This window comes from Nomascus leucogenys, chromosome 12 (genome assembly GCF_006542625.1).
Source record: "Nomascus leucogenys isolate Asia chromosome 12, Asia_NLE_v1, whole genome shotgun sequence".
NCBI lineage: Eukaryota > Metazoa > Chordata > Mammalia > Primates > Hylobatidae > Nomascus > Nomascus leucogenys.
The window spans coordinates 65,406,433-65,477,176 of record NC_044392.1 but is presented as its reverse complement, the minus strand read 5'-3'; the positions used below and the strand labels follow the sequence as shown (position 1 = coordinate 65,477,176).

The window sequence follows — 70,744 nt, the reverse complement described above, 5'->3', positions numbered from 1 at the left end:
TAACCCAGAGGCTGGGAGCCTCCTGTAAATGGAGCTTCCTGGTCTCACTGTCTCCTCTGCTCCTCAATTTTTAGTCCAGAAAAATGTAACATACAATAGGAAAGCACATCATGTTCCATTCTATTTCTTAGAAGCCTCCGGGAAGACTATGGTTTCTGAGGCTTGGAGGGCTGGCTCTGCATGTGTTCTCCATCCATCAACCCTCCCTGCTCAGGAGATGCCCAGGACAGTCTTTACTCCAGGACCCACTTAAGCCAGGCCAGGCCCTCACAGGGTCCTTTCTTTGTTTTTTTTTTTTTTTGTTGTTGTTGTTTTTGTCTCCTTTTATGGACATTGTCACCTGCTGTGGTGACTTGGGACCTTCTTGCAGCCCATGAATCGCTTTCTCCCTTGGTTTCAGGCTCAGGCCCTGGATATAAAGTTCCCTTCCACATCCAGGATTCCATTTTGACCATGGCTTGTCCTTTGACGTTCATAGCTTTTCTCGAGGTACCATTGATTGCTGCCTGGTGGACTTTTGTGGGGCCCTTTCTAAATTGCGACCCTCCCTGCAAGCAGAGCCATCCTGGATGAGGCAAGATCTTGTCTCAGAACAGCAGAGGGCAGGTGAAGGTGGCTGCAGGCACCAGGACACCCCATGGTGCTCACGAATATGCAAGTTGCTGCTGCGTAATCTATTAGGGTGGTGCGAAAGTAATTGCAGTTTTGCCACTAAAAGTAATGGAAAACTACAATTACTTTTTCACCAACCTACTAATTGGACCCATTTTCATATTTTCTTTTCTTTTTTTTAAGAGAGAGAGGGGGCTGGGCGCGGTGGCTCACGCCTGTAATCCCAGCACTTTGGGAGGCCGAGGCAGGTGGATCACGAGGTCAGGAGATCGAGACCATCCTGGCTAACACGGTGAAACCCTGTCTCTACTAAAAATACAAAAAATTAGCCAGGCATGGTGGCGGGCGCCTGTAGTCCCAGCTACTCAGGAGGCTGACGTAGGAGAATGGCGTGAACCTGGAAGGCAGAGCTTGCAGTGAGCCGAGATCGCGCCATTGCACTCCAGCCTGGGCTACAGAGTGAGACTCCATCTCAAAAAAAAAAAAAAAAAAGAGAGAGAGAGAGAGGGGGTCTCTTTCTGTCATTCAGGCTGGAGTACAGGAGCATGATCATAGATCACTGCAGCCTTGAACTCCTGGGCTCAAACGATCCTCCTACCTCAGCCTCCTAAGTGGCTGGGACTACAAGCATGTGCCACTATGCCTGGCTAATTTTTCTTTCTTTTTTTTTTTTTTTAGAGATGGGGTCTCACTATACTGCCCAGGCTGGTTTCAAACTCCTGGGCTCAAGCAATCCTTCTGCCTTGGCTTCCCAAGGGGATTACAGGCATGAGCCACTGCACCTGGTCCATTGTGCAAATCCTGATATGCAGTTTGGAATTGTATGTCATACCAACTGGAAAGGTTAAGAGTCAATGCATTTTCTTTTTTTTTTGAGACAGGGTCTTTCTCTGTCACTCAGGCTACACTGCAGTGGCATGGTTATAGCTCACTGCAGCCTTGAGTCCTGGGTTCAAGCGATCCTCTGGCCTCAGCCTTTTGAGTGGCTAGGATCATAGCTTTGTGCCAGCAAGCCTGGCTGATTTTTTTTTTTTTTCTTGAGAGAGAGTCTCACTCTTGCCCAGGCTGGAGTGCAGTGGCACGATCTCAGCTCATTGCAACCTCTGTCTCCTGAGCTCCAGTGATTCTCGTGCCTCAGCCTCCCAAGTAGCTGGGATTATAGGCACACACCACCATGCCTAGCTGATTTTTGTATTTTTAGTAGAGATGGGGTTTAGCCATGTTGTCCAGGCTGGTCTTGAACTCCTGGCCTCGAGTGATCTGCCTGCCTCAGACTCCCAAAGTGCTTGGATTATAGGCATGATCCACTGTACCTGGCCAAGCCTGCCTAATTTTTATTTTTATTTTTATTTTTTGTAGAGATGGGGTCTTGCTTTCTTGCCCAGGCTGGTTTTGAACTCATGGGATCAAGTGATCTGCCTGCCTTGGCCTTCCAAAGTGCTGGGATTACAGGAGTGAGGCATGACGCCTGTCCATCAATGCTAATTTATTGTTATTTTTGTTTTTGTCCCCTTTGCAATTTCTTAGATATATTTTTTATTGTATTTGTCTTCTGTGTCTTAGTTTCACATTCTTCTCTACTGGCTTAGGAGTTCTTGTCTTCTTTGATCAAATGTAGTATAATGCCTAAGACCATTCTCATTTCTTCTTATCTGAATTTTGAGGAATGTAGAATTGGTCCCCATTCCAATTACTGAAGACAAAAGGGCAGAGAAAGGAGAGGCTGGGGAGGTTAAGAAGAATACATTTGTGAGTATTCTTTATATTCAGGAATATGTTCTTCATAAATATAAAAATAATTTACTTATAAGAATATACCTATAAGAAAAATGAATTAGACTAAATTAAATTAAATTAGAAACAGGTGAAACTGACATAGCTTCAAGATAGGGAGGAGCCTTCAATTGCAGCCTTTACCTCCTATTTGGCACCAACACTTTCCTCACCAACTGGTGGTGTCTGCTACCATCTAGTGGTTAAAGTGGGGACAGCACAGGGGAGCTGAAGTGGAAAAGATGGGAGACTCAAGAGGCCACTCCTCAAAGCAGATAGGGATCATTCTGCAGCTATCCTCAAACGTTAGACTCAGTAACAGGTTTAGAGGGATGGCGCTTCCGTTTGTGGAAAGAAGTCTGCCACCCTATGGACCACACGAAAAATGCTTAATTGCTACTTGGGCCCTGTGCCATCCTGGACACTTCTTTTTTCAGAGCTACTGTCCTCTTCCTGCTGGGATTTTAGGAAAGGCTGAGGGCATCCCCTCTCACAGCCTCTCTAGGATCGAGAAAGTGGAGGTGGGCAGGGGTCAGAATAACACTATCGAGTGTCCCCTTCCTTCATTTGTGTATCCTTGGGACACAGCATGAACGGCAAGAGCTGCCTCTCTGAGGCTTTTTCATCATTCGATCCCCTCCCCGAATCTGCATTTCTGTCATTCACCTTGGTTAAGGCTTCCACCCTCTCCCTGGTATCCAGAGGGAGGCCGGGGTGGGCTAGAGCCTGGAGCCCTCCCCACCAAGGAGGAAGGGCTAGACACAGACTGAGAGGAAGTTAGCAGCCAGAGCAGTTATCCTGGGAGCTCTCCTGAAGGCCTGAAACACTCAAAGGAGATTAAGTGGAACTCTTCTGCTAAACCCAACTCCACCTGAATATTTAACGGTGAACATGGAATGCCATAGATTGCCAACTGGCTGATGACTGAGCAGACACAGGTAAGTGCATGCTGACTGCTGTTCCTCCTGTCCAGTGATCCCCTTCTGAGGCCCCAGGAGGCAGTGGCCAGAGGTGAGACCCAAGGAGGAGCAGGAAGCCTCCCAAAGCCAAAGGGAAAGCCAAAGGGAAAGGTCAGCTCAGCAGAGGCTGTGAGGTTGGGGACCTGCTTCCGAGTTGAATTTGCAGAACGAATGACAGCCGGATTTTACTTAGAGTGTGTGTTTGTCTAGGGTGGCTGTGCTTGGGCAGGGGCTGAGGTGGGGCCAAGACCCTCGAGCTATGGAGGGCAACGCTTGATGTTTGTCTTACTCCGTTTATGCTGCTATAACAAAATACCTGTGACTGAGTAATTTATGAAGAACAGAAATGTATTTCTCGTAATTCTGGAGGCTGAGACGTCCAAGATCAAGGCACCAGCAGATTCAGTGTCTGCTCAAGGCTTTCTTTTTATCCTCATATGGCAGAGGGTAGAAGGGCAAAAGGGGCTGGCTAGTTCCCTGGAGCCCTTTTATAAGGGCACTAATCCCATTCACAAGGGCAGATCCTAGTCTGACTTAATCACCCCCAAGGCTCCACCTCTTAATATTATTGCACGGGCGGTTAAATTTCAACACATAAATTCAGGGGGACATTCAGACCACAGCAGCATTCCTACTTCTTCATACCCTTGACAGTGACAAGCATGGAGTTCCAGAAATTGCTACTTGAAAATGTGACCCATATACTGCCCAGGCTGGTCTCAAACTCCAGGTCTCAAGCAATCCTCCTGCCTTGGCCTTCCAAAGCACTGGGATTACAGGTGTGAGCCACTGCGCCTGGCCCTTTAGTTGGCCTTGACCTGTGAGTCTAGCCCAAGAGTCAACCTTGAGGATTTGCCTGGGTTGTCAAAAAATCAGATTCTACCAGCGGAGGAAGGAAGCACAAGGTGGCCTGGGGGCACATTCTCTGTCTGGGTATCTTCAGGGACATCTGTTCTGATTGGGAGCTGGAAAGGAAAACAAAAAGAGCCATTGTTAAACAAACAGGTTTTCTCCATTGAATGACAAATGAATGAATAAAACACACTATATCCACACAATGGAGTATTATGCAGCCATGAAAAAGAATGAAGTGTTGCTATACACCATAACATGGAGGAACCTTGAAAACATCATGCTGGGTGAAAGAGCCAGTCACAGAAGGCCACATCTTGTATAATTCTATTTAAGGGAAATGTCCTGAATAGGTAACTCTGTAGAGACAGAAAGTAGATTAGTTGTTGCCCAGGGCTGGGGTGGGCTGCAGGTAGGAAAATGGGCAGTGACTGTTAATGTTCTTTTTGGAGCCACAAGAATGTTCCAAATTAGTAGGCATGGTGGCACAACTCTGGGAGTATCCTAAAAATTATTTGAAATGTATATTTTAAATGGGTGAACGGTCTGGTATGTTAATTATATCACCATAAAGCTGTTTTAAAAATACTAAAATCCAAAAAGTAAAAAAGAAAAAAAAATAGCTCTATGACTTCAGTTTGTAGAATCGAAAAGATGAGGTCAGGAAGGGGCCGGGGCTCACAGTTTCTGAGTTTTGGTGCTTCCAGGGACCCAGGAGATCCTCAAGCCCTGGGGCACATCAGGAGTGAGGAGGGTGGGCGTTCTGGGCTGGACTGTGACTTGATATTCCTTCAAATGGATATTTTAAAAAATGTTCATTTAATATTTGTTTTGTAGGCTGAAGAGAACGATTTGACGTTAACCCAAACCGTGTATTTCTTTGCTAATGTACCAAATAAGGCATTTGTTATATGTGGTTTTCTACCCCAAACATCTTCTACACCAATGGCATACTAAACTGTTTTCAATTTAGGTGATTAAAGAAACTGCCTATGAGCAGAACAAAAGCACTGTGCTGTGTACTCTGCAGTCTGGGGTTTCAGTTTCCTGGGACTGCACCTTAAGATGAGTGCAAGGAATTTTTGTTTTCCACCGGAGGGCACTGCCCACCCTGGTGGGAACACACAGATCCCTATGCAGTGGCTGAGTTGTCTGGCACAGGCCTTAACTGGCTCTGAGTCTTCTATTGACTGCAGGGATGTTTTGTGCCCCCTTTAGAACTACACCCTGGACAGCTGACCCTGACAAGGAATAAGGTTGAAAGATGGGATGCCACCTCTTGCTCCAACCCTGGTTGGGGCCATGGCTAGACTCAGAAGCCCAAAGCCACAGAATCACTGAGGCGAACAACTTTAGGTGAACGAAAGAGTCAGCTTCCCTGCTGAGGTTTTCCATCCCATATTTATGACAAAGGGCTCTGCCGGGGCCTGCACACAGCCACAGTCTGCAGCCACATCCTAGGTCCCTGCCACTCTGCTGTGTCCTGTCCCAGTTCTCTGCTCGCCTGAGGGGCAGTGCTTGGGTCTTGGGAAGACCACTTGGTCCAGGTCACAGGAAGGATATGATTTACGGTCCTTTTGTCCAAAAGATCCTTTCCTGTCTCAGCCCCCTGCCTACTTGATAGACTCTGCTGCCCACTGGTCACAGACATATTTGTTTCTGTGTACCTTAGAAGAAAAACACGAGTGTGGTTCTTAAAAGGATTCGGAGCTCCTGCGGGGGCTGGCCTGGCACGGCACAGGGCAGGAAAATATTCTGGGTCTAGTGAGGACAGAGGGGCCTTTATTTGGGAGCTGAAGATTAATGAGGAGGATTAACTGGATCTAAACAGAGAGAAACACTGGTGAGTAAGAAGACGTGGGCACATTTCTGATGGAGACGCATCATAGATGAGCCTGTGAAATTCTGTCTCAAAGCTAAACCCCAAAGATTAAGTAAACAAATATGTCACATGGCAGCTTGACATGTTCTTGTTATTTTACATTTTGCTCGATTGGCATTTCTCATCAAATTAGTGGCAAAGCTACCTTGTTTATGTTTCCTGACGGGGGGTTAGCACAGTGGTTCACTGCACAGACTGCCTGAGTTCGAACCCTAGTTTGGATGCTTACTAGGGACTTTGGACCCAAAGTTACTAAACCTCTCAGTACCTCAGTTTCCCCATCTGTACAATGGCAATAATAAAAATAGCACCTACATGTTGTAACCAGCACACTAAACTAGCATTACCTGGAGGGATCTCTTCAGTGAGGTAAACAAATAAAATGTCCAGGAAGGAACGAACAATCTTTCCTCGGATGTGCTTCAATTCCGCAGAAGCTGAACATGATAGGAAGAAATCAGTTTGTTCAGATCATGTTCTGTTATTGTCTTGAAGTTTAGAAGCACAGGTTTATGTAGGCAGAGCTCAATAACAGCTCCATTTGGGAACATAGATATGCAAATCTTATCTAAGTACTTCTTAATACCTTGCTTAAACATATGAGTCACTGTTTCACAGTAAAATGGAATGTTTGCTCAATATGGGCTATGATCTTAATACTGTGCTATTCATTTTTTTTTTTTTTTTTGTAGAAAAAGCATAAGGAGAGTGGGCTTTGAAGTCTGTCCTGGCTCCTCTCAGATTTTGTCCAAATCAAACCTCCCAAACCATGTGTGTTCCCTGAGACAGGCCTCACCGTTGCTATGATTCCCTTCTAGGAGGAGGCAGTGCTAGGGAATGTTGCTCACCCCCTTGACCACCAGTTCCCAAGCACCAAAGGAAGACATTACCGCCAGGTCTCTGCTTCTGTGGGGCCTTCAACAAGCCCCTGTACAGCCTGGACTCTGATGCAGGTGCTCCTTGTACCTCCCACTCCCAGAGAAGCACTACCCTAACCCATCACCCCAACCTTTGAAGGAAATCAATTAAACAAATAATGAAAATTCTACTTTTCTTTCCAAGTGGCAGAGAGGTTAGTTTCCATTAGGAGAAGTTCCAGCTAAGATAGAGGGTAGTCTTCATGCTAAAGCAAGGACTAGCAAGCCCGGGAGAGGGAGGAAGAAGGGTGTGTGTACGCACCTGGGTCTGTGCCCATCCGAATTAGGTTTCAAAGGGGGAACTATTGTGCCTGTGAAAACCTGAGTCATCAAAGTGCAAAGGGGGAAAAAGAATACAAAGAGAGGAGCAGTTGTGCAGGAGAGAGAGGAGGTCCCTCGAAAGGCAGTCATTTCCGCGCACTTGAAGGCGAACAGCTGGGCCCCCACCTGGACTCTGGAAAGCCTTGCAGGTGAGGAGGCTGAGCTGGCTGCTCTGAGGCCCAGACGAGGAGGCAACACGTGTTCTACATACACACTCCCTGGACCCATCTGGGGCTCAGCTGGGAAGGGATGAGACCAGGACCTGAGCTGCCAGACGCGATGCTTAGGGTCTCCAGGGGGTGTCAGAGAGTCAGGGCAACAGAAGGCGGGGCCCAGGACCCTCTCCTGGAGCTGCCCCACTCCAGGAGCTGATGGGGGTGGTATCTTAGTGGCAGTAGCCCCATGGGCAGAGGCAGCCTGCAGCTTACTGTCAGCGTGAGGGGAGGACAATGAGACATTTGAGAGCCTGCAGTGTCAGGCTGGCCATGCCTGGTCTCATTAGCCTTCAAGAAGGGGCCCGAGAAGAGGCTCTGGTGCAGGCCCAGGGAATTAGGGTCAGAGGAAGGAGCCTGTGAGGGGTCTCAGGGGAGCTAAGCACCTGGGGGAATTTGGCCCCAGCCAGGGAAAGATGAGAGAGAGGGTTCTTGCCTTAGCTCCCTGTTGCAGTCTTGGTTGGACAAGTTGGGGCCCCAGTGGCCCCTGGAGGTGGCCTGACTGCAAAGCATGTGGGCCACAAGGGGCTTTTCTGGGTTGCCCCAGAGGTCCCCTGAGCCCTGGAGGAGCTGGGTACAATCAGAAGTGGACCATATACTGCCCCCAATATCTCCCACCCTATTTCTCAGACTCTGTCCCCATTATTTCCCACTCTACAAGGTGCCCTGTCTTCCTGCTCTGTCCTCTCACTGACCTTCGGGCTGGTGGTCAGAGGTCCTTTTGTCGGTCCTGGGACCAAAAGTCTCATCTAGGCACCCTGAGGAGTCAGGGTCTGTTTCCACGTCTGGTAAACGGGAACAGTAACCCCTGGCTGCCCACAGGCTGTCATGAGGGAACCCTCGGCAGTGCTCCCCCAAACTCCCCTAGGGTTAAACTCACCTGGGGTGCTTGTCAAGTACCCAGAGTCCTGTGCCCCATCCCAGAGCCACTGGATTTGGATTTCTGGAGAGGAAGTCTGGCAAGCTAGAGTTTTAGTAGCTTGAGAAATTGTTGGAAAGGGGTGAAGCAAAAAGGCCCCATTCACTCACTCTTCTTGGTTTGAATCCTGCTCCACCCGCCACTGCCTAGCTACAGGACCTGGGGGAATTTGCTCCTCTGACTCAATTTCCTCATTGGTAAAATAGGTTCCCATTAGAGCTTATCTTGTGAGGTTGTTGTGAGGACTAAATACGAGGAGCAAGCCCCAGGCTGGCACAGAGAGGAGGCATAGTAACTGTGAATATCACTACTAGATAGGCTTATGGAGTGAACGTGCTTTGTAGGCTGACAGATGAATTTTTTCTTCTCTTTATATAAAGTGGGCTCTGCCCTGTCTTCAATAAAAGACAGTGTCTGCACCAACCAATCCTCAAAAGTCAAGTATAGAAACTGGAATGTGCACTTAATCAGGGTGGAATAGAACAGCCTGTGCCCACCCACTCCACTGATGGCTCATGAAATGGGCCAAGTGGGAGTGAGGCTGGCCTCCTGCAGCACCTGGGCACCCTGCCCCATGAGGAGGAAGTAGGGCAGGGCCCTCTGTGCTCATACCCCTCTCCCTGACCCTTCCCTGCTTCAGGATTGCTGCCTTAAAAAAATTCTTTGACTGTTACCCCAAGTAGACCCACCCAGGATTTTACTGCATGCTGCAGCCCTCTTCATTCGTAAACCACCCCGTGGAGTCAGTCTGTTCAGTTCAAGGTGAAGATTTTAACTCAGGCTATTTATAATTCCTGCAATGGAGCGGGTGTTAGTTTCAAAGCAGTCATGCCAGATGTCAACTTAGAAGTTGAGAGGGAGACAAGCGTTATTATAAATTAATGTTGCCAGTGATTAATATTTGATATTTTTAACACACATTCGTCTCAGAGGAAAAAAATCCTCTTTAATTAATGTGGCTGGATGTTGTGCAGTCCTTCCATTGACGTGGGATTACTGAAAATCTTTGGGTATAGCTTTGGGCAAAAATCTGACAGAAGAAAATAATTGAACCCTGAAGTCAGAGTCAGAGTTTGATGCCCCATTGTCTGTACACCTGTCTCCCTCAGCGGGGACTGTCGGGGTTGGGCATCCGCCGGTCTCCTTCCTCCTTCCATCCTTTCCCCTCGGGACCTCCTGCTCCCATTCTGGACTGGTCCAGGCTGGAGAAGCCACTGGTTGGTTCCATCACGGCCTGGGAGTCTGGAGATTTTTCTTTAGTCTGGGCTTTGCCAATATGTGAAGTGGCTCATCCTATGGACTGTCACTGGGTGGGAGGAGAGGCTTGCCCTACAGATCTCTGCTATTTTGTCTGCACAGTGCAAAACAAATAGTTGCTCTTATTTCAAAGCTGGTATATTTCTCCCCACATCCACATTTCCTGTATCTCTTGGAAAATGGCAAATCCTGGCATCCCTAGTGTGGGTTCCCACAGTGGCACTAACTTGTGATATTATCTTTCTTTTCAAATGTTCCTGAACCCACCACTGATCTTGGCCTCCACTATACCTTCCTCAGGGTGGCCATCTGGTGGCTGGGGTTAGCATCTGACCTGCAGACAATTTGGTCTGCAGGTGTTGGCCTGCATTATGCTTAAAAAATAATTGGGGCCAGGTGCGTTGGCTCACACCTGTAATCCCAGCAGTTTGGGAGGCTGAGGCGGGCGGATCACGAGGTCAAGAGATCGAGACCATCCTGGCCAACATGGTGAAACCCCCGTCTCTATTAAAGATCCAATAATTAGCCAGCCCTGGTGGTGTGCGCCATAATCCCAGCTACTCAGGAGGCTGAGGCAGGAGAATTGCTTGAACCCGGGAGGCCGAGGTTGCAGTGAGCCGAGATTGCGCCACTGCACTCCAGCCTGGTGACAGAGCGAGACTCTGTCTCAAAAAAAAAAAAAAATTGGAAGGACACTGAGCCTGGTGGCTCATGCCTGTTATCCCAGAACTTTGGGAGGCTGAGGTGGGAGGATTGCTTGAGGCCAGGAGTTCGAGACCAGCCTGGGCAACATAGTGAGACATCTAAAATGAAACAATTTGGAAGATAATTAAATTAATTGCATTTTTTTTCTTTTTTGATCTGGTTTCTCCTAAAATTATTTTTCAACATTTATTTTTAAATTTATAATTTGAAGCACAATCTCTAGTATTTTGTAGGCCCATATAATGTTACATGCCTACTCCTCAGTTTAGTAAAAACAGATAGAATTTGGTAGAATCTCCGGTAGGTGATTTTTTTTTTTTTTTTTTTTTTTAACTTCAGCCAACATATTCTTCTCCATTACCTGCCTGGCCCCTGTGGTCATCTGGGCTTTCACTCTTGCCAATGTCACTGAGCCTCATGCTTCTTATCTGTTAAATGAGGCCTGAGAGGCTGGGGTAGAAAGATCATGGATTTTGGAGTTGAACTGGTCCTGGATTGAAATCCTGGCAACACTATCTTCTGATCTTGGAGCTGAGTAACGACTTCTTTAAGCTTCATTTTTCTCATTTGTAAAATATAGATAATAGCAACCACCCTGCATGCTCTTGGTGGTGATTAGATGAGAGGAGAATAATAAGAGCTGGCATTCTTTGAGTGCCTGCTGTTGCCAGGCACCTTGCATGGCCTCACTGACCATCACAAAAATCCTACAAGGTAGAAGATGTTACCAGATGAGGACGCCGAGGCTGGGAGGGATGACTGTCACAAGGGCAGAGCAGGGGCACTGAGCACACAGTGGGCACTCAGGGACCCAGGGCTGTGTAAGAGACATTGCCAAGGTCGCCTCTGGTCCTGAAAACCCCATGACTGAGACCCTGTACCTTTCCTTTTCACAGTGACCAGGCCAGGGAGGAGTGAGTTTTGCAGATGTTCAAAGAGAGAACATAAAACCTGAAGGTGTCCCTCTTTATATTCTGAGTTTTCAAAAGGTGCATATTCCATTCATTAGATTATAGTTTATGATATTTGGTTCACAAGAGTATACTGATTTTTATTTACAAGTAAACCTATTTTTTACTGTGTTGTATATGTGACATAGAAGTTACCATTTTAACCATTTTTAAGGGTATAGCTCAGCAGCAGTGAGTAAATTCATGTTCTTGGGCAAACATCACCACCATCCATTTCCAGAACTTTTTCATCTTCCCAAACTGAAACTCTGTACCCATTAAACGATAAATCCCCATTCTCTCCGTGGTCCCAGCTCCTGGAAACCACCATTCTACTTTCTGTCTCTGAATTTGACTCCTCTGTGTGCTTCACATAAGCGGAATCATACAGTATTTGTCTTTTTGTGACTGGCTTATTTCACTTAACATAGCATCTTCAAGGTTCATCAATTTTGTAGCATGTGTTAGAATGTCCTTTCTTTTTAAGACAGAATTATATACACACACACACACACACAGACATACACACATATGCCACATTTTGTTTATCCATTCCTCTGTGGATGGACACTTGATCCTACCTTTTGGCTATTGTGAATAATGCTGCTATAAACATGGGTATACAGATATCTTTTTGGGACCCAGCTTTCAATTCATCTGAGTGAACTGAAGAATCCCACAAGTGGAATTATTGAATCATATAGTGTTCTACTTTTAATTTTTTGAGGACTTGCCATACTGTTTTCCATAGTGGCTGCACGATTTCACATGCATACCAGCAATATACAAGGTTTCCAGCTTCTCTACGTATTTGCTGACACTTGTTTTCTCTCCCTTCCTTCCTTCCCTTCTTCCTTCCCTCCCTCCTTTTCCTTCCTTCCCTCCTCCCTTCCCTTCCTTCCCTCCTCCCTTCCCTTTCTTCTTCCCCTCTTCCCTTCTTTTGATAGCGGCCATCCTAATGTGTGTGATGTGATATCTCATTGTAGTCTTGATTTGTATTTCCCTAATTATTAGTGATGTTGAGCATATTTTAATATGTTTCTTGGCCATTTGTATCTCTTCTTTGAAGAAATCACTTCTATTCAAGTCATTGGCCCATTTAAAAATCAAGTTATGGCTGGGAGTGGTGGCTCATGCCTGTAATCCCAGCACTTTGGGAGGCCGGGGTGGATGGATCATGAGGTCATGAGTTCAAGACCAGCCTGGCCAAGATGGTGAAATCCCATCTACTAAAAATACAAAAATTAGCCGAGTGTGGTGACGGGTGCCTGTAATCCCAGCTACTCGGGAGGCTGAGGCAGGAGAATCACTTGAACCCGGGAGACAGAGGTTGTAGTGAGTCGAGATCATGCCATTGCACTCCAGCCTGGGTGACAGAGCAAGACTCTGTCTCAAAAAAATAAATAAATAAAAAGGAAAAAAGAATATATCAAGTTATTTGTTTTTTGTTGTTGTTGTTGAATTGTAGAAGTTCTTTACATATTCTGGATATTAGCCCCTATCAGATATATGATTTGCAAACATTTTCCTCCATTCCATGGGTTGCCTTTTCACTTTGTTGATGTGTGTCATTTCAGGCACAAAGGTTTTAAATTTTGATGTAGTCCAATTTATCTATTTTCCCCTTTGTTTCTTGTGCTTTTGGTGTCATATCAAGGAGACCTCACCAAATCTAATATTATGAAGATCTTAAACATTAAATTTTGAACAAGTTTTCCTTCCCAACTACTAAGCGATTCCTTGCAACTTTCTTTCTTTCTTTATTTTTGAGACAGAGTCTTGCTCTGTTGCCCAGGCTGGAGTGCAGTGGTGCTATCTTGGCTCATTGCAGCCTCTACTTCCCTGGCTCAAGCAATCCTCCCTCAGCCTCAGCCTCCTGAGTAGTTGGGATTACAGGCATGCACCACCACCCCCGGCTAATTTTTGTAATTTTTTCTGGAGACAGGGTCTCACCATGTTGCCCAGGCTGGTCTTGAACTCCTGGGCTCAAGTGATCCACCTGCCTCTGCCTCCAGAAGTGGTAGGATTACAGGTATGAGCCACTGTGCCCGGCACAAACTGTATTTACAAAGCAAATCAATCATGATCTCAAGATGTGTGACCCGGTGCTAATGCCTCATTGTCCTGCAGAGGGCTCGTGTTCTGCATGTCCATCTTCGTCATCCCATTTTAGGACTGCCCTGTCCAGTCATGGTGCCTAGGTATTGTGTGGTGGTGGGGACAGAGCTGGAAGGGACCTGTTTCCTACCAGAGAAACTTCTCACCCCATCCTCTTCTCTCCCACTCTGCTTTCCTCTTCTTTTTACCTCCCTACCTGAAAAATACTCTGAAATGGAATTTAGGACCTGTCTGCTAACCCCACTTCCCTGCAGCCCCCAGTGCATCTGAATCCAGGTGCCTGTTTCCTGGGGCAGGGCCCTGGGCTGTGAGTAACCGGCTCTCTCCCTGTCTAGTTTCCACCTTCTTCCTCTGGACATGCAGGGTGGCATGTGTCAAATTTATAAATATGGTTTTGGAGAGGTCTTTGGATTATCTCAATCTTTAAAATCTTTTTATTTAGACATAATTTCAAACTTGCAGAAAGAATTCCTACATACCTTAACCCAAATATCAGAAATGTTGACACCTCACCACATTTGCATTATTTTTCTGTCCGCTATTCCTCCCTCTCCCCTTCCCCCCTCCTTTTCTCTCTCTCACTCTCTCTAGGTATTAAAATATATATTATAATATATAATATATTTATATATTTTATGTATAAAAATAAAACTTAAATATATATAACATATATAATTATTGATATTTAATACATATGTATAAAGAAAACACATATCTATATAAGTTATATAGAACATATATGTATGTTTTTCTTCCCCTGGATCTTTTAGGAAGCAAGTTGCAGACATAATACTCTTTTTTTTTTTGAGATGAAGTTTTGCTCTTGTTGTCCAGGCTGGAGTGCAATGGTGCGATCTCGGCTCACTGCAACCTCCGCCTCCTGGGTTCAATCAGTTCTCTTGCCTCAGCCTTCCAAGTAGCTGTGATTACAGGCATCCACCACCACGCCTGGCTAATTTTGTATTTTTGGTAGAGACGGGGTTTCACCATGTTGGCCAGGCTGGCCTTGAACTCCTGACCTCAAGTGATCCACCTGCCTCAGCCTCCTAAAGCGCTGGGATTACAGGCATGAGCCACTGTGCCCGGCTTGACATAATATTCTTTACTTCAGTATTCTCCCCAAATCAAGGACATTTTCTTGTAAATATTAACATGAAAATTGGTACAAATATCGAAGTCAGGAAATTAATATCAGAACAATACTATCATCTGATCTAGACTATTTTGCCAATTGTCCTAATCACGCCCTTTACAGCAAAAGGAACATTGTTTTGGATTCTCTCTTGACACACAGGCAAGGGTGGGCTAGAGCCATGGCCAGCAGCTAGGAGGCTGGGTAGCCTCGGTCTTCCTCCCCGTGGTGGAGTCCAGTGGAGACTCTGCACCGCACCCTGGGCGAGAGAGCAAAGCCTGCCTGGTCCCGCCGGCGGCTGCCCAGGAGGAAAGTAGCCTTCATCCCCTGCTTTCCACTCAGCACCTCTTCTGCTTCCAGACATCTGCTCCCATCTCTGCGGTGCCTGCTGGGCATTCTAGCAACAAAAATGCAAGTGTCAGCTCCGGCTTTGTGTTGTCGCCATCCAGGGCACTCATTCTAGAGTCATGCTACCGGAGTCTGAATCCTGGGCCTGCCCCTTACTGACTGTGTGATCTTGGGCAGCTTATTGAACTGATCTGTGTTTCACTTCCCTTAAAATGAGACAGATAGTACCTCATTTACAGGATTGTGGTGGTCTGCGGCTGGGAAGAAGTGATTTTATACATGTAAAGGGCTTAGGATGCTGCCTGGTCAGCGGCAGTGCTCACCAACATTCACTGTTATGTGATCAAGCTTGATGCTTTGCTAAGGGGGCAGCTGAATCTCTCCTCAGCACTTCCCAAATTATCTTGAAATGTTAGTGGCAGGAGCATCATGAAACTAATGTCTAGTCCTCAAGTTGGGAGCATCAAAGAGGGTCCACACTAGGGGGAGGAGGCTCTCCCAGGGGTCATCTCATCTCTCGCTCTGTATCTAAGTGGGCATCTCAGTGTTACCTTGATCAGTGCAGCACCTGTCAGTTGGGTTTCCTGGCTAGATCTGCCCAGGGATGTGCTAGATGCTCCCCAGGACTAGCCCCATGATATCCCTTCTAGCCAGCTGTTCTGAAATTTACACCTGGGGTTTGTTTTAATTAGGTATGGTAGGACATGCAGACTTGGACATGATTGTCATGAAGGAAGAAGTTTATGCTTCTTCTAGGGGTCCTATGACCCCTAGACATAGGAGGCATGTAGGGCCACACGGGGAAGCACTGGGGTCAGTCAGGAGGTAGAGGTCTGTGGGGAGTTGTCTGGGGTGGTCAAGGGAAAGGAAAGTGTGACATAGAGACTTTATTGCATTGTTATGTGAAGGAATGGGTGACACAGGGTAGGTATTCTGAGTAAGCTTAGAATTGTATAGTTTGAGCAATTTCAGCAGACCTGGGGTGGTTTAGGACAGGAAGAAAATTGGCTTGCTCTTTGAGAGTTTAATAAAGGAGAGGGTTGGGGATGTGGGCTCTGGGTGGGTTGGTTTGTATATCAAAGGCATGCTCACAGGGGAGTCATTTGCCATACCTAGGAATTAGCTAGTCCTGTGACAGCAGTCTCTCAAGGATCAAGGCCCCAGAGGACAGGGCGTCAAGAATATGGAAGATCAGAGAACATGGTCAATATACCAGCTCATCCCTGGATGAAGCTCCCTGCCCTTCCTCATAGAGGCGAGTGCTCTGCTGTCCCCTCCCCATTAGCACCGGTCCATAAGCCAAGCAAAAGACTCATGCATTGAATTATACTTATTTGCCTACACGTCTGTGTGTTCCACTGGACTACAAGCTCCCTGAGGGCAGGGAGAGGAGCTTACTCACCTCTACATGCTCAGTGCTTGGCACAAGGGCCAGGTGACCTCATTGGCAGAGAGGAGGAGGTGTAGCTGTGGTGGGCCACAGGCCACTGACTGTCCACACGTGGGCCACCTGAGGACTTACTCCCTGATTTCAGCCACTGGAGACCTCTTTTGGAAAGGAAGTCTCACGGCCTCATTTGCTTATTTCTGTATATAGGTGTTGAGTGAATGGGAGGATGAATTTAACATTTACTGAGTGCCTATTTTAGGTCAGGCATTGTTCTAGGTGTTTAGAGTTACAGAGAAAATGCAGACAAAATTCTTGCCCTTGAGTTCTTAGTCCAGAGGGAGGCTGATGTGTAAGCCATCACTCAGCAGTGAGATAAGCACTCTGAGAACATCCCAGACTGAGGAGCAAACTGAGCTGGTGGTGGAGTGGGTGGTTACTGCAGACAATGTGGGTGGGCTCAACAGCACCTGATTGTCTGCTTCCACTATACAGGCAAAAAAGTGCAATCCTCAGTTTTCCAGCCTACCTTGTAGCTGGGAGCTATAAAATGCAGTTCATCAGGCATGAGCAGTCTGCTGGTACTGCTTCTTCCCGCTTCCCCTTCTTCTTGCTTTGGGATGGGATGTGATGTTTGGTGCTGTAACAGCCATTTACAGCCATAAGGAAAAGGCCAAATGAATTGCAGTGGTGTCCATTGAACTAATTCCATATTTTTCTGGACTTCTTGTTTTGTGAGAAAAGTAAAATGCTATTTAAACCACTGTAGTCAGATTTTCAGTTACTTGCAGCCAAACCCGTTCCCAATTGATCTCATAGGAGATATAAGAAAAGGCTTCACACAGGCCATATCATTTTCTGAAATTATTTCTTTATATATTTACAACAGAGATGGGGTCTCATTATGTTTCCCAGGCTGGTCTTGAACTCCTGGGCTCAAGTGATCCTCCTGCCTCAGTCTCTCAAATTGTTGGGATTACAGGCGTGAGCCACTGAGCCCGTGCCCAGCCCATAGGACATATCTTTTGAGCAGAATCTTGAAGAAGATGGGTAGGCAGAAAATAGAGAGAAGGGCATTTGGGCAGAGGTATAGCACAGGTAAAAGCACAGTGAGGGGAGAAGTTGCATGTCATGTTGAAACACATCAAAAAGTATTAGGTAAGTTTCTCCAAGATGGAGAGGAGGTGGGGAGGGTGTTCCAGTCTCAATGAAGCACTGAGCAGAGTGTGGAGATGGGCATGTGTGTCATGATTGAGGCATGATGAGTGTTTGTGCCTGGTTCCTGTTTGGGAAGCTGCAGAGATGAGGCTGGGAAAGTGGATGGGGCCAGACTCCTGGTGGTCAGGAGCTTGGACTGCAGGTCTCTGCTGGTAAAGTCTCCTGAGCTAGCAGTGGCCTGATGAGGTGCTGTTTGACCAGCCTATGGGCTTCTCTCTGCTGGGTGCCGTCCTCCCTGCCCAGAGGCCTGCAGGGTAGTTGTGGCAATTGCCTTTTCTCCTTCCTTCTATTCCTCTCTCCCTTTCCATTCAGGAACCAGGAATGAGTTTCACTATTGCTATTTCTCAGAACTAATAATATGCTCTTGCATGAGCAGGGTGGGGCCCATGCCCCATTCTTTCTCCCAAGAGGACCTGGCAATTCCATGATGCATTGGGCAGAGGTTTCCAGGGCTCAGGCTACTTAATGCAGAACAAATAACTGTGCAGGTATGGAGGCTGGGAGTTATTCTCAACCAAATGTTCTGCTGACCTCAGCATGTGGACAGGCCATTACACCACGCACAGGGGCCATTTTGTGGCGAGGAAGAAGAAGGGTGGGAATTTCTACAAATGTGCAGGGCGATGTTTGTTAGGTCTCCACCTCCTGGTGTCTCTTCCACTTGAGCCATTGCTCTCTATTTGTCCTGCAGTAAATGCCCCAGGGCCCCTTAGTCTTCTTTAGGCTCTGAGGCTTTTCAGGTATGGACATGATTCAGTCATCTTTTGCTGAGTTGCAGAATTCTAAAAATTCTAAAATGTTTTTAGAAAAGCCACGATAAGATTTCATCACTGGTTACCTGGTGCTGGAGGGGGATGACTCCCCTTGGTCTAGATTCCTTGAGCCTGGGGACTGACCCACAAAGTGGCTATAACAAATCAGTGCCCAGGGACACCCCATTTTGTTAGCGTGGTAGTTATCTGTACAGGTCTGCAGCAACCTCAATTCTTGCCTCCCCAGGAAAAAGAATTCAACTGAGGGGCAAAAGAGCAGAAGAAGAGACCAAGGCAAGTTTTAGAGCAGGAGTGAAAGTTTATTAAAAAGCTTTAGTGCAGTAAGGAAAGGAAAGAAAGTACTCTTGGAAGAGGGCCAAACAGGCGACTTGAGACGAAGTGTGTGGCTTGACCTTGTAACTTGGGGTTTTATACGTTGGCATACTTCTGGGATCTTGCCTTATTTCTCCTGACTCCTGAGATCTTATTGGGAAGCTGCTGATCACCAGTTCCAGGTGTTTTCTGTCTACTAGGAGCCTGCCTTTTGCTGGTGCTGGCTGTGATCAATTATTACTTTAAAGAGACAGTTAACAACTGCCCGACCATCACCTGATGGTCGCCAAACACTCCTGACATGTGTGTGGAGAGTCTTCGCCTGCCGTACTCATACATGGCTAGCTACCTACTGTAACACCTTGACATAAGCTTCTGATCTCCACTCAGATATGAGCACCAATAAAGCCAATTCAAGTCAATTTCTTGAGCATCTTCTATGCATTTGCAATGGACACAGAGACTGGGGAGCCTACAATTGGATGGGAGATGGAAGGATTTAATGTGTGACCCCACTGTGAAAAGTGCTTCAGGAGGAAGTACAAAGGGATGACACCGCATGCTGCAGGGGGCCAAGGTGGCAGGGGAGTATAGCCCCTGGGAGTGCATGTGTGACCATCCTGGGCTCAAGTCCTGGGTCAACTGCAAAGTGGTGTGACCTTCTCCGTGTCTCATTTTCCTCTTCCAAAGGCTTGAGGCAGAGATACTGAGAGGGTCATGTAAGGATCAAAGAGAAGAGTGTCAAGTGCTGGCATGTGTTTGGCTTTCTACAAATGTGACTCACAAATGACTACAGTTGTGTGACTCTGAATGACTCACCTCAATCCCTGGTTCTATTTCCTCATCTGTAAAATGTGAGATTTACAAGCTCATGGTGCTAGTCCAAATCTCAGGTGTGTACAGAGCAGCAGGTCTTTTCGTCTTCTGTAAATCAGTTGAATTTCTGCAGTGTGCCCCCATCTTTCGAGAGCACAGAAAGGGGTGGCTGAGTCTGGCATCAGGGCTGTCGTCCAGGAGAGTTTGCTGCTGAGTCAGGCTGGTAGTGCAGCCCCCCCTCCCACTGGCCCTCCTGCCTATCCCTGCCTTCCTCCCTAAGTTTGAGGGGAAAATTAATCTTGGTCATTTTTGTCAATGCCCCATTGTTGTGCTTTGATCCAGGTGACTCTCCAGCATGCCAGGTCTTTGTTATTCCTGCCCCAGCCCCCGTTGCTTCCGTGCCCTGTCTGGGCCAACCCAATCTTCTGGAAGCTGCCTTAGTCATACTCCCCGAGACAGGACACACAGCCACTCTTCTCTGTGCTTGCCACTTCCCTGGGCTACCACCATGGAGCAGGGCTCAAGGCCCTGCCATCGAGACCTGCCTGTTTTTCTTGCTTCTTCCTTCTGCATCCTCCAAGGAGCCTTGGGTTCTCATATGGGCTTAGGTTTCTGGCAACAGTGCCCTGAAAACCCTGCAGGTGACTTCTGTTTCTGCTCTGCACACACCTTTTGTGAGGCAAAGAAAGGCAGAGCAGGCTTTTCCTTTCATGAGATAAAGAGAGAGCAGAAAACAGACTTTCTACATAAGTAAGACTCTCAGAATATTATTCAGCCCACTAAAAATCTATAATATTTATGGTATACTTACCTAGTGTCAGACACTATGCATTTACTCCTTTAAAAATCTCCATTTCACAGGTGAGCAAACAGAAGTTTAGAACGCTTAACTAAGTTTCCAAGTCACTCAGCTAATAAAAAGTGGAGCTGGAATATAAACTTGGTTCTCTTTGACTCTTTTTAATTCTGTCACATGATCTATCCTCCACCCTAAAATTTTTTGCAGTTCTTGGCCTGCCAGGATAAGCTCTCCTTGTGCTTCATGCCCTCTGGGTCAGGGTTCCTAATAGTGTGCACTTGAATGCTGTTAGACTGAGTCCAATCTTGTGAACAAACACAGAGCAACCAGTGCCAAGGGATCTTTGATTCTTGGCTTTGAGAGTCACCTTCCAGCGGAAGAGTTGGCTAAGCCTGATGTCCAGGGTCATTGTTCAGGAGACTTTGTTGCTGGGTTCAGGTTGGGTCACTGGTGACATGAGGCAAAGTGGTGCGGCCCTTCTTCCTCCTGATCTTGCTAATCCCAGAGAGCCCTAGCCCTAGATTCGGCAGACAGGGCCCATTGCACATGGATATTACTATGCTGAGGGGTGCCCAGAGGTGGGAAGGAGTGAGCTTGAAGCAGAGCTGCCTCCACACCTGATTTTGTAAACAACTGGGCCCTGTGGTGTAGTATGCATCGTGTTAGACTAGGAGTCTCAGGACAGTTCCAAGCTCTGTCTTCATTACAGGCCAACCCTTTGACCTCTCTGAGCCTCCATCTCCTTGTCTGCAGGATATCATAAGGATGCCGCTTGCTACTTCTCTGGCTGCTTCTCAAAAGTCGTGGCAAGGCCATGCACTCACTCATTTGCTTAACCAAACATTCCTTGAGCACCTCCTATGCATTACGCTTGGTGCTGTGTGGCAAGAAGCACTGCTCAGAGGCAGGGACATCAGCGTGGGGCATGCAGGCCCTGGCCTGGCAGGGCGGCCACCTCAGGGAAGAAATCAGGAAGCAAGTTGTGCTATTTAGCGTTGACTTTGAAGTCTGCTCCTGGCATCTGGGGAGGGTGGGTGCCACAAGACAGCTGAATGTGTTTGTGGCCACTTCCCAGGGCATGAGAAGCGGCAGAGTCCTGGCCTTCTGGGGACCTGGCCATTGGCTTTGTGAAGGGATGCGGCGGGGGGAGCCATTGCCATGGTGGGGATCAGATCTCGCCGCATTCCTAATTCTGTTATAAAACATCAGTTCTGTTTACTGGCCTTCTGAGGCTCCCTCCTGAGGCTCCCTCCTGAGGCCCTTGCAAATCAAATGCATGCAACTCCAGAGCCTGTCTCTCTCTGTGGCACCAGTGTTTCTGGTGCCACCACGTGCCAGCCTCTTTGGCTGCTCCTGCCTGCCCTTTCTTACATTCCCACCAGGCCTCCCTCTCCACGTGGACATCTGTCCTGCCAGACATTGGGCAGCTGGCATCATGCTCTCCCACTCTCCCATGGACCTGAAGCCCTTGCCTTCCTATTTTGCCCACCTTACCCTTACACAGTCCTGATTTGCCAGCGTTAGCCTCCCCTGGTCGTTGGAACATGATCTTCTCCATTAGCTTCATGGCCACAGCCTTTGTTTTCCTTCTTCTCCTGACTCTCTCTCTGGCTACAAGCCTCAGAGAATCCCCGGCCTAGACTCCAGGGGCCTCTACTCAACACACCCCCTGCACATGTGCTTCTGAGGGGCTGTCTCTGTACACTCCAATGGGACTCAGAGGCTGAGTCCTGGCCTAAGCTGTTCCCTACTGTATCACTGCCATATTTCCCTTCTATGTGGGGGCACTTGTCTGCCTTCCCGGTTCAGCCCTGCCCCGTTCTTCCAATGCCAGTGTGATCTGGCATCGATTTACCCCTACCCTCCTCAGCACCCTTCCACCGTGGAACAGAGCCTATGTCCCTAGGGGTGCATGTGCCTCGGGCCTGCCTTCTGTCTTAGACTCTGCTCTGCAGGAGTGGAGGACACACCTGCTCTGTGCTCTAAACCCCAAGCTCCATTCACGGGGATGACAGAATGAACAATTCCTCTCTGCCGCAGATGCCACTTTGGGGGAAGACTGAGTCCCCTCACCACTAGAAAATTGGGCTGGGGGCAGATTCATGGATAGGGCAGGCTACCAGCTTCCAGTGAAGTCAGATCGTGGGAGGGGAGGCAGATAAGGTTGGAGTGGGATCCGTGGGGAACAGGCCTCTTACAGAGCATAAGGTGGAACATGGAACACATTTCTGGCAGCGCCTCCCCTGTGTTGGCTTGAGAAGTCCCGTCTGCAAGTGGGGAGCAAGTCAGAGAGCCTATGTTGACATTTCTCAGCCTGAAGACCGGGCATGTATATCCTTCAACTTTGAAGTCCCTGGAATACCGATATACCGAGACAACACTCGGAATACCTAAGACCCATGCTGATAAATGGCCTCACTCAGTGTGAGTGGTCCTTATCAGCATGGGTCTTAGGTATCCTGAGTGTTATCTCACTGTACTTGTGGAGTGACCTACAGTCAGAAGCTATCTCTGAAGTCTGGGCTTCCAGCCACAGGACACCTGGCTCCCTCTATAAAGGCTGTGAAGTGGTCTCTGGCTGGAGCAGTGGCCAGTCTGCAGTCCAGGATGAGGGGCCTTGTGGTGTTCCTTGCAGTCTTTGCTCCCTCTGAGGTCAATGCCATCATCAGGTAAGTGTCAGAGCCCAGGGGAGGGCAAGGGCATCTCATCGTCCTCTCTGGGAGGTCTGTCCTTGGTCTTCCAGCCATTGGTTCCCCAGGGAGTCTTGGGAGAAGTGCTGCAAGTTCCCAGGATAACAGCTCCCTGTCAGTCTTGCCTTTGCATGCTGGGAACTTTGCTTCTGTTTACTCCAGCACTTCACAGTGTGGTGAAAAGAACAAGGAGCCAGATGGGCAACCGGGAGGATAGGGCATGGCTCTGGAGTCAAACTGCCTGGGGTTTGATCCCCAGCTCCATCACTAACTTAACTCTCTGTGCCTCAGTTTCCTCCTCTGTTCATAAAACTTGAATAATGGTAGTGTCCATCTCATAGGGATGTTGTGAGGATTATAGGAGTTAATATTTAAAAAATGCTTTGAACGGTGCACACTGTAAGAGCTATATATGCATTTGTTAAACAAAATAAAGTTCTCTATTGTACTAATCTTTTGTGGGTGAAGATCCCAGGTTCTCCTCCCAAAATAATAACTGACATTGATTGAGCTGTTTGCTCCCAGGTGCCAGGCACTCCACTAAGCCACTAATCCTCATGGATTAAGTAGATATTATCATTTGCAATTTACAGATGAGACACTGTTGTTTAGGAAGGGTTCCTAAGGAGGGTCCCTGAGCTGTCCGAGGCTGCATGGCTAGTAATGGAGGAGCTAGGACTTGGCCTCTGTGGATTTGCACTCTTGCCATGACATCACACGGTAATCTGCAGGTGCTCAGGTTTGAGTCTGGTCAAGCCCTGAGCACAGAGAAGCCCCGATTCCTCCCTGGGAAATCTGGATCCCTGGCCTTCGACTGGCCAGGAATCTTTGTGGTAGTCCTGAAAATAAAGTCCCTCCAGGTCCCAGGTGCGCTATCTGCCCCAGCACTTGGGATGTGAACAGCCTGCGAAAATCCATTCTCTCTGTGAGTCTTAACACTGCTGCCATTTATGGCTCTCAAAGCACATCTCAACAGTCTCACGGAGGAGGACCACGTGATTCTTAGAGGTAAAAACGACTGTGGGAATCACTGAGTTCTACTTCTATCTATAGGAGAGGAAACTAAGGACCAGAGAGTTTAAGCCATAGGGCTAGTCAAAGGCAGGGCCAGGAGAATGGCTGGAAAGGAAAGGGTAAACCTAAGGGAGCTGAAGCTCGGAGGGCTTTGGGGAGCCACCCAAGTTGACACAGACAGGGCAGCGCCAGGTCTAGAACCAGTTTCTGCATTTCCTCTCTTGATCTCTTCACTGTTGATCTGCCTCCATCATCTAAAACTCAAGCTCCCCCAGGAGGCCCCTGTGAGACCAGGCTCTGTGCTGAGAAACCCTTTGAGAATTTTCCACTCATCTTAGGGAAAAGCTATCCAGAGAACGGAGAAAGGGGATTGACAGAGGGCAGGATCATTGTCGTAGCATTTGCCAGCATGTGGGAGACACCGTTTTTCACTGCACACAGTGCACTTCTGGTGGGCAGAGACGGTGGTGTCCTTTCCAGTAGTGTCCTCCGTGCCCTGTACAGTGTCTGGCACAGCAAGAATTTGGTGACTGAATGAGTGATAATGTGCTTAGTGCCTTTCAAACCATGGGTTTCAAAACTTATTAGTGGGTTGCAAAATGCCTCTAATGGGTCTCCACCAGCATTAGAAAAAGAGAACGCAATAGAAAATATGAGAGTGCATTGCGGTTAGCAAGGATAGGCATTGATTTTTGAACTGATGTAAAATACATTTCTTACTTTGAGTTATGATTTAAAAAAAGTTTGAAAGCCATTGGCCTGGGGTCAGTGGGCCATTGATCAGAAGGCTGGCTGGGAACAGAGTGTACGGAGTGGTTTATGGAACCCACTTCTGGGAGGCTGGGCAGCCTGTGGGAGATGCACACCCTCCTCACGAATTCTTCCCCGTCTCCTCAGGGTTTCTCTGCACAAAGGGAAGTCGCTGAGCAGAGCCCTGAAGGAGCGCAGGCTCCTGGAGGACTTCCTGAGGAATCACCATTATGCAGTCAGCAGGAAGCACTCCATCTCTGGGGTGGTGGCCAGCGAGTCTCTGACCAACTACCTGGATGTCAGTGGCTCCGCCAGCCTTTCCACTAACGAAGTGGAAAGCGCCCCCAGGCCCCTGCCTCACCACAGCTGTTTCTCTTTGAGAAATCTTGGAGCCTGTGGTAGAGGCAGTCTCCCTGACCTCAGTCAGCTCCACAAGGGGCTGGCCGACCCAGAAAAGGCAGTGCTTCTTCCTGCCAGCTCTGAATGCCACCACCAGGAGGGTCTGAGCTCAGGCGCCTTCCTCACACAACATCCCCCAAGAGTGCACGAACTGTACCCCGGCCGACCATCCCAACCTTGCACCTGCCTTCCCGGCCAGGGAAGTTCTGTCTTAGTCTGGCTCAGCAGGGATGGAGACAGTGGGTGCCATTCTGCAGCTGCCCAGGACGCAGCTGCCAGCTTGCTCTTCCTCCCACCCAGGACCCAGGCAGGAGCGCCCCTGGTGCCTGTTCTTTCCTGGAGCTTGTCTTTCTCTCAGCCGTCACTCTTGCCAGTAAACAACCAGCCTTTTTTCTCTTCTGTGCTCTCATTCCTTATCTAGGTCATCTTCACTGCCCGCCCCCAGCCTCTGCTCTGACAGTGGGGAGAGCTGGCGGGGAGGTGTGCGTGGCAGGGGCCACTTGGGCCGGGACATGGGGTCCACACCTAGCTGATGCCCCACCTCTCAGTCCAGATTATTTTTGCCCTGGCAGAGGTGGCCCATGTCCCACCCAGGCAGGATTTAAGTTTAGGACCCAGGTCTGCTTCTGAGGCTGATTCCAGCAGTGGTTGCAGGGCTTGTGGAAGGATGAGGCCAAGTGTGGCTGGGGGTGGGAGACCAGGTGAGGGCTGGAGGTCAAGAACCCTCTGCGGTATCTTCGCCTTCCTTGAGACACCCAGGTCTCTGGGCAGAAAGCGCAGGGCCTCCACAAGTGCCCCCGCTCCCCGCCCACCATTAACCCATATCCTCCTGCCCCCTGGTGCTGCCACTTCTGACCCAGTGCTGTCTGTCTTCAGTGTCAGTACTTCGGGAAGATCTACATCAGGACTCCTCCCCAGAAGTTCACTGTGGTGTCTGATACAGGCTCCTTGGATCTCTGGGTGTCCTTTGTCTACTGCAACAGTGATGCCTGTCGTGAGTGACCGCCCTCTACTGCCCCAGCCCCTCATGCTTGGATGCCCTGGCTGAGTGGCCAGGGTGGTCAGGGTGGCTGGGGGGAAACATGGGGTGGCAGGACAGCTGGCTCTGACCTTCCCAGCCTCCTGGTTGTGGTCAGCCTCCTCACTCATCCTCCCAACTGACCACACACTGGGAAGATTTGAAAATCATGGGTTTTAGCTAAAAATTAGGGACCTTTATTTAATTTTTTTGTCTCTACTGGGAGCCAAGGCAAGCTGCTTACCCTTTTGGATCCTGAATTTTCCTTTCTATAAAATGGGGCTATGATGTGCCAGTGAGTGCTGGGAGAGTAAAGTGAGAGGTTCTATTACAAATAATGAATACATGCTTAACACACATTAATTATTTATTTCTCCACCAATCCTGGGAGATTGGTGCTCTTTTCATCCCCATTTGACAGATGAGGAAATTAAGGTTTGAAGAGGAAAAGGGACTTGGCTAAGATTACTCAGCTGGTAAAAGCAAAACATCCATGGAATCTTCAGGGGGGGCTTTTCCCTTTCATTTTTGTGCAGAAGCTACGTAGGTAGCACTGGAAGTCAGAGAGGTAGGGCGAGCAGCAAAGAATCATGTTCTTTTTTAAACTGTGGGACCAAGGCCTTAGAGAGAATGGGCTGCTTATTCTCTATAGAGAGAATTGCCAGTATTGAGGCCATATTCTTACAAAGCCTGCTGAGGGGTTCAGCCCTGGCTGGCACCGTGAGTGGTGAGAAGATTCTAAGGGCCCCACTAACTCTGGGTCTGTGTTTCAGAAAACCACCAACGCTCCGATCTGTCGAAGTCCTCCACCTTCCAGAACATGGGCAAGTCCCTGTCCATCCAGTGTGGCACAGGCAGCATGCAGGCTTGCTGGGCTATGACCACTGTCACCATAAGTGAGGCTGCGCCAGCCAGTGCTCACTGTGCCTTTCCCACCAGCCACTCTCCTCCCACACAGTCCGGTGGGCCACACCTCCACTGTGCTGAGGAGCCCTTTAGGTGCTGCCTGCCCTGGTGGCTCAGGAGGTAAGGAAAGGGATTTTAGCCAGCAGCCAGTTGTCGGCTGTCCCTTCCTCCTGCCTCTCCTTCCCGTGGCAGCACGCAGAGCCCCACCTGAGGGCCCTCTCAGGTCCGGGTTCCCGTCTCCCTGATCCTTTTCCATGCATCCTTGACACAGTTAGTTCCGAATTCTGAGCTGGTGCCAGGACTGAGCTCTTCAGTGTCCTATGTATGATCTTATTTTTAAATTTTGTTTTCCCGACAGCCCTTTGAGGAAGGCGTCATTATCCTCGTTGTTCAAATGAGGAAACCGAGGCTTGTGGTTGATAACTCACCTGAATTCACACAGCTGGTGCCGGGGGGAGCTGAGTGTGGGACCTTGTCTCTGGCTCTCTGAGCAGTGCTCTTGGTTTGACCTCACGCTTTGTAAGTCAGAGCAGCATCTTCTTTCAGGTCCGAGAGCACCCGTCCCTCTAGGATAAGGGCTCCCCTTTCCCTTGACTCTTTTTGGCCTCCAAAGTACCTAATACAGTGATAGGCACATAGTAGGTACCCAATGGATGTTTGCTTCTTTCTTTCCTTCCGCATGCACCATCTGACGTGAAAACTCCGGTGGTGTCTCTCAGTGCTGACCACCTTGACTTTCCTTGGCCTCTTCCTTGGGTCTGGCTAAAACCTTTCTTGCTTTGAGTCCAGAAGGGCACAGCCCTTCTCTGTGGACAGTATTTTCCTCGCCGGGCAGGTGCCCACCAGGATGCTCTGCTCAGGCCCCCTCAGGAGTCCACACCCGATAGCAGAGGCCTCAGGGCTGCTTGCTGAGCTGGCCATCAGCCAGGCCTTTGACGGTGAATTCCCCTGCCTGGTCCTACTTCCTCTGCTGGCCTGAGCCACTCACTTTCTTCCCTGCTATTTTGGGTGCATCTTCACTGGAGAGCTGGCCCAGTGCCTGGAACCTCAGCAGTGCTGCAGTGGGCTGCTATCACTCACTATCTTGGGCAGGGGATTGAGGAGAGAGCCTTGGGGTCAGCCCCCGCTTAGTGGTCTCATGTGGAAGCAGGACAGGTGTCCTGACCACTTCGGGACAAGAGGTAGTAGTGGTCAGAGTAGGCTGGTGGGTACATTGGGTATCTGAAGAAGTGGGCAGATTAAGAAAATATTTTGGAGTTAGCACTTTCTTAGCATAGTGCTGATCAATATTCAGTAATCAAACACTTAGTAAATGTCAATAAATGCTCAGTGTTAGTATTAGTTAGTCTAAGCACTGCCTTGAGATGTGAGATGTAGGTATTATTATTCCTTTAAACAGATAAGGGGATTGAGGCTCGGGCGGGTACTCGTCCAAGGTCACACGGTCGGCACATGGCAGAACAGGAGCCTATACCTGGGTCTTGGAGACATAAAGGGTGTGCATGTTCTTTTTTGACTTCCTGCTGCCTCTATGGCTATTTGCTGAGAGGTGTTCTGGGCACAGCTGGTGGGAGGGCTGCAGGCCTGCAGAGAGCCTTGGAGCATCCCTCATTCTGCCCCCTTCTTTGAGCTCAGTCCCAGCTTTTGCACAATGAGCACCAGCGTCTGTGTCTACCTTGTCCTCCGTTCCCCTCCTCCCCTGCCTCATTACAATGATTCCACAAGATCATTGCACTAACTGCCAGGAAAGGAGAGGTGGGTTTTTTTTGTTGTCGGTTTTGTTTTTGTTTTCTGTCTCTTAAGGGCAAATAACTATGTTGCCTCTAAGAGGAAAGGAACTGGAACTGGGATACTGGCTCCTGACCTGGGACTGGCTGCCCCTATGCCTGGGATGTTTCTGTTTCTGGCTGCTGGACCTAGTGGAGGTCATGATTCTCTTGCAGGTCTCCAACATTGTGGACCCCCACCAGACTGTGGGCCTGAGCACACATCTTCACCTGGCTACATCTTCACCTACTCCAAGTTTGATGGGATCCTGGGACTGGCCTATCCCTCTCTTGCCTCTGAGTAGTCAGTGCCCGTGTTTGACAACATGATGCAGAGGCACCTGGTGGCCCAAGACCTGTTCTCAGTCTACATGAGCAGGTAGGAGTTGTGCCCAGCTGGGGCCTAAGTTTGACGTCCTTGTAAGGACTGTCGGCTGAGGAGAGAGTCCACTCCTTGGGGACACTCAAGGGTAGTCGCCAGCATCCAAGCAAACCTTCTCCTTTCCAGGCACATCCAACCTCTTGTCCAAAGGCCCATGATACAGTCGTTTATGCAGCCAGAGTTCACTGGATCAAAATTTGACTTTCCTTTCTGGCATTCAAAAAACAAAGCCGGATCCCACCTCTGCATAGGGGCTTTCAAGTTCTTTTTTCCCAAAGTGGCAGGGCCTCAATAACCATTTGCTAATGTCATTGAGATGCACAGACTTTTAGAGCTGACTCCAAAGGAGTCCAACCTACTCCTTTCACTAGGGAGGAAGCTGAGGCTTGGTGAGGGACCAACACCCTGAGTGGTGGCGGCTGAGCCAGGCCTGGAGCCTGGAGCTCATGCTCCCAGCCCTGTGCTTCCTACTCTACCTCCCTGCACCCTGTGATGATGCAGCTTGGCTCAGACAGAGGGGAGGATGGCAGGGAGGAGAGAAAGGGACCCTCCCCAGGAGAAGCTGCTGGATGGCTGAGGCAGGGGAATGCAGTTAGGGGGCTAATTAGTGCATTCACTCATGCATTTGTTCACCCAGTAGATACTTACTGGGCCCTTACTATGTTCAGGGGCTCTGCCAGAGATGGGGACACATCAGCAGATAAGACAAACTGGCAGTTAACATTTTAGCAGGAGAAGCAGACAGCACACCATTACATACACTATTGTAATCAAACAGTGTGATAAGGGCACTGCAGGGGAGATTTGGGTGTGTCAGAGGCTGAATAACAGGGGAAGCCCCAGCTGAGGGCAGCCAGGGCAGGCTTTGCTGAGGGAGGAGTGGGCACTGTCTGGGGAGAAAGCGTGTACCAGAGCCGGGAGCTGGGATGGGCTGGATGAGTTCTAGGAGCCCAAGGCAGTGCTCCGGAAGTGGGTGGGTACAGTGTATGTTTCCCAGTCACATGTGAGACATGGCCCCAAGAGGAACAGAGGGGATTTGCGTTCGGGTGGCAGTTTCAATCCAAAGTGTAGATTTTGTTGAAAACCCCCTTTCGTACTGGAGACAGAAAGCCCTGGGTGGCGGCTGACAGGGATTAGGCGCATAGGGAGACAGCTGGGCACACCCGAGGGTGGCTGGGGCATAGCCTGGCAGTCCCAGGACCTGTGGAGTGGGTTACTTCCTCTGGGGTCGGGGTGGGGGCTGCAGTGCTCAGGAGAAAGGATGCTGCCGCTGACATCAGAGCAAGCCCAGAGGAGGAGGAGCCAGAGGAGGCCGGAGACCTCATCTGAAGCGTGGGGTAGGGGTGGGGCAGAGGAGGGTGGGCTGGGTCTCAGTGGCGTCCGCCCCAGGGTGGGGCTGGGCACCACTTTTCCGAGCCTCACTGAAACAGCATGCGGCGCCTTGGTTTCAGGAATGACCAGGGGAGCATGCTCACGCTGGGGGCCATTGACCTGTCCTACTACGCAGGCTCCCTGCACTGGATACCCGTGACTGTGCAAGAATACCGGCCGTTCACTGTGGACAGGTGGGTGAGCGGCCACCCTGTGTGGGCCTCAGCCAGAGGCTGATCCAGGTGTGGGATGTGAGGGCCCGGGTGTCAGGCCACCACACTCTGAGGACTGCAGCACAGCAGCTCGTAGGACCACCCATGAGAATCTGAACTAGACACTTCCAAGGTCGGTGACCTTTATCGGTGCTAGTGCCACATATTCACCTGCACTTTATGAACAAGACCAGCTGCCTTTCTGGGGCATCTACCGCCTGCTAGGTGCTGTGCTGAATGACTATATGACTGTCTCATTTATTCCTCACTGGACTAACATTGAGTTTGAACCTCAGGACCACCCCTTGAGGAAGTCAAGGAAGGGGTTATTAATGTACCCATTTTGTAGATGGGAAGCCTGAGTACAAAAATGTTGGGTAACTTGCTGGAGACACACAGCAAGTAAATGGCAGAGCAACAACTTGAAACCAGATCTCAGGCAATGAGTATAGTACTCGCTCTACTCCTTAATGTGGGTGAATTTGTTGTTCTATTGAAGTTTCTGTCCCATGGAAAGTGGGATGTCCTCAATTTAGCCACTGAATTGGAAGAAAACGGTTTTAGGTCTTTTCTCTGGGCTCAGAAAGTACTGGGGCCTCTAGGAAGGGGCCCCAGGGAAGGGGCTGAGGGCTGGGGGCCTTCCCTCCCTACTGCAGATCCTGGCAGGGGAGGGTAGGAAGGACCTGGGGAGGGAGGGCTGGATGAGGCCATCCTGCATATCCTCAGAAGTGTCATCATTGATGGCGTGGTGGTGGCCTGTGACGGTGGCTATTGGGCCATCCTGGACACCGGCACCTCCCTGCTGGTGGGGCCTGGCAGCGACAACCTCAACATCCAGCAGGCCGTTGGAGCCACCGCGGGCCAGTACAATGAGGCGAGGCCAGGCCCCAACGCCCCACAAGGTTGCCTTGAAGTGGGGGCCCCTTCACGCAAACGAGATGATGCAGGGGTGGTGAGGGAGCCCGTTTCCTAGCCGAGGTTGGGGTTTCTCCGGAGGCCTCTGCTGGGGCCTTTGGCTTTGGCTCCATTGCTGTGGGAGCCTCCATGCCTCAGGTAGTGGCTGCCGTCTGACCTCCTGTTCCTCCAGGAGGGGTGCCCTCCCTGACGTGCTGGCCTGTGCTGTGCCCCTTCTTCCTCCTCCACCCCCGTGTCTGTCCCTCTCCCCTCTCCCCTTGACAGCCAAATGCTCCCAGCATCCCTGTGAGCTCTGGCTGGGCCTAGATGGGGAGACACAGAGGCAACCCCCTCGGGTCCCAAGCTTGGGTCTGTCCCTGGGTTGATGACAGCTATGACTCTTGAGAACCATGTCTTGGGACCAGGCCTCACCCTGAGAGCCTCCCTGTGGTCCTAGGTGTAGGCAGGGCCCGCTCCCCACCCCATGGCTCATGGGGTGGCAGGAGGGGTTCTGGGCCCTTCCAGAACCCCTCCAATCAGCTTACTCACTCGCCGCTTCTAAGAGGACCTCCCTTGGTTCTTTCGTTTGACATCAACTGTGGGCGCCTGAGCAACATGCCCACGGTTGCCTTTGAGATCCACGGCAAGAAGTACCCCCTGCCACCCTCCGCCTACACCAGCCAGGTATGAGTCTCAGAGGGGAAGCCCGGACTCCTCCTCCTCCTCCTTCTTCACCAGCTTCCTCCCCCAATCCCCAGTTGGGTCCCTGGTGAGGCAGTGATGGTGGTGATAAGAAGTGGTATGGACTCCACAGAGAATGGACGGGCATGCGTTTGGACCAGCCGGCCCTTCTGAGTGGGCCATGTTGTCCTGGGGCCTCATTTGTGGCCACTTCAGCCTCATCCTGGGAAAAATGGGGAACAGGAGGGGCGGTGCGCCAAGGTGTCAGGGAGGGTGGGGTAGGCAGGTCCACATCTCCCTGTGGGAACCTCCCTCTGCTGCTCAAGCTTCTAAGTCCCGGGGCCTAGAGCTCTGTGCAGGGTTTGCTCAGCTAGCCTGGGCTTTGTGGGGCCCAGCCCTTGGCCCCACTGACCACTGACCTCCACCCCCAGGCCTCCTTTGGCTGGTCATCAGGGCAGTAGGTGCTGAGAGCAGGAGGCAGGGGCTGGGGAGGACGAGAGATGGGGAGTGGGGTCCAGTGCAGGCAACAGGACTGAGGATGCCAGAACCCCACCCGGTGATCCTGGATTATGTCATTTTATGTTTTGAATCTCAATTTCTTCATCTGTTGAGAGATGAATCCAATACTTGTTTATCTGGGAAGGTCATTTCAAGGATAAAATGACGTCACAGAGGAGGAGGAGTTGTGGGTGGGTTATAAATGCCTATCTTTAGGCACAGCAAATGGGATTGGGACCAGCATCATCTCCGCCTTGCCTTCCCCAGGACCAGGGCTTCTGCACCAGTAGTTTCCAGGGTGACTATAGTTCCCAGCAGTGGATCCTGGGGGATGTCTTCATCCGGGAGTATTACAGTGTCTTTGACAGGGCCAATAACCGTGTGGGGCTGGTGAAGGCTGTCTGATTGCATCACTGGCCACGGACCTCAATGTGACCAAACACACACACGCACATAGATGAGATGTGCAGGCAGATGGTTCCCAATAAACACCGCATTTCTGCAAAGCCTGACTTCCCTTGTTGTCACTGGTGCTGAAGCCCTGCGCTGTTGTGGGTGTGGATGTGACTGCCAGGTGGTGTGTGGGCACAGCAGGAACTACATGGTGGGAAGGGTTGGAGGGTGGAGACTACCTGGAGGGCAATGACTATTTCAAGCTCAGGTCAGGGAAGACCAAGGCGTGCCTTACCTACCTGTCCTTTACTCTAGAGCTTTCTGGGCAAAGGGCACAAGAGGGGAGACCCTCGCACAATAAGACTCATTTGTTCCTGGGGAATGAGAGATAAGGGCATGGTGGTGATGTACAGAGAACACTTGGCCCCTGGAGAGGAAGGTTCCAGCTGTATTAAGAGAGGGGCCTCAGTGCTGTTGGAAGAAGTCAGATGAAAGAGTGAGCAGGGAGCATGGGGAAAGAACTGAGTCCTAGGCTGCCATCCACCCTGGGGGAGAGCCACAGTCCAGACTCCCATCCTCAGGCTCAGGGGCTCAGGCCCTGGCAGCGCTCAGAGGGGTGCCATTGCCGATGGCAGGTTCGTGTTAACCTGGCTTTCAGAGGCTGATGTGTTAAAGCCAGATGCCAGTGTTCGGAGTTCCTGTGAGTGCCCAGGCTCACAGAGCCCTGCACATTCTCCTGGGAGAGAGCCACGCAGGAAATCCAAATATTACCAGGTCACACAAGGGGATTCAGGTGGCTTTAGGAAGTTTTTCTCGGTGATGCTACTTTGAGGCCCCTCAGCTACCTTGGGAGGGACAGCTCTTGGGGAGATCACAGTGCTTGGAGTCTGCTTGGCAGGCTCCCTGGACAGTGCTCTGCTGGGAGCTGCATGTGTCTGCTCTCTAGCCCTCCTCCCTTTTTCTTTGCACCCCCCTCTTTAGATAGTCTTTTTCCCATCAGGGGGAAGACAATTGACCAGGCCTTTGTTTTCTAAATCATAGCTAGTCTTGTCCCCTCTGCTTTACCCACCCCAAATATAGTGATCAGACTTTGTCACACCTTTATAGTAGTTCAACCCTCAGAAGGCCTTGGGAAGGGGGTGGGGCCATCTTGCTATCTAGCTCCTGCCCCTACCTCAGGCTGACCGCAGGCCTGCCATGCAAACAGCTGGAGCAGGTGAGTAACGCCCATGTCTCCAGGAGCCGGAACCTGCAGGTTTGGCAGTGACACTTCACAAAGGAGACTGTCCTTCATGAGGAGTGAGGTGGGGGGTGGGAGCAGAGTGGGCTCTGACTTCTTTCTCCCACTGGCAGCTGCCAATGGTATCCGGTTGACAAGCCATCTGGGGGCATCTCCTGGGGCCTTTCTTAGTGGTACCCAAGGACAAAAGAGATGAGGGTCCCGGGGCAGTGGAGATACTGCCTGTGGTGCCTGTCTGGGTTTGCGGCTGTGCAGCCAGCTTGGCCACAAAAGCAGCCCGTTGCCTCCTGCAGGGAAGAGACTGGGCTGTGGGGGTGAAATGGAGCAGGAAGGCTCAGGCTGCCCTTCCTGGGTGAGCCGAGAAGCCTGGTGTGGGATGGTGCAGAGGCCACAGGAGAACATCCCAGGACTTCAAGGACAGAGGGTGGTGCCAGCAATGGGCAGGCCTTGCCGTTTGAATCTTACTGGGCCAGCGAGGTTAGCGAGGTACCAAGGAGTCAGTTTGGCTTTGGGAGGCTTCTCTAAGCCTCGCTGTTCTTATCTAGGACCAATACTGCCTGTTTGCCAAGAACGAGACAGAATTGGGCCACTTTCATTATTTTTACACTTCTTGTATATTTAAAAAAATGCCAAATAGGCTTACAAAAATGGTTATAGATTTCAATGGTTTACATTTAGCAACTGTATTTTAAACACCCACATCCCAACTGGAGATAATGTAGAAAGTCTAAATATGATGACTTTCACAAAGGTGAGGTTTGGACCAAATGGGTCCTGTCTCACCCCCTGCCCCGTTGGCCCTGGTGGTGACCCCTGTCCTGGGAGGGCAGTGAGGGCACAGTGAGGCTGGTGTGTGGGGCAGCTCCCCACTGGGGCTAACTCAGTGTTGCAGCGCAGCACCCCTGTGGCCTCAGCAATGTTCCTGGCTGCAGAGAACTCTCTGCCTGGAATGTTCTCTACTCTCCAACTCCTCTGACTTTCAATCAACCTTCAAACCTCAACTCAGTCTTCAGGATGCTCCTGACAAGCCTGGGAGCTTAGTATCATACCACTTATTTCCCTGTTGGTCTTCATCATGGCCTGTGAGCTTGCTGAGGACAGACATTGTGCACTTCGCATTTTTTTTTTCTTTTTCTTTTTCTTTTTCTTTTTCTTTCTTTCTTTCTTTTTTTTTTTTTTTTTTGAGACAGAGTCTCACTCTGTTGCCTAGGCCGGAGTGCAGTGATGCAATCTCCGCTTACTGCAACCTCTGCCTCCTGGGTTCAAGTAATTATCCTGCCTCAGCCTACCGAGCAGCTGTTACTACGAGCATATGCAGCCACACTCAGCTAATTTTTGTATTTTTAGTAGAGATGGGGTTTCACCATGTTATCCAGGCTGGTCTTAAACTCCTGATCACGGGTGATCCACTCACCTCAGCCTCCCAGGCATGAGCCACCATGCCCGGTCTCGCCTCTCATTTTGATATCATAGGTGCCCAATTCATGGAATGTCCTATCAAGTATTGCAGGGTGAATGAATGAATGAGTCATTGGGTGAGGTCCTCAAGAGTCACACTGCTTTCTCCATCTCCTCTTTCCTCTTGGATCTTTATATCCCCCCTTCCCAGCACACACTCAGGTCCACTCCCCATGTCTTCTCCTTCCCCTGGCTGGCCTAGAACACTCCCCATTCCTTTGCTGTCCCCCTGGAACTCCTCCGTGCATGTTAGAAGAACAAACTGCCACCAGGGCTTTAAGGTTCTGGGAAGGAGTCCACATTGGGCTCTGTGGTCAGGTCTTCTGAGGGCTGTGCTAAGTGGTGAGTGAGCAGGCTTCGGGAAGGGGCCACCAGCACATCCGTGGTTTGCTTGTGAAGAGGGCCTACCTGGAGGCCAGGGAGGAGCTGCAAGGCTACAGGGGCCCCTTTGCAGAGCGGGGCTGACTTGTTCTGGATCTCCCACCAGCCCTATCTGCCAATAAGGTCCAAGCAGTCAGGGGCCGCCGAGGAAGCCTTGGTGGCCATTCACGTCCACCGAGCAGGTGTTGCCCGCTGTCTGTCCTTCTGCCACAGCCACATCCAACACCTGCAGGGCTCGCCTCTGGGAGTTTGCACCCCCTGTTCCCTTTGCCTGCTATGCCTTTCCACCTTCTCTAATCTGTGAAGGGCTCCTTCTCCTTCAAGGCCAGCCTAAATGTCACCTCCTCTAGGGTCCCCACTCCTCCGCTTTCTCATTGCATTTATTGTGTCATAGTTGTTCACTGACACATTTGTCTCTCTGACTGAATTGCTGATGAACAGTGCCTGTGTTCTTCCTCCCTGAATCCTCAGCGCCCAGCAGAGTTCCTAGAACGCTGTGGAGGCTCAGCCAGTGCCCGAGGGTGGCTTATGCTTTGCTATGCAGCACAAGTAATGAGTGCTGAGAGATGCGAACCCACAAAGACCAGGTGTGGACGTGTGCACAAGCACACACACGTGTATACACAAGTACACACATGCACACCCATGCCCTGCCCCTCCCTGAGTAGACACAGACCCAGGCCCCAGTTCTAGAGCCCTATTCCCAGCCCCTCTCCTCCCCTGTCACTCAACGCCTTGCCAGTTCTTATGCTAATGAGAGGAAGCGTTTGGGCAGAGAGAAGCCTGGAAAGGAAGTCTTTGAAATGGAAATGTTATGACAAAATGATGGATTGTTTTCCGAGCTGTGCAGTTTGTTTCTTTCTTGCAGCAGAAGGGAGAGTATAACAGAGACAGGAGTGGCAGAGGTTGCCCATGTTAGCAAGCCCCAGATGGCAAGGAGTGTGGGTGAAACACCCCGGGAACATGGAGCGAGGGGAAACTGCAGAGCAGGCAGAGGGACACGGCCTAGCTACTGTCCAGTAGCTCTGGTCATGGCTGGGGCCCGACTGGCCAGAGCATGCAACGGCTGTCTGGAGGAGGTGGGGTCTGTGAAGACCAGGAGGGACATCTGACCTGTCCTTCTGCCAAGGCTGCCATACTCAACACCCCGCAGGGCTCATCTCTGAGCCTCTGTGCATGCTGTTCCTTTGCCTGATATGACTCCACCTTCTCTAACCTGCAAAGTGTTCTTCATCCTTCAAGACCAGCTGATATGTTACCTCCTCTGAGAAGACTCCTACTGTACATGAGGCCTGCTTCACCCAAACTCCCTAAACCATAGGAGTACTCATTGGCCGATCCCTAGCTCCTTGATTTACTTGGGGCTAATTAGAATTGTTGCCTATCTTACTCATTAAAAACATGCATTGCATACTTGCTGTGTGCAAAATGCTGTTCTAGGCACTGTGTCCATTGGTGAACACAAACAGACCCTCCATCGTCATGGGACTTATGTCCTGGGGGGACACAAACAATGAGATCATAGATGCATAAGTTACGTGGCTTCTGGGTGGTTATAAGCACATGGGAAAAGTGGAGTAACGAGGGAACACGCTTTGCTTTGAAATGAGGTAGGAAGGGCAGGCTCAGTGAGAAGGTGACATTTGAACAAAGACATGAAAGATGGGTCAGCCGTGCAGATATGGGGCAGGGACGGTGTGTAAAGACTAAACACATCAGCGTTTCATAAAGAGAAGCTACAGGTGGATACATATGGATACATTATTTTTTGCTTATGCCAGTTATCTTTCTAATGAAAGATAAGTTGCATCTCAATCGTTTTGCATCCTTTATAGCACTTAGTGTTTGACACGGAGTAACTGTTCGGTAGATGTATGTTGAATGAATAAACAAGCTCCAAACTGTCTCCCTCTAAACCCCTTAGCCGTGGTGAGGGCGGCCCAGGAGTCAGCTTTTGTCCTGGAGCGCCCTCTAGTGACCAAATCTCAGATGCCAGCTTTGTACACCTTGTTTACATCCTGTAACATTTCCCCTTCCCACCCCAGGAGAACTTAGGGACAGTGGCCAACCAATCAACAGAATTAGCTAAGTGTCTCCTATGTGCAGGGCACAGTGGCAGCTTCTACACGAAGCACGCAGATTCAGGATAGATGGTCCCTGCCCTCAAATCCCTCACTCACCGGACATCTCTCTGGTTAACCATTTCCTTCTCAATCTTTGCTCTCCGATAATCCCCCCTTTCTGATCTTTCTGGATCATCCGTAATACTGGAATTACATTTTGAGCTAGGGCTGGCCGGGTGAGGATGTGCATGCTGTGTGTGCCTGAGGGGCTTGGGAACAGCATTAGCTTTCCAGGTCAGCAAATTAGCCCATCATTCCATAGCAGTGGAGGAGTGGAAGACAGCTAGGATCTGGTCCACTAGGCACTCCATGGAGTTTCAGAGCTGAGGCTGATGCTGGCTGGATAACATGCAGGCCAAATTTGTCACCCCATTCTGGCTGGTGGAATTGTGCTTCCTTTTTGAAGACTTCTCATGGCCCTCGCCACCTTCTCTGTGCTGGCGGCCTTGGTATCCTCAAAGCCAAAGCGGAAGCTCCATTCCTGGGCACTGAGCCTCCCACACCTTTTGTCCTTGCGCTCTCCTCTGACCCCATCCATGAAACTCAAGAGCCCCTTTCTTTCCCAGGGCTCTGTTTAACATTGAGGTCAGAATAACTGTGTCCTGGTAGCTTTATTTTTAGGGCCTGTAAGAGGGAACAAGGAGCCTCTGGAGACAGGCCTCCCATGTGTCAGGGAGGGTCCTGGGCCCACACGTGCCAGCCACACCTCCTGCAGCTTTGGAAGTCCAGTGCCAAATCTCAGTCACACCCCCATATCTGCTCCCTGGGGTGCACATTTCTCATCGAGAGCATAGCTCTTATGCAATGAGGTGGATGTGGGCAAACTGGCTGTCCAGATACCTAGGCTTAAGTCAATGCCCTGGGACCTCCCGAGTTATGCTGGTGGCCAGTCTCTCGGCCTCAGCTCCTGAGTTAGGAAGGCAGGTGGCCTCAAGCTGAAGGGATGCTTTGGCCTGACTTCCACCACCTGGGCTTATGCCCCTTGTAGAGCGGATGGTACGCAAAGAGTAGAGAATCTCCAAGTGCTTTCCTGAGTCCACACTTTTCCTGAGAGTCCCAGACACAGACCAGTCAGGGTGAGAGTGGACTGGGAATCTGAGAATCTTCAGAAATTATTCTTTGGCTTGAAAGTCTGATGAATGAACTGATTACGGCTGGTGCAGAAAGTGCCCTGTGGATACTCTATCACTCGGTAGCAGCCTGGGTATGGATTTGGACTGGGCTTCAAAGATTTTATTTGGACCCAAGAGGGAGAAAAATGGCTTTCTGCATCCCATGGAGTGCTTCCTGGCAAAGGGCAGTGGGCACTTGTGCATATGTCTCCCAAGCCACCTTCTCTCCTTTGACCACTTAGATCTGGATCTTCCTTCTAGCCTTAAGCAGCGTTCCAGGAGTGGTGTCTTCTCTTCCTCTCTGTCATCCCCATGCTTCCCTAGTTCCCATTAGTCCTTACCTTCCCCAGGCCCTAAAAGTAGCTCTTTCCCAGGGCTGGAGTTGCCCTGGCCTTTTGGGAACACCCCAGCTTGGGGACTAGTGAGGCCCTAAGTGGTGCAGGTACTAGGTGGGACCTGATATGTCTCTCCAACAGGAGCAGAGGGACACTGGAAAATCGCTGGCCCCACTGAAGGTGCCTGAGCTAGGAATATGAAAGAGGATGATGTAGGGGACTGTCTTTTTTTCTTACACAGCTGGCAGCACTGGCCTGGGGTTGGAGAGACAAATGTGTTGGGCATGTGCCTCGTCAAATGAATTGTCTTTCTTTCTCTCTCATCAAATATTTACAGAGCATCCCTATCACTAGGTGCTGAAGCACGATGGTGAGCAAAACATGCTCTTCATCTTCATAGAGCTTTATGGAGGTAGGAGTTATTGGGGGTTTGGTCTTGGTGAGATTTATTGAGAGGGACCATATTTTGGATTTGGATTTTAAATATTCTGTCCCATAGTTCCCTCAACTGATTTCAGTGTCCTAAAAAAGCTGGTAATCCTGAAATCACACTCCGTCAGTCAGACTGTTACTTACGCCAGCAAGCATCACAAAAATCTTTTGTTAGGCCTCGCGTCCCAGTTTTTAGTCCAGAAGGTGTGATTCCCATTCAGCCGGGGCTTCCAAGCCCCTGACGTAGAGCAGGGATTTGAATGGAAGAGAGAGAAGCAGCTGCAGCCCCATGCCTGGAAATCCCAAGTGTGCTCTCCACCTGTTTGTGAAAGCCTCTCCTTCCCCAAGTCAGGGCAGGGCTTGTGACCCACTCCTCTGTCTACCGCTCCAGACAGGCCACCTGGACTTCACCAGCCTCCTGACAGCCTACAAAGTCTCCCTGGATGATAGGATGTGACCTTTCTCATGTTGACGGGGTTTGCTGGAGGATGTGAGAGCTGAAGCCAGAGGCAGTCTAGAGCTGTGATGTGATGGGAACTGGTAGGAAGGGGGATGTTATGGACTGAATTGTGTCCCCTCAAATTCACATGCGAAAGCCCCAACCCCGAAAGTGGCTGTGTTTAGAGATGGGGCTTTTGAAAAGGTAATTAAGGTTAACTGGGTCATATAGGTAGGCCCTCATATGATGTGACTGTTGTCCTTAGAAGGAGAGGAAGAGATGCCAGCGATGTGCAAGCACAGAGGAAAGGCCATGGGAGGATGCAGTGGGAAGGTGGCCTTCTGCAAGCCAGGGAAAGAGGCCTCACCAGAAACCAACTCTGATGGCACCTTGATCTTGGACTGCCAGCCTCCAGAACTATCCTTTGAGCCACATGGCCTGTGGCCTTCTGTTATGGCAGCCTGAGTGGACTGAGACAGGGAAGTTGCTGCAGGCTGATGGAAACAGAGGCTCAGCAGGGCTCCCATCTGAAACTGGGTGAAGGAGGTGGGAGAGAGTCACCATCCCTGGGATTTGCTCTTGAAGGTTTTGGCAGCTCTGACCATCTATCTCCTTAGGTTGATTGGTGGGCAGCCCCAGTGTCTGCAGCCCTGAGGCCTAGGACCCTCCTATCAGGCCTCCTGGCCATTGCAGAGGATGTCAGGTGGTGGTGGTGGGGGGGTGCCTAAAGGCCATGACTTCTTTGCTTGATGACATAAGACCTGATCCTCCAGGGCAGGCAATGCTCAGAAGCTCTCTCATTGGAAAGCAGAGGCTGAAACTTGCAGGCAGGTCAAGTCCTCTTGGAGGGTCTCTGGTTAATCACTGCTGCCATCATCACGAGGTCCCTTGAGGAGTGCTGCTACCTTTAACTCTCTAACTCTCTGGTTCTAATGTGAGTGCACAACTCTTACAGTCATTCTCGAGTGCATGGGCTATGGATGACCCAAAGGGGAAAAAAACATGCCCCCGATGGTCCAGCTTAAGAGCTGTGGTGTTGACCCAGTCCATCTCCTGGCTAATTTCTTTATGACAGACATCATCTGTATTAGTTTCCTATTGCTACTGTAACAGATTACCACAAACTTAGTGGCTCAAAACACCACACATTTATTATCTTACGGTTCTGGAGGTTGGAAGTCCAAAATCAGTCTTACTGGGCCGGAATGTACAAGGCTGCATTCCTTACAGAGCTCTAGGAGATGATCTGTTTCATTGCCTTTTCCAGTTTCTACACACCACCTGCATTCCTTGGCTTGTGGCCCCAACACTCGACCTCTGCTTCTGTGGTCGTAGCTCCTGACTCTGTCCTCCCACCATCCTCTTATAAATACCCTTGTGGTTATAGGGGACCTGTCCAGATAATCCAGGTTAACCTGCCCATCTCAAGTTTTGGGGATTAGGATCTGGACATCTTTGGGGGGGCAATATTCAGCCTTATTATTCAGCATTAATGCACTTTGCCATGAAGCTTATCTCCAGGCAGTTTACCTCTTTGAGATCTAGATCTGAGAGAGGGAGGTTCAGGTAAGACAGGTGCTCCCCTCCATCTGCCCTGGGCTCCTTTCCTTGGATGACTGACACCAAACATCCATTTCATTCACAGCACCCCCTTTCCTCATCCTCAGAGGGTGCCCTTTCTCTGTGGCTGCTGTGGGATAAGTTCATTAGAATACCACCCAGTACCCCCATCATCAGTACTCGCCCCAAACCACAGCAGGCTGATCTCCTCACAAAAGCCAGAGAGCCAAGATTGGAAGCTAGGCCATCACAACTAGACACTCCTCCTCCCCACAAAATCCCATGCCCTGCCCACCAAGCCTCACCATTTCCTTTCCTGAAATTGTTTGTACAAACAGAGAGAGAATATTTGGCTTTTAGATATCTAAGCCAGGGAGAGGGCAAGAGAAGGAAGGAGTCACCTTCAAAAACTGGAACTGTCCAAGCCAGCGATAGCCCCGGAGTCCCAGCACTGGCATCTGAGTCCACCCTGGGGGCTTGATTCCACATGGGCAGGGGGTGTCTGGTCATCAAAGCCAGTTGTCTGGGGAGGATGGCACTGCCTTGACACTAAGTTTTGGACAAATATGTAAAAATCTTTTGTCCTCGCTGTAGGTAGTAGTTGTATGGAACTCTTGTCTGGATATAGCGGTAGTCTGGATATAGAAATAAGTTTCTAAAAATTTAGATAGGCCGGGCACAGTGGCTCACACCTGTAATCCCAGCACTTTGAGAGGCCAAGGCAGGTGGATCACCTGAGGTCGGGAGTTTAAGACCAGCCTGGCCAACGTGGCGAAACCCTGTCTCAACTAAAAATACAAAAATTAGCTGGGTGTGGTGGTGGGTGCCTGTAGTTCCAACTACTTGGGGGGCTGAGGCAGGAGACTCTCTTGAACCACTCCAGCCTAGGTGACAGAGTGAGACTCTGTCTCTAAATAAATAAATAAATAAATAAATAAAAGTTTAGATAAATTTCAGGATGTCGGACTGGGTTCTTTTCCAGCTCTGTCAGTCATTAGGCCACGTGACCTTGGACTTTCTGGGTCTCAGTTTCCTCAACTTAAATTGGAATACACAAGAACTTCCTCCAGAGGACTGTCACAAGGAGTGAGATAATGAGTGTGAAAGTGCTTTGTACAAGATATGCTACGCAGGAGTAGTATTATTATTAGAGGAATGTGAGCATGCTGAGAAACATTCAGCACGTGGGAGGGCGGGCCAGGGAGGACAATTGTACCTCCCTACAGCCTGTACCTTGGTGGTAGGAAACTAGGCTGGGTGGTCCAGGGGTTGACCCAGTGTGGGAGACCTTATATTTTCATGTGTGAAAAGGCTCACAGCTCTGTTCCAATGTGCCCCTTTCATTTCACCCATGCCCTCTGCTGGTCCAGCTCCACACTGGCAAATTGAGATCACCTCCTATAACATGCATTACCCTCTGTGGTTGACAACCTTCCAAAATGGCCTCCAGTAATCCCTGCTTCCTGGTCAGCATGCCCTTGTGTAACCCTCTCCCCTTGAGTGTGGGCTGGATTTTGTGACTTGCTTGTAACAAATAGAAGACACCAAAGCAATGCGTTTGGTTTGCAAAGCCTGTGGATTCTGTCTTGCTTGTATTCTCTCTTGCTTGCTGTAAGGAAGCAAGCTGCCATGTTGTGAGCGGCTCTATGAAGAGGTCCCTGTGGCAAGGACCTGAGGATGACTTTCAGCCAACAGCCAAAGAGTAATTTCCCCTGCCTCCAGTCCAATAGCCCAGGAGAGACCAAATCCTGCCAACAAGTATGTGAGTGAGCTCAGAAGCTCCCCTCTCCCACTGCAGTGGAGCCTTGAGGTGACAGAAACCCTACCCAACATTTTGATTGCAGACAGGCTGAGAGCTCTAGAAACCAGCTAACCTGTGCCTGTATTCACTCCTGATTCACAGAAACTGTGAGATGTAAATGTGTGTTGTTTTAAGCTATTAAGTGTAGGAGTAATTTGTTACATGGTGATAGATAACTAATGCACACTGTAAAGTGTCATTTGACATTAAGGAACTGCAGCATCATTACAATCTCAGTTTACTAAATGCAACTGAATATCAGCTCTGTGCCAAGCACATGGTGCCTTGGGGTTCTGAGGCTGTGGCAATGAGCCAGGCAAGACCCCAACCTCCCAGATCTCACAGGGGGCAGGTAGACACCAAATGGGCAAAGTGAAGAGCGGAGGAAGCAGAGCAACCCTCATGCAGGAAGGGGTGTTTGGGGTATCTTGAGGGATGAATAGGATTTCAAAAGGCAGAAATAAGGTGAAGGGTATTCCATGGGGGAAGAAATGTGGGTGGCGCAAAGCATTTTCAGACGTGTGACACTGAGCTGATCACAGATGAGAAAAAGCTGGACAGATTCAGTTCCTCTTTTCTGCATGCAAAATTGGGAAGGTGCATCTTTACACAGCTTGCAAGCAATGGTAAAATAGAACAGAATGGTCAGGCTAGTGTGGGACCTGTGGCATATGGAGGCGGGAGGCCATAGAAAGGAAGGGGGACCCCATAACCTTTACCTGCCTGGGTAAAGTGACCTGGGCTCAAGCATCCTGGCTCTCCTGAGACAGCACTGCTAGTGGAGGTGGCTTGGGGCGGAGGAGCATGGAGATCTGCAGCCAAAACCCTGGGTTCAAATCCTGGCTCTGCCAAGTTGCTAGTTGTAGCATCTTGGGAAATTACTTTGACTGCTTTGTGACTCCATTGCCTCATCTGTGAAATGGAGCTAATTATAGATCTTGCCCCACAAGGTGTCATGAGACTAAGTTAGTTCATTTACATTAACTATTTTAGAATAATGCATGGCATGCAATAAATATGTTACTGGTATTTTTTCAAGGGGCACAATCTGATCTTCATATCATCCCTTTTTCTTTTTCTTCTTCCTTTCCTTCCTTTATTCCACAAATATTTGTTGAGCAGCAGACACCGTAATGGGATTATGCACTGGACACTGTGTGGGGATTATCACATTAAAGGGACACAACCATGACTCTCAAAGGGTTCACGACCTTCAGGTGGGTTTTTATCCTAGGCTTTAGCCACCTTTCACAGAGTGTGGGCTGAGCAGAAATCTTCCGTGGAAGGATCAGGCCACCGTCTACCTATATTCTACTTTGCGCAGCACCTTTTACAGTTTGCTAAGAAAGATCATGTATTATCTTATTTAATTCTCACAGTAATGTTGGGAGCTTGGTATTGTTTATTGTTGCATTAACAAATGGAGGAACTGAAGTCTAGAGTGAGTAAAATAATTGTCCAAGGTCATGAAGCCTTTGGTGGCAAATTAGACACGAATATTTCCCACGGTGTCAACAGTTCTTTTAGACAGGCTGAGGGTGAGACAGATACCTTGTGGAGGATTCGGGTCCACCAGGCAGGGAGGTCTGATGTCCCAAGTGGGGGCCTCCTGGGGTGCCGGTGTCTGGCCGGGCTGCCCACTGGTTCTGGACTTGGAATTCAAACCATTTCAGAATTCTGAGGCATCAATAATCCATTTTAAAGTTAAACAAGATGCCACTGTAAGAAGACATTTTTAGTCTCAGAGGGTGGCAATCTGACTTCCAGATTCCAGTGAAGTCCTTTCTCCAGATGGACATGTTTGTCCAATCCATGTCCATTGTCCCCCTGCATGGTGGAAGGCACCACGGGGCATGGAGGAAGGGTGGAGGATGGTGAAGAGGGTGTGCATGTCATGTGGTAGGGGTTTAGTTCTTGACTTCAGGGGTCCTTTTCTGAGAGTGCAAAGCAGGAATCAGGACATTAAGAAATTCTAAAGGTGACTCAAGCATTTGAATAAAAGCAGCTTCATTTTATAAATCACCAGTGGGAGCCATTCCAGAACCTACCCAGGTGCTCTCCTAATTGAAAACCAACCAGCTGGAAGAGGGGAGAGAGGGAGTGGAGTAGACCCCAGTGCTGGGGACTTGTGAGGCCTGCCCAACACCACCACCCCCAACCCTGCTCTGCCCACCCACTCCTTGCCTGCCATGTCTTCCCCTCTCTCCTCATTGCAGGGAGACAGGGGGAGGTCAGGGAGGCTGGCTGGGAGCCCGGCTTCTGCTCCCCACTCTAACCCCTGGCACAGTCATAGGACAGCTCTGTGGTGGGGTGCCCTCTATGCCCATGGGCAGTGGTGGGTTCCACAGAGGCGTCGCTGCTGCTGAGCCAGGGAACATGATGTCGTGGGGCCCACACAGGCTCTGACAGTGCTGGTGGCTGCTGCTTTTCCTAGCTGCATGACTTCAGGCATATGACAACCTCTCTGAGCCAGTTTCCTCATTTGGACAGGGAGGATACTAATGCTATGGGTTAAATTTACACCCCATGCCCTCTCCAAAAAAGATGCACAAGTCCTAACCCCCAGTGCCTCAGAATGTGATCTCATTTGGAGACAGGATCTTTACAGAGGTAATGAAGTTAAAATGAGGACACTACAGTGGGCCCTAATCCAATATGATCGGTGTTCTTATAAAAAGTAGAAATTTGTCACGCCTTTAATCCCAGCACTTTGAGAGGCTGAGGCGGGTGGGTCACGAGGTCAGGAGATCGAGACCACCTTGGCCAACATGGTGAAACCCCGTCTCTACTAAAAATACAAAAAATTAGCCAGGTGTGGTGGTGCGTGCCTGTAGTCCCAGCTACTCAGGAGGCTGAGGCAGAAGAATCGCTTGAACCCAGGAGGCGGAGGTTGCAGTGAACCAGTGAACCGAGATCGTGCCACTGCATTCCAGCCTGAGTGACAGAGCAAGACTCCGTCTCAAAAAAGAAAGAAAGAAGAAAGAAAGAAAGAAAGAAGAAAGAAAGAAGAAAGAAAGAAAGAAAGAAGAAAGAAAGAAGAAAGAAAGAAAGAAAGAAAGAAAGAAAGAAAGAAAGAAAGAGAAAGAAAGAAATTTGGACAGAGAAACAGACACATAGAGAGGGAAGATGGTGTGAAGAGATACAGGGGGAAGATGGCCATCTACAAAACAAGGAGCCAACTCTGCTGGCACCTTGCTCTTGAACTTTCAGTTTCCAGAACTGGGAGACAATACATTTCTACTGTTGAACCCACCCAGTCTGTGGTACTGTGTAATGGCAGCCCTAGCGAACCAACACAGGAATACGACATCCGGCCCATAGGAAAGGCTAATGTTCCTTGGGGTGGCAGGGAGGGGCCCTTCTCCTGTCCTGCCTCCATTTTCTCAGTTTCTGAGAAGCTGTTCTTGGCCAGGTCCTGCTCAGCGGGAGGCAGCTGTGGTGTCAGGGAAAGGCCTCAGGCTCGGGTCTCTGCTCCAGCACTGAGTAGACAGTGAGCTGGGGCAGGCATTGACCTTTTCAGAATTTCTGTTTTATCAACTCTAACCTGGGGCAAATATGAAACCTCCCTGAACAACTTGCAGGGTGGCTGTGCGGTTCAAATGAGATAACCATATACATGGAATCATTTTATAAACCCCATCGCGTTAATTTCTGTGGCAGCTGTTTCTGTCGTAGGAGAGAATTCTGAGATCGACAGAGAGGTGTCACAGAGGAGCTTGGGAATAGCCATTCCTGCTTTGTTGGGAATTTGATGCTATCCTAATGGGCCCACGGTGGCAGAAGGCCAGTAGCCTTGCTCACAAGTGTTGCTAGTACTGCCTCACCTTGGGTTCAGGTATGCTGCAAGTGGCAACAGGAAGCCTGCTTACATTTTGAACCTTTTTCTTGAGATGCCATATGTAGGAAAAATACTATTTATTTAGCGCCTATTCTATGAAGTGGGCTTCATATTTGACAGTTTTTTTTTTTTTTTTTTTTTGAGACGGAGTTTCATCCAGGCTGGAGTGCAATGGTGTGATCTCGGCTCACTGCAATCTCCGCCTCCTGGGTTCAAGGGATTCTTCTGTCTCAGCCTCTCAAGTGGCTGGGATTATAGGTGTGCACCACCATGCCTGCCTAATTTTTGTATTTTTAGTAGAGATGGGGTTTTGCCATGTTGGCCAGACTGGTCTCCAACTCCTGACCTCAAGTGATCCACCCGCCTCTGCCTCCCAAAGTGCTGGGGTTACAGGCCTGAGCCACCACGCCCAGCCTCATTCAAGCTTTTTAGAGAAGCCCCTTCCATTTCCAATGTGCTTGACCTCAGGTCCCCTGGCCACTTGCCTTCTATTCTTTGGTGTGTTATCTCAAAGACCAGAAGAGAGCCATAGGGCCTTGCCTCTTTCTCCACAATGCAGCAAGGTTTCTACTTTCTCGACAATGAAGTCAGATGCCCCCTGCCCCCTCCCCAAAGGGAAGCATCTTGGCGCTTTGTTCTCCTGATCAATAGGGAGATGCCTTGTCTCTCTCTGGCCAGAACTGCTTCCCTGACTTGAATTTGTGTCCAATGCTCGACTGACTTCCCTTCTGGGCTGCTAATTCTTTTCCAGTTGAATGTGACAACATCTCCAAGTGGAGCAGAACACTAAGGTGGAAAATGAGCTTCTTTAATCAAGCCCTCAGCACTGGGGCTCTGTCCCATGACTGGTCAGAGACTGCCCACACAGGGCCAGTTTATCTTGGACTTGAATAAGCCGGGGAGTGCGAGGGTTGGCTTGCTATTAACTCACAAGGAGAAATCAGGGAGTTGGAGGGTTTAAGCTGAGACAGGCCTCAGGCCCACCCACAAGGAGGGCGAGGGTTTCTGGCTGATCTGAGAAGCCCATTTCCACTCCTCAGGGGCAGAGAGCCCTCTTAGTTGGCTCTGTAACCCCAGAGCCAGCTTTGGCCTCTGGCCCACAGCAGAAACATGGTGAATAGTTGAGGAAAGAACAAGAGCATCATCTATACCCTGAGAAAGTTAATCATCCAGTGCACGGTGAATGTTAGTTATCTCCTCCTGTGTGGAGTCACAGATAAAAACAGAATGATTCAGGGCCTGCACAGAAAATTCTGTGCCGAGAAATTACTTCAGCCCAAACTCTCCAGGTAGATAGGTCACAATTATTGTCATTTTAGGGCGCATGAGGGAAGTCAGGGGAGCCTCTGATTTGGCTCTCCAGTGGCCTCGGTTCTCCCTTGGGTCGTCCGTCTTTCTTTCTCTTTTCCTGTTTCTTCCTTCATTTGTTGAGCACCTATTAAGCACCAGACACTGTGCTGGGACTGTAATATTAAAGGGCACAGCCGTGGCTCTGGCAGGGTTCACAGCCTTCAGGTGGGTGTACCCTGGCTTTATCCTTTCAAAGAGTGTGGGCTGAGCAGAAATCTGCTGTGGAAGGGTCAGGCCACTGTCTACCTGCATCCTACTTTGTGTAGCACCTTTTACAGTTTGCTAAGGCGTCTCAGGTGTTATTTTATTTAATTCTCACAATAATCTTGGAAGCCTGGTATTATTTATTGTTGCTGTTAACCATAGAACAATAGGTAGGGGTGGGAGACATGGGGGATGAGAAGGAGATGGCATAGCCACACCCTGAGTTCAGAAGAGCAGAAGATCCCGTCTAAAATTCCCAACGATGGCAGCCATTCTCTCCCCAGGCATCTGACTGGCACCTCAGTGATGGGAGTGAAATAGCATTTATTATCTGGTGACATTTCGCAGGCAGCTTTTTACCTCCGCTTCCCCTGAGATGTGATAACAAAAGATTGTCTGATCTTCCTTTTACCCATCTCCCCAGCTCCCTACCACCCCCAGTTCCCTTTCATCCCTGCGTTTGAGGGCAACCGTTCTTCTGTCTCGAGGTTGTGCTGGCCAGAGCAAACATAGCTTTGCCGGGGGAGACCGGGCCATCTTTCTTCCTCTTACTTCAAAGGGCCTTTGGAACGCTCCACCCCATGGGCTGAACAGAATGTATTTCATTTTTTAGGAGGCTGGAATCAGCTGCCGAGCAGGGCGGGGGCACCTTGGGCTCTCCTTCCCTTCCCCACCTCCAGGAGTCAGTAAGGAGGGAGGGCATGAAATCTCAGGATCTTGGGCGGGGCCGGGGAGGCCGGCCTTGTCACAGGTCAGAGGGGCCGCACTCCTTCATCGGCAGCTGGTGGAGCTGGGCCTGAGCAGGACTTCCCCAAACCACTGAGAAGGAAGCCTCCACTCTGTCGTCACTCTCTGGGGAGGGGCCTGCTGAGGTGGGGAGGCCCAGCAGAGTCAGGGTGTGATGGGGAGGGGCCTCCCCATGGATGGTCCTGAAGAGCTGCCTTGAAGGTTCAGTTGCTCCACTGGAACCTAGACAGGGCCTTCTGAGAGAACTTCAGAGCTGGGGTTTCCCAGAGGAAGGCGTCTTGGGTCTCTTTGCCCTCCGGGAATCCTGCCCACCAGGAAGAGCAGCCTGCAGGGAGGAAGGCAGGCAGCTTTCTCCTGAGCGGGAGAGGGACAGCCCTGAGGGCTTCTTCCCCTGTCAGAAAACCGTCCCCCTCGCTTCTCAGATGGACGTTGGGGAGAAGATGGCAACAGACCAGATCTCAGCAGATCACTAAACAAACCAAAGCTCCTAATACAAAATCAGATTCTCCTCCCACCCCCATATATTCCCTGACCTCCCGGCAGGCTGGCAGGCCTCAGCGCGGGTTTGTCACCCCTAGGAGGGCAATGGTCACAAGCCCAGATGCCTTCTGGAGCTGGCAGGCCAAGTGTCAGGGACACCAGAGGGAGGGCAAAGGGGTCGGTGACCTGGAGAGCAGCCTCTGCTATTGTGGTCATCCAGGTTGGCCAAATCTTCCGATTTTCCAACGGAAGTCAGAAATACATTTTAGAAAATTTCTGTGATGAAAAATTTCAAGGATACATAAAAGTGGAGAGAATAGTAAAGTGAGCCCCCATAGACCCCACTACCTGGATTTGATGATTATCAAGATTTTGCTGCCCTTGTTTCATCTATCTCTCTAAAAAATAAGATTAAAAAAATGAGAACTCTCCAGGCTTTTAAATGTTGGCTCAAAATTTTGGAAAGCACATGTGAGTTTCATCCTGGGGGCAGCTGCAGGCAACGCTGCTCAGGGGAGCTGGGTTTCTACTGTGGGCCAGGAGCGTATGGGGGCCCTGGGCCAGGCCTCCCCCATGCCCCATCCCAGCTATGCCCCAGGCTCTAGGGCCCATGCCCATAAAGCCTCCAAGGGTCACTGCAGTCACACTTCTCTTGAAAGGGGAATAGCTATGGGAGACTAGGGGTGGGGCAGAGTGAAATCTTACTAGGCATATTGGTGGCTTAATGTTGTCTCTTTAGGGTATAGGGAGGGAGAGCTTAGAGGCACTATTCTTTAATTCAAAAGATATTTATTGAGCACCTACTATGAGCTATGACGGGTTCTGGAAACATAGCAGTGAACAGACAAAAAATCCCTATCTTTTGGAGTTAACATTTTTATAAGAAATTATAGATAATTAGATACAAAAGTGATTATGTGTATGTGTGTGTGTGTGTGTGTTTATATATACCTACAGGTTGAGCATCCCAAATCTAGAAATCTGAAATCCAAAATCTTAAACTTTTTGATTCAGAACATGATGCCACAAGAATAAAATTTCATACCTGACCCCATGTGACTGGTCACCGTAAAAATGCAGGTGCACAACACACAGTGGATTCAGTGTCCTCAAAGCAAAAAAGACCCTTAAGCTGCAACACATCTTTTGTGCCCCTTTTCAGATGCAAGGATGCCCACAGGGTAATAAAATGGCATGTGCGCAGGCCAGACATGCCAATGGCAGGTTTCCCACAATGCCCCACATGAGGCCAAGATTTACATGCATTACTCACTGTGTTGTTTTGCTTATTCTCTGCTCTGTGTAAAGATATTGTTGAAAATGTCAAAAAGGCCTGCATGATGCCCTTAGGGTAATGCAAATATTCCAAAATCTGAAACAAACAAACAAACAAAAAACCCAAATCAGAAACACTTCTGGTCCCAAGCATTTTGGAGAAGGCATACCCAACCCGTAAATGTGTGTGTGTATGTGTATGTGTGTATATATACATACCTGTCGCATGGAGGATGCCTGCCTCCAGGGGCACAAAGGCTGACCAGCAGAGGCAAGCTGAGGAGTGGACAGAGGTGATGATGTGAGCTCTGAAGGTGGAGTTTGGATCTCCAGACTCAGTGGACCTAGGATGATGACTGGCTCTCCCGCATTTCTCAGTCATGTGAGCCAATAAAGTCCTCTCTTCTGTTTCAGTTTGAGTTGGATATCTTTGACCTGCAACTGAATGCATCCTCTCTAATATATTGTTGCACCAGAGTGTACATCCTCAGTGAGTGCCTGAGGGAGTGTGGGGAGGGAATTCCCGCAAAGCAGAGTGAGGGCTATGCAAGCCCATCAGACCAGCTGCTGGCCAGCCTGTGAGAGCAGCGCAAGGGAACCTTGTGTGTGAGCAGCATTTTGGGCGGCCAAGGCTCCAGGCCACATTGCATTGGCAGGTCTGTGCCCACCAGGTTGCCTCAGGGGTCCTGCTGAGCCTTCCATCTCAAGTGGCTTAACTCCTCTAAGTGGCCTCTGCATAGTGTGTGCCAGAAGAGGCTTATACAGCGAGGAGTGGCTCAAACCTCAGCCACTAGGCTGTCCCAGAACCTCGGAGAATGATGCTGGCCTGTTTTATGGTATCAACATCTTTGGTTTGGCTGTGAGTGAAGGTGAATTGAGGGTGGCAATATAAAGGTTAGGTTCTTGACCAAGAAGGGGGGCACAGGACAATTAGGGTACCATCTATGTATAATCACCTCAGTTTTGTGCCCCCTCCATTTGGGGTTCCTAGGATGACTTCCCCACTGACACGGTTTGGCTGTGTCCCCACCCAAATCTCATCTTGAATTGTAGCTCCCATAATTCCCACGTGTCATGGGAGAGACCCTGTGGGAGGTAATTGAATCATGGGGGCGGGTTTTTCCCATGCTGTTCTCATGATAGTGAATAAGTCTCACGAGATCTGATGGTTTTATAGAGGTGAGTTCTCCTGCACCCGCTCTCTTGCCTGCTGCCACCGAAGACATGACTTTGCTCCTTATTTGCCTTCCACCATGATTGTGGGGCCTCCCCAGCCATGTGGAACTGTGAGTTCATTAAACCTTTTTCCTTTATAAATTACCCAGTCTCTGGTATGTCTTTATTGGCAGTGCGAGAACAGATTAATACACCCACAATATGCCACAAAGAAATGTTACCTAACTTTTCGAAGCTTCAGTTTTCTTATCTGCTAATGGAAATAATACTTAGTTTACAGTGGTTGTTAACATGAAATGAAAAATGTGTAAAGCATTTAGAATGTTGTAATTGTTTATTAAATATGACGTTATCCTCACCACTACTTCTGTCTATGCCCCACATTATTAATTCTTTTTTTTTTTTTTGAGAAGGGATTTCATTCTGTTGTCTAGGCTGGAGTGCAGTGGCACAAACTTGGTTCATGGCGACCTCTGCTTCCCGGGCTCAAGCAATCCTCCCACCTCAGCTTCCCGAGTAGCTGGGACTACAGATGCCCGCCACCATGCCCGGCTAATTTTTGTGTTTTTTGTACAGACGGGTTTTTGCCATGTTGCCCAGGCTGGTCTCAAACTTCTGAGCTCAAGTGATCTGCCTGCCTTGGCCTTCAGAAGTGCTGGGATTATAGGCGTGAGCCACTGTGACCAGCCCGCCTGTGTTTAATTCTCTCTCTCTCTCTATCTATATCTATCTGTCTGTCTATCTATCTATCTATCTATCTATCTATCTATCTATCATCTATCTATCTATCATCTTTTTTTTTTTTGAGTCGGAGTCCCACTGTCTCCCAGGCTGGAGTGCAGTGGTGTGATCTCGGCTCACTGCAAGCTCCGCCTCCCGGGTTCACGCCATTCTCCTGCCTGAGCCTCCCAAGTAGCTGGGACTACAGGTGCCCGCCATCATGCCTGGCTAATTTTTTATATTTTTAGTAGAGATGGGGTTTCACCGCGTTAGCCAGATGGTCTCGATCTTCTGACCTCGTGATCTGCCCGCCTTGGCCTCCCAAAGTGTTGGGATTATGGGCGTGAGCCACCGGCCCAGTCTATTAATTCTATATTTATACTGTCTTTGAAATCAGCTGCCTTCTGCGTAGGGTCATTCCCTGACTCGGATTGCAAAGGTAAGCCCCATACTTGTTTGGGTAGTGTTAATTGGTCCACAGGAAAGCTTTTAAAGAATCACAGTTCCTTTCATTTGCGTAGTGCTTTACAGCCATAAATTGCTTTTAGTAAAACTCCATCACTGAGTCATCAGCCTATGAGGCAGATATAATTTTGTCTATTTTTCAGATTTGGAAGTAAGCTCAAGGAGGTTGAGCACAAGTATGAGAATCAGAGATGAATTCCAGCAGAGGGTGGGTCCTGAGCAGCCACTCTGGTGGGCTGTGGAGGGCCTGTGATCCCTATTATCCAGGTTGGGTGAGGGAGGACAACGGGGGGGACCCGGGGCCTGCTCCTTGCTGGGGTGGAGTGGGTGGGGAGAACGTTACCATGTTTGCTGCTGGTTAGGTATTTTTAAATCTCTATTTTCTACTTAAGGAAACTGAAGCTCATTGATGCCCAAGTCATACAATTAATACGAACTTAGCCAAGTCCTTTGACTCCAAGTTTAGAAGGTTTTACCCTTAAGTTTCAAAATGCTTTATGGTTTGTAAAACTTTTGAAAAGGGAATGATGAGGCCAGGCGTGGTGGCTCACGCCTATAATCCCAGAACTTTGGGAAGCTGAGGCAGGTGGATCACGAGGTCAGGAGATCGAGACCATCCTGGCTAACACAGTGAAACCTTGTCTCTACTAAAAATACAAAAAAATTAGCCAGGCGTGGTGGCGGGCGCCTGTAGTCCCAGCTGCTCACGAGGCTGAGGCAGGAGAATGGCGTGAACCCAGGAGGCGGAGCTTGCAGTGAGCGGAGATCGCGCCACTGCACTCCAGCCTGGGAGACAGAGCAAGACTCCATCTCAAAAGAAAAGAAAAAAAAAAGAGAGAGAATGATGAGCAGAGCACAACTGTTAATTCTAAATTGCACAGTTCTCTGCAAAGACAGCTGGCATATTATGATGGAAAAGAAAACACAAGCTTTGAAAGCCCTTTGCTAATCGTATCACCCCTTGAAAATGTCTTCTTGTTTCTCTCACGTTATTTGCTTATTTTTACTGTGAAAATTAAAAAGGGCCCTTTTGTTCTATCCAGCATCTTTACTCAGGGGCTATAAAGCGCCTGCCGCACAGTAGGAGCTCAGTAAATCTTAACTCACTGAATGAAGGCCTCAGGCCTTGCTCTGCTCCTCCTAAAGGCAGGGCTGCCCCAGCCTGGCTGCTGACAAGTCCTTTCTCCGCATGGGTCGAGGGAACATCTTCCTCTGTGCTCCACACTGCCCCTTGCAGCCCTGCTCTGCCTTCCCTGCCTCTCTCCTTTTTCTCTGTCAGTGAGTCATCTGCGTGCTCCTCTACAGACAGCAGATCTCACTGCAGCCAAGAGGCTGGGCAGATGTATGATGGGAGGGGCTCCCATAGCTCTTCTCCTGCCTTGGGTGGCTAAGAAACCGATGACCCAGTGTCGGTGCACGGAGACGGTGACACCTGCCCCACTGGGAATGGAGGGCTGGCCTCTGCAGCTGCAGTCACTGGCACCAGCCTGAAGGCAGGGCCTGCTTCCTGGGTATCAGAATCTTATGACTGGGCCTTCTAAGGCTGTAAGGGTAACTAGATTAGCCAAAGAAAAAGTGGCTCCTCTCCGCCCTGCTCTGCCTATACTCTTCCTGGCAGGGCCTCAGGAAGAGAAAGGCTAGGGCTGCAGGCCGTGGGACTCCGTCTTGGCCTCTGGGGTCACTGGCCCAGCCTGTCCTGGGGTCTGATTATTCCACTGTGTTTGCAACATGCGACGGTGTAGGGCCAGCATGTGGCCCTGCTGCTGAACACAGAGTCAGTGGGAAGGAGAAGGCAGAGGCCTCCGGAGAAGCAGCCTCCCTGATCCCAGGTGTGCACCAAGCCTGTCTGCATGACCACAGCCGCAGCTTGCTTGCCCCAGTGGAGACCGCTCTGGTTAGGAAGCATGAAGAGACACATTTTGGCATCAAAGAGACCTAGATTCGAATCCCTTCTCTATTTGCTTCCTGGCCGTGTGCCTTTGGATCTCTCTAAACCAGTTCCTCACATGGCAAAGTGGGGGTGCTAATATTTACCTCAGAAGGCTGATGTGAGGGGCATAGGGTCCCCACATAGCCCTCACAGGGGAGAGGTTTTGGTGTAAAGGATTGTGATGGCATATGCCTGCCAGAGGCTTGAATGTGGGCATATGGGCTCCTGTGTTAAGGTGCCCCCTCAGGTACTTGAGGTCTTGGGCAAGTAGGTTTTGTAAGGGCATTGTACAGATACACATTTGCATCACCCTAAATCAAAATATTATCATCTTTCTGGCACCCAAGTTTGTGTGACTCTGTAAACCGACCAGTGAGGACAATCTGCTCACCAGGCCACCATCCTGGAACCAGAGCCTGCCATAAGGCCTCAGAGGACTCCATAGGTGTGAGGCCTGGAGCTCCATGGGGCATCTGGTCAGCCCTGCTCACTTGGGCAAGAGAGGTGGGTGGAGAACTGGAGAGTGCCCTGAAAGGACACCGAAGGGGAGAAATGGGAAGGGAACTTAGAAAATTGTGGGGAAGACTCTCTGAAGTCTGGAACCCTCAGGCTCATGGGCTGGGACAGGAGCCTGCTTACCTTAGGCCTAAGGGCAATAATGCCTTGTGTGAAGCCCAGGCTGGATCTTTGCATGACTGGTGCTTAATCAAAGCTTGGGGTTAAAGTGCAAGAAGCAATTTGAGATTATTAGGATGGAAAGGAGATTTAAAGATTACTAAATTCAGCTTTTTAGGAGATAAAGACAAAAGAAAAGAGAAGCAGATTTCACCCACGTCAGCTGGCTTATCATGAAGTGGAAGTTGTGTGGAGGCATCTGTGGTTGCAGCACTGTGTCTTGCAGGATTGCATGGAGCTGGGTGACTGTCTATGTGATGACTAATTTTATGTGTGAACTTGACTGGGCCAAAAGGTGCCCAGATATTTGTCAAACATTATGCTGGGTGTGTCTGTGGGGGTGTTTCTGAATGAGATTAACCTTTAAATCCGTAGACTAAGTAAAGCAGACAGCCCTTCCTAATGTGTGTGGGCCCCATTCAATCAGTTGAAGGTCTGCATGGAACAAAAAGGCTGATTCCCTACCCCAAGCAAGGGGCCATTCCTTCTTACTGACTGCCTTTAAGCTGGGACATTGTTTTCTTGCCTTCTGACTTGAAATGAAACATCGGTTCTTCCTGGGGCTTGAGCCTGCTGGCCTTCCTACCGAAACTGCACCATGGTGCTTCTGAATCTCCAGCTTGCTGACTCACCCTGTGGACATGGGACTTTTCAGCCATCATAATTGTGTGAGCCGGTTGCCTACAAGAAATCTCTCTCTCTCTCTCTCTGTGTATATTTGTACACATATAAATATACACACATGCATGCACACACACATGCACACACACACCCTATTGTTTCCGTTTCTCTGGAGAACCCTGACAGACGCAGCCAGGACTGTGTGTTGGGAGTTGTGTGAAGTGGAGCTGTGCAGTGGCCTGTGGCCCAGGGGCATTGTTTTGGTGTTGACACGTCTTTGAGTGGCCACATGTTGGGTGCTGGGACTGAGGACAGCACAAGGCCTCTTTATTTGACTGGGTAGATGGGGGAGGGACAGAGTGGAGGCTTCTTTCCCTGTCCTTTGGGGAATCCCAATTCTGCTCCCTCATTCTGGGAGTTTGGAGGACTGAGCAGGCTCTTCTTCTAGGAGGGCAGTCCTCAGGCCAGCCTGCCACAACCATCCTCCCTGAGTAAGCCTGGAGCCTGGGCACATGACTTGGAAGCCTGCTCTTCCCTCCCCAGCAGTCCCACAGGCTATTGGCCAATTCCTGATGACTCAGTGGGAGTTGAACCTTGAGGCAGGTGGACAAGTGCACTTTCCTGGAGCAGTTCTCTAGGGCCCACACTTCCCACACTCAGGATCCCCAGTCTTTGTGTAACTCCATGGAGATGAGCCAGGTGAAACCATCGAGGGATGTTTCTGCTTGTCCACTATCCAGACAAGGGGCTGAGGAGCAAGGAGTCAGGCAGATGCTGCCTTCCCAGGCTGTGAGGAGATCCAAATATTTCTATAATGTATTGAAGAGAAACAATTTAGAAAATACAGTAGAAGTATGGGCTTATTAAAATAGCTTGTAGTCAAAGATAGTTATTGATCACAAAAGATACATTTTGGTCTTTAGAATGATGAAGTGAGAGAAGGGAGCGGGAAAGAGGAAGGAATGAAGGGAGGAAGGGAAGGCAGAAGGAAGAGAGAGAGAAGAGGGGAGAAAGCGAGAGAGAGAGAGAGGAGAGAAGAGAGAAGAGAGACAGGATGGACGCAAGAAGCCCTGGACTGATCACTTCCTAGACTTCTTCGTGGAACAGCCACCATTGGACTTATTAAGAGAGTCTGTGCTGCCCATTCTTGAGCCTACACTGTTGAGGATTCTTTCAATTTCTCCTGGGATGTTCTGCTTTTCCTCATTCTCAGTCTCCCGGTGGTAGAAGTAATTGAAGTTGGAGACAATGACAGGCACAGGGAGGGCAATGGTGAGGACCCCTGCAATTGCACACAGAGTGCCCACAATCTTCCCCCCTGGGGTGGTCGGGCACATGTCCCCATAGCCTACAGTTGTCATGGTGACCACTGCCCACCAGAAGCCATCAGGAATGCTAGAGAAATGGGACTCTGGCTCATCCACCTCAGCAAAGTAGACTGCACTGGAGAAGAGGATGACTCCAATGAAGAGAAAGAAGATGAGCAACCCCAACTCCCGCATGGACGCCTTCAGTGTTTGCCCGAGGATCTGCAGCCCCTTGGAGTGGCGCGAGAGTTTGAAGATGCGGAAGACCCTCACCAGGCGGATGATCCTCAGGATGGCCAGGGACATGTTCTGTTGGGCACTCGGCTCTGTCTCCTGGACTAGCTCTGTGATGAGAGTTGCAAAGTAGGGGATAATGGAGATGATGTCAATGATGTTCATGATGTTCCTGAAGAAGTCAGTCTTGCTGGGGCAGACCACGAACCGGAGCACCAGCTCGAAGGTGAACCACACGATGCAGGTAGACTCCACCATGAAGAAAGGGTCAGTGAACATGGTCTGGGAGAGGACTGTCTTGCTCATGTTGAGATTGGGGTCTCTGACCACCTTCAGCTCCCTATCCTCCCGGAACTCTGGCAGTGTCTCCAGGCAGAAGATGGTGATGGAGATGACCACAACCAACACTGAGACCACGGCCACACCACGGGCAGCGCTGGAACTCTCAGGGTACTCAAAGAGGAGCCAGAACTGACGGTGGATGTCATTGGTGGGTAGCAGTGTTTCAGGGTCTTTTATGAAGCCTTCATCCTCCCGGAACTGGTCCATGGCCTCACTACCCAGCTCATAGAAGGAGATTTCATCAGCAAAGATATCAATAGGAACATTGGCTGGGCGCCGAATTTTCCCACCAGATTGGTAATAATATAGAATTCCATCAAAACTGGGCCGGTTCCGATCAAAGAAATACTCATTTCTCATGGAGTCAAAGAACTGCATCCTTTTCTCCCGGTCTCCCAGGAGAGTCTCTGGGAACTGACTGAGGGTTCTGAGCTGGGTCTCAAATCTCAGCCCAGCAATGTTGATGATCACCCGCTGGTTTCCTTCATTCAGGACCACTGGCTCAGGCCCTGGAGGGTCAGCATAGTCTCCTGGAAGCTTAGAGAAGGCCGTCTCATGGTTGGTGCTGTCGCTGATGAGGATCTTCCAGTTGGAGAAGGAGCTGCCCCCAGGGCGTCCTTTTGGGCTGGTTGAGTCAAAGTCTGTGGCATATCCTGGCTCTTCTTGGATTTCATCTGAATTGTCAAAATTGACCAGCGCAACCTCCATTTCTTTCCAGCCACACACATCCATTCTAGGGGAGCCAGGGAAGAAGCATGAAGATCCTCAGCCTTCACTGCCTGCTGTGAGCTATGGAGAAGAAGAAGTTCATTATACAAGATCCAGGGCAGAATACAACTGGCCCTTGTTTATTGAGGTAAGGTATACCAATGAGCTAATCAATGACTTATTTGTAGCTTGGGAAGGAACGTCATGGTTATTTTGGCAACATGCTTCCCTTGAAATCATTTTGCACCCCTGAGTTTGCATAAACTAATAACTAGGAGAAATTGCAAAAAAAGGATCCTGGCAAAGAGGGGGAGATTCTCCCCAGCAAAAGATGGTCTCCATATGTGATGGCAGAGGGGCCATGCTAAAAGAGGTTAACATTCCTTAATAATAAAAAGCATGATCTTGTATTTGCATGAAGCCTTCTGTCTACCCAAACACATCTCCATGCCCAATCTCATTTGTAATGCCTCTCTTTCACACCAACAGCCAGTCCCTCACCCATCCTTTTGGTCATGTCTTCAAAATATATCTAGAATTCCACCATTCTGCATCACCTCCACCCCTGCCTCTGGACCAAGTGGTGAAGGGTGGAACCAGATCTAGGAACCCAACGGGGATTCTTTCAGGAAGGAAAAACAAGACGCTGGGTTGGCCAATCGACAGTGTCCTCTAAATGACCTCTCACCTGCAAATAACTCCTAGAGTTGTTTTGAAGATACCTCAAATGAGATAACATGTATAGAATGCTTGGTGGAAAGAAAGATCACTATATTATAGCTATTGTTTTTTGTCAACTTTCTCACATAACAAGCACTTTAGAAACTACCAGCGATTGGAATATTTTTGGCCTGAGTCCAAGGTGTCCATAGGGAGTAATTTCATTTTGAGAAATCATTTTAGGTGGGAAGGAAGTAAATAATTGTGTGTGTCTGCGTGTGTGTGTATGTGTGTGTGTGTGTGTGTGCGCGCTGGAGGTGGGGTTAGGAAATCATGCCCAGTGGGCTTGGACATCTATACACATAGACTAATATTTATTTTCTCAGGTTCATTCTAGCTTCAATTTCAATTTAAGAACACTGAAGCCAGGCAGGCTGGGGGTGGAATGGGAGAGAAGTAAGGGACTTAGTCTCAGGCAAAATCTGTAGTGGTCATAGCCTTGGAGAGGTTTCCTTTACAGGCGACAAGGCTATCCTGCAGTGTAGTGTTGTACTCTTTTCAAAGTGATTTCACATTCAGTTATCTCGCTAGATCACAATAATCATGTGAGGTTAGATGTTATATCTGTTTTGCAGATGGGGAAACCAAGTCACAGGGACAAAGTGACTTCCCAAGGTCACATAACTAATGCTACAGAGTCCTGACCTAAACCTGGCCATGGCCTTCTGGCCCAGGGTCTTTCCCACTAGATCATGGAGTCCCTATATAGGAGCCGAGCCTTGTGGGGAGCTGTAGGCTAGGGTCACAGAATTGTCAGGGGCCCAGAGCTCTTTCCAACCCATGACCCCTTTTCTCAGTTCAGGTGCCATGTGTTGAATGATGATGAGCTCAAGTCCGGTTGGTCAGCACCGGTAGAGTACCCATTCTACCTCTCAGGAGTATGTGGCCATTGCAAATGGCCTAATTTCACGGAGCTGCTGCTTCCTCAGCTGTGGAATGAGGAAGGATGTACCCACTGCCAAGCGTGCCAGGTGCCAGCCTGCTGTGCAAGGCTCGTGAGCAATAGGATAGCTGGGAGGCAGGATGGGATCTGAGAATAAGAATCAGTCCTCCCGAGCTCAAATCCTGGCTCTGTACATGGTAAGCCCTGGAGACATGTAGCTTCACAGTGATTCGCATGACGATTTGGGGGCCTTGTCCTGAACTGCTTGGCAGCTGGATGGCTGTGGGTGGGGGACTCCAGCTCTGGCTGATCTTGTGTCTTCGGAGCACCATTTTCTTCTTTGGGGTCTTGGACCGCAGGTGGTGCTCCCTGATGATTATCTTCCAGGTGTGAATCGGTCCCGCTTTCTGAGAGGAACGAGTACCATCAGTGAGCTCTGGGCAAGGTTTGGGAACCACTTCCACGGTTCTAGCCAAGACTAGAGTGACCCTTATCGGGAACTTCTCTGGAGGCCAGCAGCAGAAAGCATTTGGGGTTAGGGAGAGCTTCTTTGGCCAAATAATTAACTTGCTTTTCTGGGAGCCAGGCCATTTCCCTTCTCCCTGCCTCCTAGGTTCCTCTTTGTCACTTCCACCCCCAGGTCAAGTGACAGATAGGAGGGTGTTTGATGAGGGTGTGATGGTAAGGAGGTGGCAGACAGTGCCAAGGTCAAACAGCATATTCCGTGGTCTACAGAAGTGTGCTGTGCAGGCAGCTCCACCTGCCCCATTAGTAGTAAATGTTAATCATTAAAACAAAGAGAAAAGAGAACCGTCTTGAGGACAAGGACCTGGTGTGAGGCTCTGCCCCACCACTTAGGAGTGTATATTTTAAAGCAAATCATTGGAATTTATGACTCAGCTTTCTAATCTATAAAATGGGTAAAAATAATAGTAATTCCCATCTCAAAGATTATACTGAGAACTAAATAAGGTAATAACAGTGAAAGCACTGTGTAAATTGTAAAATTACAAAAATCTCCCTTTACGCTTTCCTCCCCTCTGCTCCACACATAAACCCAATATAACATGCTTGTAGAAAGCATGTTTCACTTAAAGAACTGCAGAAGGAATTCTCAGCTCACTATTCTCCCCTTCTGCTCAGCCCAGTCCTGACTCCATACCTTCATCCTTGTTTTGCTCTTGCTTCTCGTAAGCTTTTTACTCCCCCTCCCTTTCCCCACCATCTATTCCTCCTTGCCCATCTGGGGACTATTCAGATCCTACCTTGTCCCAGGAGCCTGCCCTGGCCAGTGTCTGGGAGAGCCCTCTGTCTCCCTGTGCTGCTAGCCTGCCTGTGTAGATGCTCACTTTTTTCCTCAGTTTGGAGCACCAGCTTCCATGGGGTCAGCCTTCACTCTTCAGCTCTCTTGCAAGTTTTCAGGGTGCATGACTGTGTTTTGCAGAGCTTTTCCTATCAGCCTGCTTGGTCTTGGAGGACAGGATTCCCCTATGATCCCACCTGCATCGCCCCAGTGTCCAGCTCAAAGTTGCAGATAGGAGAGTGGCTGATGAGGGTCAGGGTGGTGTTGGAGGTGGTGGGGCAGTGCCAGTTTCAAACAGTGTATCCTGTGGATGTAGAGTGATTATTTGTTAAGCACTTGCTTGTTAAGTAGGTGAATGGATGAATGAATGAAGAGCTGTAAGCTCATGAAGGCAGGGAACATGTCTGTTTTACGCACCACTTGGCTAGCCCACCTATGTGTGCAATTCATCTCTGGTGAGTGAGTGAATGAATGAGTGATGAATGAATGAGGGGTGGAGGTTGGTGCATGGGCTCAGGGCCAGGACACCTGCATTGCCTCTACAGTTCTGTGATTACTGACTGCTTGCGTTACCTCATCCAGACTCCATTTTTTCATCTGTAATAAGAAAATATGCAGAGTCAAAGGAGCTAGATAAAAAGGATACACATATAGAATAATTCTATTTATATGAAATTCTAGAAAATGCAAACTAATCTAGAATGACAGGAAGCAGATCAGCAATTGCCTGGGGATGAGGATGGAGAGGGTGAGGGCAGAGTTACAAAGGGACTCAAGATTGTAGGGGTGAAGTTTATGCTTCTTATCTTGATTTTGTGATGGTTTCACAAGTCTATACACTAGTCAAAACTTATCAAGTAGCACACTCTAAGTTTAGTGTGCATCATTGTATTTCAACAAATCTGTGGAAAAAAAAAAAGGCAATCACACAAACAAAAGAAATACAAGTGCATGGTTTGCCAATGATTCCTCAAGATTTTGGCAAGGACCAAAGGGGATGGTATGAAGATGCTCTGTAAACTGCATGGGTCATGTGGAAAGAGGGGGTTACTCTTGCATAGTGCTCACTACGGTGCCCAGCACCATGTCTGCTCATGTTGCAAGAGCTCAGCAAACTGTTTAGAAAGAGTGAATGTACCCTGGAGCCGAGGGCCAATCTTGGTGCCCAGAGACCACCCAGCAATGCTGTATCCCTGCAGATCAGGCTGTGGGTACCTTACTCTCTCTCAGAAATGTGCACAGTGTCAAGGAAGCCCCGGGCCATGGCAGGCTGGCTCTCTCAGCTTGATGCTGGGCATTTTGTCTGTTTAGTGATGGGAGAGAAGCCTCTATTTGCGCTGGAAAATATCTGCTTCTCTGGAAGGGTTTCACTCTTTCAATAGGCTTTTGTACTATAATTAGTATTTCATAAGAGTCAAGATCAGAGTTGTTTCTGCCCCTTGGACTCACAGTCTGGGCTGCCCCCCTCTGCCCCACACTCTGGAAGGAGATGGACGCCTTGGGTGGGGTGAGTCACTTGATGAAGCTGTAACTGCAGAGCTGGGGGCATTTGGGGGCTGGCTCCCATTGCAACAGGCAGGGGCCTGGAATCTGCTCTGCGTGACTCCCTTTGAGTCTTAGATCTTTTGATCTGCCCAGTGATCCAGGGCCTTGACGGAATTGCCATTACACCAGGCTGAACTCTCACTCATAGCTGAAATATTCATCACTTTTAAGAGTCTTCCATAACGTCCGATTCTACATGTAATCTCTGTGCTTGCCTGGCACAGTGTCGAAACAGTGCACTGGGTTGAAACAGATCTCTTTTCCTTGCTGAACATACTTGTACTTTCCTCCCTCCAGGCCACCACGTGGGCAGGTCCTGCCACCTGCATACTTTACTTCTAACCTCACCTGAAGGTGAAGCTTTCTCTAAGGACTCCAGGTGAAGGCACTCTTGCCCTTCTGAGCACCCCCTGGAAGATGTCTACATTTCCTTCTCAGCATTTTATTTGATTCATGTTTTATCTCCTAGAACTTTGTCATCTTTGGGTCCCTCAGCATCTGGCACGTGGGAACAGGCTGGCCCCCCACTATCCTGGAGACCCCTATGCTTTCCCATCTTCTGACCTCTGCTCATTGCCCTTCCCTAACAGCCAGACGGGCTTGGGTTTGAATCCCATCTTTTTACCCACTAGGTATGTGACCTTAGGCACATCACCACCTCTGTGAACTCTGCTTTCTTCCCCTCTAACTGGTTCTAATCATACCTTTCTTTTGGATTCTGGGGGGAAAGAATGAGATGGTATATAGAACTTTGCCTGGCATGCAGTAGGCATCCCATAGATGGGAGCTGGTCTTTTCTGGGAAGCTTTCCCTGCCCACGTGACGCAGACCTCAGCCATCCCAACTGCCCCCCCTGTGCCCTGTAGCTCTTCATGTTGGCAGCCAGACTGAGGATGAGGCTTTATGGTTCAGGTAACCTCTTCTTTGACTGGACCAGGCACTTCCTGCAGGCAGGGCATGGGGAGGGGCTCAGCCCTGTGCTTCCCCCAGAACAGACCTGCAGACATCTGTGGCTAATTCAGGGCTGTGGACCTGGCTTTTCAAGGTCACAGAGCTATACCAAGCAGGCAGTGTCCAGAACCCATCCCATGGCCTTTCCCCATGGGTCAACTTTGGTTGCCTAGCAACTCCAACACCTCCTACACATTCAGGTGAGGCAGCAGCTGTTCCTTAGTCAGAGAATGGTTGAAATAAGTAATCATGCAAAGACAACAGTGTGTACTGCATCTCAGGACCCCAAGGCCCGGTGACAGGGAGCTCAGATGTCGCAGGGCTGGAAGCAGGTAGGAGGATGAGGGGGTGGGCAGATGGGCCTGGCTCTCTGGTCCTTGAGCGAATGAGTGAAGGACTGAAGGAAGGTGGGGGTGAAACGCAAACCGTGACACCGCTTGTGACTGGACAGAAGAGGGCGCTGCTGTCCTGCTGGACGCAATCCCTGGGCCACTCCGAGGACCCTTTACTTACCACTTTGATGCCGCTTTTCTTTCACTTTAGGGTCCGCCAGGCCTCGGGTCTTGCAGATTCTCCCCAGTGAGTGGCTCTCAGACCTGACCCTTTCTGGTCTCTGCCCCTCTTAGAGCCAAGCCCCATCTCTTCGGCTCATGCTGAACCACGGCCCGGCCGGAAGAGTGTGGATTCTGTTCCTCTCTGTCTCACATGGTCGGGATTATGTTGCCTCGCTCTCCAAAAGCCTCAGTTTCCCCAAACAGGGAATGGTTAGATGGGGTCTTAGGCAAGACTCGCTGGCTCTGCTGCTCACTGTAGCCCCTCTGGTCCCTCGAGTGCCCAGCTCCTCCAGCCTTTCTGAGTGGAAAGCAGAGGTGACGATGTCAGCCTTAGGGACATGGAAAGGGTAGAGCTGGAAACCGAGAGCAGCGCCCGTCAGGAGACCTGAATTCAGTGGGGAGGTCAGCAGGCTGCATGTGGGGACTGCCCCTCATCTAGCCTGAGGCAGGCTCTCCATCCTGGTCAGGAGCACAGGCTCTGGGGACAGACAGGAGGGCCAGCTCCCAATCCTGGCTTGGCCACTTAGTGTCTGTGTGACAGAGAACAAGTTACTTATGCTCCCTTCACTTAGGGTTCTTCGTCTTTACAGTAGCCTTGCTAGCACCTCTCTGGAAAGGGTGTGCTGAGAAAGTGATGTCACACAGAAAGTACGCAGCATGCAGTAGGTGCTTAGCAAATGCTGGCAGCTGCAATCAGTTGGGCCCGGTCAGAGACCATGGGGTGGGGATGGCCATTCCTCCTTTTCCTGTCCTGCCAACGGTAAAATGGGTGAGTTTCACCCTTACTAGTATGGCAGCCAGGCCCTTTCAGAGGCTGTCCATGCTGATGCTGAGCCTGCTGGGACAGGCATGATGGTCAGTAAGGGGAAGGCCTCTGGGACCGATGTGCCTGGGCCATCAGAGGCTGGGTGGAACTTGTACTGCCCGTGCTCTAAGCCCCTCTGTCTGTGGTGAAGCTGCTTCCTCCTGTCCTGCTGTGAGGGGTGAGGTGGTCGGTTGCTTACACTCCTGCTGACCACACAGTTCCACACAGGACGTGAGCCTCACGATGTGCCCTAAAGAAGGTGGTGATTATTACCCCCATTTAGCAAATAAGACAACTGGGGTCCAGAAAGCTGTGTGATTGGCCCACAGTCCTTCAGTCACTACGTTATAAAGCTGTGACTCAAACCCAAGTTTCTGTCACAGTCCCACAATAGCAGATCCGCTACCACGTGTGGCCTACTGTCATTCAGCCAGGGGCAGTACCCACACACATACACAGAGACCTGGACACACACATGCAACACAAACATACAGACACACAAATAGCCACAACAGACACACTCAGGCACACACCAGCATGGCTATGTGAGTCTTCTCACACAGCCACGGACATATCCATGCTGCACATACAATTACCAAGACACCTGAAGACAGAGATAGACATGTACTGGCCTAAATATGCGGGCACGCATGAGACGGTTCCCATGCACAAATTTGCACTCCCCAGAACCACCCACGTTGCACAGATGTTTCTGTTCCAGGTGTGCCCTGACACCCCCTTCTCCCATCTAGTCTCTCTCTCTGCCTCTCAGAACAGGAGAATGTTCTGTTACTTGGAGCAATTGAAAGAAGACAAGGAGGGCTGGAGGGGGCGCAGAAAGCTGGTCACGTGACTCTCTTCCTTGTTAGAGTGTCGATGGGCACAGCGTGGCAGTCTGTCTCTCTCCCTGCGGGGACTGCTCAAGGACAAACCTATCTTCCTAAAGGGATGAAATGATGCAGGCAAGAGTTCTTTCATTTAAAACGCGAGCAGCAGCAGCGATGCTGAAAAGAACGATCACGGAAGAATTCATTCCTGCAGGAATATAAGAGCTTACAATTTAACTGCTATGAACCATGGAGACTGGAACAGCTGCCTCCCAACACTGTCTGAAATACTTTTGCTCTGGAAGCCAACTGGGAGGCAGGACTCTTGGGGTCTTTTTCCTGGACCTCTTGATTTTGTGCACCGTCAAGTCCCCATATTGCCTTCTTGTTTGCTCTGGAGAGAAGGGAGCACCTGCCTCTGATGGTAATAAATGCAGTTTCTGGATACCGGGAGAGACAACAAAGAAGTAACGGGTCTGGAAGCCTGAAGAACTTCCTACAGGTTCTGCCTATACATGGTGGTAGCTGAGGGGCTTGTTCCATCAGTACCTGCACCATCAGCAATGCAGCTTCTACTCAAGTCTATCATGGGTATTTACCCTTCGGACTTTGGGAAGTGGGAAGCTCCTTGCAGTTTTGGGTTGGCCCTCTGCAGAGTTCTGGGTGTCAGCCTTACTAAGCAGGTCCTTGGGGAGGTGTGGAGCCAGGAGGGACACTGCAGAGAGCTGCGGCTCAGCTGAACGCTCTCCATACACTCACCTTGCCCTGTCCTCAGCTAGGTCCCAGTTTCAGCCTCTCAACCTGTACCCAGCTGCTGCTCCCTGAGGGGGCTTCGACAGAGCCCCACCAGGCTTCCTTCTTGACCAGTACTCAGCTCACCTGTTGGGTGTGGGATGGGGAAGGGCAGATTAGCAGTAGTGTGCTGGGGTTTTTGTTCCTGTGAAACCTGTCCTTCCCATCCCCCAAAATATGGGTTTGTTTTTACCCATTCCCAGGAATATAAGAAGGAATTATTTTAGATGAAATTGTAAGGTAGGGGACATTTCTATTTAACACTCCCCTCTTGCCACCTGGCCCTCAGCCACCAATTTTCATGAAGCCAGTTTATCAGCTGGAGAGCATGGGATGTGGAGTCTGTGGACATGAATTCAGGTTAGCCTCTGCTTCTTGCCGGCTGTGTAGCTTTAGGGGAGTCACGTTAGCTTGCTAAATCTTAGTTCCTTCTTCTTTAAAACAGTCATGGAAACATCTGCCCTGCAGACTATCCCCTGATACTCTGTATGGAAGGTTCTTAAAAACATCTGTGTTGAATGAATAGGTCTGAAGCCGATGTGAGATAACAGATGTCAGAATGCTCATGAAAACACAGGGGATAGATTCACCATCCCTGAGCCAGGTTTGCCCACCTGATGAGGAGCCTTTCTGAACTAAGGTGCTTCTCTGATTTTTCTCAATAACATGCTGCAATTCACCACTGATAAATTTACCTAAACTTGCCTCAGCCCTTCCCAACATCCCCCCTTCACCCTCCCAGGAGGCAGTTTATTTAGCACGGTGTTAACACACATTGACTCTGGAGACAGCAGGGTTTGCAATCTCAGCTCTATAACCAGCTAGTCCTGTGGCCCTGTGCAAGACACTTAATCTTTTGCCTCAGTTTCTTCATCTGTAAAATGAGAATACCTATATCATAGGGCTGTCAAGATAATTAAGGGGTGAATGTAAAACACAACAGCACCAGACACATGGTGAGCACGATGTAAAATGTGGTTACGGTGTGTGTGTAGGAGCCCAGGCCTGGCTGCCCTGGGGAACAGCTGCCTTGCCTTGGCCAGGCTGTGAAAGCATAACTGGAGCCTTCCTTTGGCACCCCTGTGATTGTCTGAGCTCACAGTGCCTTCTCCTGTGCCCAGAGTGTGCTCTGGTCTGGTTCTCTGCTCAGGTAAAGGCCTCTTTCTCCCAGATCTTCACATCCATCAGTTTCCAAAGCCTGTGGGATCTGCCTCCATGAGGTCCCATCTCTGCCCCACCTCTCCCCTTTCTCTGTCCTGTTGCCAGCCATTGTTCAGATGTCACTTCTTGCCTGAATTGCTGCCATGGCCTCCTCAGTTCTTTTTGTCCTCCCGATGTGGCTACCAGGGTGCTCCTCCGCACAGCCAGGGTGGAGTGAATGCACAAGGCCTCCAGTGAATCCCTCCACACCCAGCCTGGCACACATCTTGTGTGTGCCTCTGTCACCCAGGTTGAGGTGGGACCCTGGCCTCATCTACTCTCTGCAGCCAACTTTAGCATCTGTGGACACACGTAGCATCCACCAGTGAACTGGAGGGGGGAGTGCACTTGGCCCCTGCTCTACCTGGCTGTTGCCCACCATACCTCCTTCCTTGCCTTTCTTTCCCTGAACAGGCAGCCCAGGGCCAGGCAAGCAAGCCCTGTGGCTAAGTGTTGACACTGACCAATCAAATGCCAAATGCCAGCCTCTCCTTTATTGTGAGCACCCCAATCTTGAGTCATTTTCTTGGGGTTACCTCCCTTAAGAACTACACTGTAGCTACATTCCAGGATTAATTAAGCTGCATGAGCTTGAGCGTGTTACTTAACCTCTTTGTGTCTCAATTCCTCATCCATAAAGTGGGGGAAATAATAATGTGTACAGAGAGATTTGGGGGAAGGATTCATATCCTTGTATCACCCCAGTACCTAATATGTTGCCTTGCACATAGAAGAACCTCTGAAAATATTTGTTGAATAATTCATGGATTGGTGCACAAAGGCATGAGCTACAGAACAAAGCACCCATGGTGGAATTGCAGGCATTTGCCTATGGTGGGTGGGGTGGGCAGTGAGGCTGCCTATGTGCCTGACAAAATACCATGGAGGCCATTCTCTATTCTCCTGGCTAAAGTTCTGCTGCTGGCTTCTAGGCCTGTTCTTCTATTGGCTCTTACGTGGGGCTTTGAGCAGAGG

At 49.6% G+C, this 70,744-nt stretch overlaps 2 protein-coding genes across 2 annotated transcripts; one reads left to right on the top strand and one right to left on the bottom strand.

Annotated features, from left to right (window-relative positions):
• The first annotated feature begins 22,869 nt into the window (after positions 1–22,869).
• On the top strand, positions 22,870–33,349 carry LOC100595848 (chymosin-like). The gene is given in 10 exon segments (XM_030823245.1): positions 22,870–22,931; positions 24,864–25,014; positions 25,992–26,109; positions 26,907–27,034; positions 28,983–29,024; positions 29,027–29,184; positions 30,639–30,752; positions 31,500–31,643; positions 32,249–32,348; positions 33,111–33,349. Coding segments are annotated over 10 exon segments (1,155 nt in total). The 3' UTR covers positions 33,249–33,349.
• Positions 33,350–58,648: 25,299 nt separating this feature from the next.
• KCNA10 (potassium voltage-gated channel subfamily A member 10) lies at positions 58,649–60,592 on the bottom strand. Its single transcript, XM_003267946.3, has one exon. The coding sequence runs from the start codon at positions 60,211–60,213 to the stop codon at positions 58,678–58,680; it is 1,536 nt and encodes a 511-aa protein (XP_003267994.1). The 5' UTR covers positions 60,214–60,592; the 3' UTR covers positions 58,649–58,677.
• Between the last annotated feature and the right edge of the window lie 10,152 nt (positions 60,593–70,744).

What these genes read in the sequence shown, in the direction of transcription:
- KCNA10 (XM_003267946.3), bottom strand. Translation starts at nt 60,213, where the DNA reads ATGGATGTGTGTGGCTGGAAAGAAATGGAGGTTGCGCTGGTCAATTTT.